The sequence below is a fragment of the Ranitomeya variabilis genome, chromosome 6 (genome assembly GCF_051348905.1).
Source record: "Ranitomeya variabilis isolate aRanVar5 chromosome 6, aRanVar5.hap1, whole genome shotgun sequence".
In the NCBI taxonomy this organism is placed as follows: Eukaryota; Metazoa; Chordata; class Amphibia; order Anura; family Dendrobatidae; genus Ranitomeya; species Ranitomeya variabilis.
Window position 1 is genome coordinate 141,164,079 of NC_135237.1, and position 72,089 is coordinate 141,236,167.

At 45.5% G+C, this 72,089-nt stretch overlaps 1 protein-coding gene across 1 annotated transcript; it reads left to right on the forward strand.

Annotated features, from left to right (window-relative positions):
* The first annotated feature begins 31,710 nt into the window (after positions 1–31,710).
* EIF1B (eukaryotic translation initiation factor 1B) lies at positions 31,711–58,544 on the forward strand. The gene is made up of 4 exons (XM_077269066.1): positions 31,711–32,003; positions 55,812–55,975; positions 56,921–57,022; positions 58,207–58,544. Exons 1-4 carry the CDS (start codon positions 31,973–31,975, stop codon positions 58,249–58,251), a joined length of 342 nt encoding a protein of 113 aa, XP_077125181.1. The 5' UTR covers positions 31,711–31,972; the 3' UTR covers positions 58,252–58,544.
* Positions 58,545–72,089: the final 13,545 nt, after the last annotated feature.

Genomic DNA, 72,089 nt, shown 5'->3' on the forward strand with positions numbered 1-72,089 from the left:
TGAACATGCTGCTATGCGAGAATATATAAAGGAGTCCTTGGAAAAGGGACATATTCGTCCTTCGTCATCTCCCTTAGGAGCCGGTTTTTTCTTTGTGTCTAAGAAAGATGGCTCTTTGAGGCCGTGTATTGATTATCGGCTTTTGAATAAAATCACGGTTAAATATCAATATCCGTTGCCACTGCTGACTGATTTGTTTGCTCGCATAAAGGGGGCCAAGTGGTTCTCTAAGATAGATCTCCGTGGGGCGTATAATTTGGTGCGAATTAAGCAGGGGGATGAGTGGAAAACCGCATTTAATACGCCCGAGGGCCACTTTGAGTATTTGGTGATGCCTTTTGGCCTTTCAAATGCCCCTTCAGTCTTTCAGTCCTTTATGCATGACATTTTCCGTGATTATTTGGATAAATTTATGATCGTGTATCTGGATGATATTCTGATTTTTTCGGATGACTGGGACTCTCATGTCCAGCAGGTCAGGAGGGTTTTTCAGGTTTTGCGGTCTAATTCCTTGTGTGTGAAGGGTTCTAAGTGCGTTTTTGGGGTTCAAAAGATTTCCTTCTTGGGATACATTTTTTCCCCCTCTTCCATCGAGATGGATCCTGTCAAGGTTCGGGCTATTTGTGATTGGACGCAACCCTCTTCTCTTAAGAGTCTTCAGAAATTTTTGGGCTTTGCTAACTTTTATCGTCGATTTATTGCTGGTTTTTCTGATGTTGTTAAACCATTGACTGATTTGACTAAGAAGGGTGCTGATGTTGCTGATTGGTCCCCTGCTGCTGTGGAGGCCTTTCGGGAGCTTAAGCGCCGCTTTTCTTCCGCCCCTGTGTTGCGTCAGCCTGATGTTGCTCTTCCTTTTCAGGTTGAGGTCGACGCTTCTGAAATCGGAGCTGGGGCGGTTTTGTCGCAAAGAAGTTCCGACTGCTCCGTGATGAAACCTTGTGCTTTTTTTTCTCGTAAATTTTCGCCCGCCGAGCGGAATTATGATATTGGGAATCGAGAGCTTTTGGCCATGAAGTGGGCTTTTGAGGAGTGGCGTCATTGGCTTGAGGGGGCTAGACATCAGGTGGTGGTATTGACCGACCACAAAAATTTAATTTATCTTGAGTCCGCCAGACGCCTGAATCCTAGACAGGCGCGCTGGTCGTTGTTTTTCTCTCGGTTTAATTTTGTGGTGTCATACCTACCGGGTTCTAAGAATGTTAAGGCGGATGCCCTTTCTAGGAGTTTTGAGCCTGACTCCCCTGGTAATTCTGAACCTACAGGTATCCTTAAGGATGGAGTGATATTGTCTGCCGTTTCTCCAGACCTGCGGCGGGCCTTGCAGGATTTTCAGGCGGATAGACCTGATCGTTGCCCACCTGGTAGACTGTTTGTTCCTGATGATTGGACCAGTAAAGTCATTTCTGAGGTTCATTCTTCTGCGTTGGCAGGTCATCCTGGAATCTTTGGTACCAGGGATTTGGTGGCAAGGTCCTTCTGGTGGCCTTCCCTGTCACGAGATGTACGAGGCTTTGTGCAGTCTTGTGACGTTTGTGCTCGGGCCAAGCCTTGTTGTTCTCTGGCTAGTGGATTGTTGTTGCTCTTGCCTATCCCGAAGAGGCCTTGGACGCACATCTCGATGGATTTTATTTCGGATCTTCCTGTTTCTCAGAAGATGTCTGTCATCTGGGTGGTGTGTGACCGTTTCTCTAAGATGGTCCATTTGGTTCCCCTGCCTAAGTTGCCTTCTTCTTCCGAGTTGGTTCCTCTGTTTTTTCAAAATGTGGTTCGTTTGCATGGTATTCCGGAGAATATCGTTTCTGACAGAGGAACCCAATTCGTGTCTAGATTTTGGCGGGCATTCTGTGCTAGGATGGGCATAGATTTGTCTTTCTCGTCTGCTTTCCATCCTCAGACTAATGGCCAGACCGAGCGGACGAATCAGACTTTGGAGACATATTTGAGGTGTTTTGTGTCTGCAGATCAGGATGATTGGGTTGCTTTTTTGCCTTTAGCGGAGTTTGCCCTCAATAATCGGGCCAGCTCTGCCACCTTGGTGTCTCCTTTTTTCTGTAATTCCGGGTTTCATCCTCGATTTTCCTCCGGTCAGGTGGAATCTTCGGATTGTCCTGGAGTGGATGCTGTGGTGGAGAGGTTGCATCAGATTTGGGGGCAGGTGGTGGACAATTTGAAGTTGTCCCAGGAGAAGACTCAGCTTTTTGCCAACCGCCGGCGTCGGGTTGGTCCTCGGCTTTGTGTTGGGGACTTGGTGTGGTTGTCTTCTCGTTTTGTCCCTATGAGGGTTTCTTCTCCTAAGTTTAAGCCTCGGTTCATCGGCCCGTACAAGATATTGGAGATTCTTAACCCTGTGTCCTTCCGTTTGGACCTCCCTGCATCTTTTTCTATTCATAATGTTTTTCATCGGTCATTGTTGCGCAGGTATGAGGTACCGGTTGTGCCTTCCGTTGAGCCTCCTGCTCCGGTGTTGGTTGAGGGCGAGTTGGAGTACGTTGTGGAAAAAATCTTGGACTCCCGTGTTTCTAGACGGAAACTCCAGTATCTGGTCAAATGGAAGGGATACGGTCAGGAGGATAATTCTTGGGTGACTGCCTCTGATGTTCATGCCTCCGATCTGGTCCGTGCCTTTCATAGGGCTCATCCTGATCGCCCTGGTGGTTCTGGTGAGGGTTCGGTGCCCCCTCCTTGAGGGGGGGGTACTGTTGTGAAATTGGATTTTGGGCTCCCCCGGTGGCCACTGGTGGAATTGAACTTGTGTGCATCATCCCCTCTGTTCACCTGTTCCCATCAGGATGTGGGAGTCGCTATTTAACCTTGCTCCTCTGTCACTTCCATGCCGGTCAACATTGTAATCAGAAGCCTTTCTGTGCATGTTCCTGCTACCAGACAACTTCCAGCTAAGTCGGACTTTTGTCCTTGTTTGTTTTTTGCATTTTGTTCCAGTTCACAGCTGCAGTTTCGTTTCTGTGTCTGGAAAGCTCTTGTGATCTGAAATTGCCACTCTGATGTTATGAGTTAATACTAGAGTCTTAAAGTAATTTCAGGATGGTGTATTGATAGGGTTTTCAGCTGACCATGAAAGTACCCTTTCTGTCTTCCTGCTATCTAGTAAGCGGACCTCGATTTTGCTAAACCTATTTTCATACTACGTTTGTCATTTTCATCTTAAATCACCGCCAATATATGTGGGGGCCTCTGTCTGCCTTTCGGGGAAATTTCTCTAGAGGTGAGCCAGGACTATATTTTCCTCTGCCAGGATTAGTTAGTCCTCCGGCCGGCGCTGGGCGTCTAGGGATAAAACGCAGGCTACGCTACCCGGCTACTGTTAGTTGTGCGGCAGGTTTAGTTCATGGTCAGTTTAAGTTTCCATCCTTCCAAGAGCTAGTTCCTATGTATGCTGGGCTATGTTCTCTTGCCATTGAGAACCATAACAATTAGGCCTATTGTTTTGCCTTTGTAGCTGTATGAGGGTTTGTTTTTTGCAGGATGAGCCATATTTCTCAATGGCATAGCTCCCAACCAACTCGGATTCAGCGGGACTGTCTCGCTTTGAGAGCTCAGTTCCGCCATCCTGGCATGTACGGGCTTTTGACTTGGCTTCTAATACTCATCTCTTTCTGACAACTTATTCGGTCCATTGCCCCTCCTCCTCAGTGGCTGCATCTCTCTGCTCAGTGGATACATTTAATTATAATATTCACCTCTGTGAACGGATCTCCGTCTCGCATCTCCATGCTTGCAGGCTGCAGCCCTATCTATGATCCACAGTAGACAATGATGTAGATAGGATAATTTGGTAATCTTGACCTGTATTGACTGGTATTACAGGCAATGAACCCAGAAGAAGATTACACATGCCCATAGAGATATACTGTATAAAACAATGTATTTATATGTTCCCTGCGTACTAGAGATGAAGAAAAAGCCAGATTTTTTTGGTTCCTATAAAACTAATAAAAAGCAATTACAAAAATATAGTTGTTTCTTTTTTTGTGGGTGTCCCCTCTATGTGAACCCACAACCTTCAACATTACAGGCAGGAGCTAAATCAATTGAGTCTCACGCTCTGGTGATGTAACAGGGAGAATTTTGTGTACTTGATCTGTATTGCAGGCTCTGACTCCACAGGCAGATTGTACTGATATATTGTACTCAGCAGTGTTTTTCTATGTATTTCTATTCTAGAGGGAGAATAAAAGAGATTTCATCCAATAAAATTACTAAAAAAGAAAAAGAAAAACACATAATAATGAAAACAAAATGTCATTTTTAATACTTAAAAAAATAAATAAAATAAACATCACAAATCAGCAAATAACATGGACATATCTGGTGTCCCTGTAATTGTAATAACCTGCACAATGCAGCGATCAGATTATTTAACGGGATAGGTCAAAAGACGGAAAAGAACAAGGAGTGAGCTTCCTTCAAAATGGATATTTTGTGGTGGCAGCGAGCTCCCATAGCCTTCTGCAGTAACGTCGCATCATAGCAGAAGCGCTTACTGCCTGACCATGCCGCCATCTCAGCATCATCTGACAGGCACACGAGAGGGGCACACACGGAAGGACACTCCAGCAACAGATTTACTTCAAACAGACCCTTGCTTTATGCTTACAATGCCGGATCTGGAGCTAAAGGACTGACACCAGTAAGTACCTTACCTGAATTTGTCACTAGAATTTACTTAGTTTGTTACTAGTAGGTAAATATAACAAAGACCTTCTTCCTAACACAAATCAAGAGTCACCTTCTGGCACCAAATCCTTGAGTTTCATCTTTTATTTGGACATGGTACTCCTTTACTGATGTTGCAGTTATTTGCAGGCATCTGGTCCAAGTGCGCCAGCCTGCATCGTTCTAGATACATACACACACAATATATCTATGCTTAATGTTATTATTTTATAAATAATAATAATAATCTTTATTTTTATATTTTCCCTATCAGTATGTCTTTGGAATGTGGGAGGAAACCGGAGTGCCCGGAGGAAACCCACGCAACAACGGAGAGAACATACAAACTCTTTGCAGATGTTGTCCTTGGTGGGGATTGACCCCTGGACTCCGGCGCTGCAGTGCTATCCACTGAGCCACCGTGCTGCCCCTATAAATAATAATAATAATAATAATCTTTATTTATATAGCGCCAACATATTCCGCAGCGCTTTACAGTTTAACAGTTTCAAACACAACAGTCATAGGTAGCAATGTTAACAATACAGTAATAAAGCAAAATAAGACAAAATAAGATGACCCTGCTCATGAGAGCTTACAATCTACAATGAGGTGGGGAGATACAAAGTACAGGTGTGTATTTACAATGATGTATTTACAATGATGGTCCAGCCATCTTCAGGGGGTGGGGGGTAGATGGAGATAGTGAATGGGCTACACACACACACATACATAAAATGACTGATTAGGGAACGTGATAGGCCGCTCTGAACAAATGAGTTTTGAGCGAGCGCCTAAAACTATGCAAGTTGTGGATGGTCCTAATATCTTGGGGTAGAGCATTCCAGAGGATTGGTGCAGCACGGGAGAAGTCTTGGAGTCGGGAGTGGGAGGTATGGATTAGTGCAGAGGTTAGTCGAAAGTCGTTTGCAGAGCGCAGCGGTCGGCTAGGCCGATAGACAGAAATGAGGGAGGAGATTAAGGGGGTGCCGCACTGTGGAGAGCTTTGTGGGTGAGAACAAGTACTTTGAATTGTATCCTGTAATGAATGGGCAGCCAGTGTAACGACTGGCGAAGAGCGGACACGTCCGAGTAACGATTAGCCAGATGGACGACCCTGGCTGCTGCATTAAGGATAGACTGGAGAGGGGAAAGTCGCGTGAGGGGGAGGCCAATTAATAGAGAGTTGCAGTAGTCCAGACGGGAGTGGATTAGGGCGACAGTGAGAGTTTTTGTTGTCTCCATGGTGAGAAAAGGGCGGATTCTAGAGATGTTCTTTAGGTGTAAGCGGCGCGAGCGGGCAAGAGATTGTATGTGGGAGGTGAAGGAGAGATCGGATTCAAACATAACACCCAGACAGCGTGCCTGCTGCCTAGGCGTTATTATGGTGCCACCCACGGAGAGGGAAATGTCAGATTTAGGGAGGCTAGTAGAAGGCGGGAGCCGAAGTAGTTCAGTTTTGGAGAGGTTGAGTTTCAGATAGAGAGCAGACATGATGTTTGAGACTGCAGACAGACAGTCAGTGGCGTTCTGTAGTACAGCGGGGGTAAAGTCAGGGGCTGACGTGTATAGTTGTGTGTCATCAGCATAAAGATGGTACTGAAAGCCAAATCTGCTGATGGTCTGTCCAATTGGGGCCATGTAGAGGGAGAAGAGAAAGGGGCCAAGGACTGAGCCCTGAGGTACCCCAACAGTGAGAGGAAGAGGAGATGAAGTGGAGCCGGAGAACAGAACACTGAAGGAGCGTTCAGAGAGATAGGAAGAGAACCAGGAGAGAGCAGTGTCCTTAATGCCTAGTGACTGGAGCCTAGAGAGAAGGAGAGGGTGGTCAACAGTGTCGAAAGCTGCAGAGAGGTCGAGGAGAATGAGCAGAGAGTGGTCACCATTACATTTTGCTGTCAGAAGGTCATTTGTTGTGGATTCTGTTGGTGGGCTCCCTCTGGTGGTTACTGCTGGTACTGGGTGACTTTGGTGGGTTGCGGCCTTTGGTTTCCACCTGTCCATCAGAGGCTGGGTGTTTCCTATTTTACCTGGCCTTTCTGTCATTTCCCTTGCCGGCTATCAATGTATTCAGATGTGCTCTGTTTGGTTCCTGCCTACCTGCTCCCAGATCTTTCAGGATAAGCTAAGTGCTGATTTTCAGTTGTTTGGTTTTTTGTCCAGCTTGCTTAGAATGTCTCTATGCTAGCTGGTTGCTCTAGTGGACTGAGGTTCTCCCCATGTGCCATGAGTTGGCACATGGGTTCTTGTAATCTCAGGATGGTTTTTTTTGATTAGGGTTTTTTGCTGACCGCTCAGTCCCCTTTTGTGTCATTCTGCTTTCTAGTTTACAGCGGGCCTCTATTTGCTAAAGCTATATACATCATCTCTATGTGTGTGCCTTCCTCTCATTTCACCGTCAATACATGTGGGGGGCAACTATACCTTTGGGGTTAATTCCTCTGGAGGCAAGTGAGGTCTTGTTTTCTCTGCAGTACTAGTTAGCTCTTAGGCTGGTGCGTGGCATCTAGAACCAACGTAGGCACGCTCCCTGGCTATCTCTAGTTGCGTTTGTCAGGCGTAGGGCAGCGGTCAGCCCAGGTTCCATCACCCTAGAGCTCGTTCGATATTTGTTATACTTTGCTTGTCCTGTGCTATCCCTAGCCATTGGGGATTCATGACAGTATAGCCGGCCTACAAAGTGTTAATTGTTTGGGCTGAAGCAGGAGGAAAAGAAGTGTTCAAGGAAAATTTTTTTTTTTTTCCTTCAGAGTTTTGCTGCCTAGCCTTTAATTGCTGTCTAGCTGCTTCTTACCTCCTCTTAACCCTTGAATGGCTCTGATCTTAGCTGTTTATCATGGATGTCCAGAGTTTGGCTTCCAGCCTGAGTAATCTCGCGGCAAAGGTTCAAAACATACAGGATTTCGTTGTTCACACTCCCATGTCTGAACCTAGAATTCCTATTCCAGAGTTTTTTTCTGGAGATAGATCTACCTTCCTGAATTTCAGGAACAATTGTAAATTGTTTCTCTCTTTGAAATCTCGCTCCTCTGGAGACCCTGCTCAACAGGTCAAGATTGTTATATCGTTCCTACGGGGCGACCCTCAGAATTGGGCATTTGCATTGGCACCAGGGGATCCTGCGTTGCTCAGTGTGGATGCGTTTTTTCTGGCATTGGGATTGCTCTATGAGGAACCTAACCTAGAGATTCAGGCTGAAAAGGCTTTATTAGCCCTCTCTCAGGGGCATGATGAAGCGGAAATATATTGTCAGAAATTTCGGAAATGGTCGGTGCTTACTCAGTGGAATGAGTGCGCCCTGGCTGCAAACTTCAGAAATGGTCTTTCTGAGGCCATTAAGGATATTATGGTGGGGTTCCCTGCGCCTACAGGTCTGAATGAGTCTATGGCTATGGCCATTCAGATTGATCGGCGTTTACGGGAGCGCAAACTCGTGCACCAGTTGGCGGTGTCTTCTGAACAGGCACCTGAGACTATGCAATGTGATAGAATTCAGTCCAGAAGTGAACGGCAAAATTATAGGCGGAAAAATGGTTTGTGTTTTTATTGTGGTGATTCAGCTCATGTTATATCAGCATGCTCTAAACGCACAAAAAGGGTTGATAAATCTTTTGCCATTGATACTCTGCAGTCTAAGTTCATTTTGTCTGTGACTCTGATTTTTTCACTGTCTTCCATTTCCGTCGATGCCTATGTGGATTCAGGCGCTGCCCTGAGTCTTATGGATTGGTCATTTGCTAAACGCTGCGGTTTTAGTCTAGAGCCTCTGGAAGTTCCTATTCCTCTGAAGGGAATTGATTCTACACCATTGGCTATGAATAAACCGCAGTATTGGACACAAGTGACCATGCGCATGACTCCCGTTCATCAGGAGGTGATTCGCTTCCTTGTACTGTATAATTTACATGATGTACTAGTGCTTGGTCTGCCATGGTTACAAACTCATAATCCTGTCTTGGACTGGAAAACAATGTCTGTGCTAAGCTGGGGATGTCAGGGGGTTCATGATGATGCACCTCCGATTTCTATCGCTTCATCGACTCCTTCGGAGATCCCTGCGTTTTTGTCAGATTATAAGGATGTTTTTGAGGAGCCTAAGCTCAATTCGCTCCCTCCTCATAGAGAGTGTGACTGTGCTATAGAATTGATTCCTGGCAGTAAGTTCCCTAAGGGTCGTTTATTTAATCTGTCACTGCCAGAGCATACTGCTATGCGGAATTATATTAAGGAGTCCTTGGAAAAGGGACATATTCGTCCATCTTCGTCCCCTCTGGGAGCAGGTTTTTTTTTCGTGGCAAAAAAAGATGGTTTCCTGAGGCCTTGTATAGATTATCGCCTTCTGAATAAGATTACAGTCAAATACCAGTATCCATTGCCATTATTGACTGATTTGTTTGCTCGCATTAAGGGGGCTAGGTGGTTCACTAAAATAGATCTTCGTGGTGCGTATAATCTGGTGCGGATAAAACAGGGTGATGAGTGGAAAACCGCATTTAATACGCCTGAGGGCCATTTTGAGTATTTGGTAATGCCTTTTGGACTCTCCAATGCTCCGTCAGTCTTTCAGTCCTTTATGCACAATATTTTCCGTGAATATCTGGATAAGTTTATGATTGTGTATTTGGATGATATTTTGGTGTTTTCTGATGACTGGGAGTCTCATGTTCTACAGGTCAGGAAGGTGTTTCAGGTTTTGCGGGCCAATTCTCTGTTTGTGAAGGGCTCAAAGTGTCTCTTCGGAGTCCAGAAGATTTCTTTTTTGGGGTACATTTTTTCTCCTTCTACTCTTGAGATGGATCCCCTTAAGGTTCAGGCTATTTGTGACTGGACACAACCTACATCTGTTAAGAGCCTTCAGAAGTTCTTGGGGTTTGCTAATTTTTATCGTCGGTTCATTGCTAATTTTTCCAGTATTGTTAAACCTTTGACTGATTTGACTAAAAAGGGTGCTGATGTTGCTGATTGGTCTCCTGCGGCCGTGGAGGCCTTTCGGGAACTTAAGCGCCGGTTTTCTTCTGCTCCTGTGTTGTGTCAACCAGATGTTTCACTTCCTTTTCAGGTGGAGGTTGATGCTTCCGAGATTGGAGCGGGGGCGGTTTTGTCACAGAGAAGTTCTAATGGCTCGGTGACGAAGCCATGTGCTTTCTTCTCTAGAAAATTCTCGCCCGCCGAGCGCAATTATGATGTGGGTAATCGGGAGCTTTTGGCCATGAAGTGGGCATTTGAGGAGTGGCGTCATTGGCTTGAGGGTGCTAAACATCGCGTGGTGGTCTTGACTGATCACAAGAATCTCATTTACCTTGAGTCTGCCAGGCGTTTGAATCCTAGACAGGCTCGTTGGTCATTATTTTTTTCTCGTTTCAATTTCGTGGTTTCATACCTGCCAGGTTCAAAGAATGTGAAGGCAGATGCTCTTTCCAGGAGTTTTGTGCCTGACTCTCCTGGAGACACGGGGCCTGCTGGTATCCTTAGGGATGGGGTAATATTGTCCGCCGTATCCCCAGACTTGCGACGCGCATTGCAGGAGTTTCAGGTGGATAAACCGGATCGATGTCCACCAGAAAGACTGTTTGTTTCGGATGATTGGACCAGTAGAGTCATCTCCGAGGTCCATTCTTCTGTGTTGGCTGGTCATCCTGGAATATTTGGTACAAGAGATTTGGTGGCCAGGTCTTTTTGGTGGTCTTCATTGTCTAGGGATGTGCGCACCTTTGTGCAGTCTTGTGAAGTGTGTGCTCGAGCTAAGCCTTGCTGTTCACGGGCTAGTGGGTTGTTGTTATCTTTGCCCATCCCGAAGAGGCCTTGGACGCACATTTCCATGGATTTTATTTCTGATCTCCCGGTTTCACAGAAAATGTCCGTTATCTGGGTTGTGTGTGACCGCTTTTCTAAGATGGTTCATTTGGTGCCCTTACCTAAGTTACCCTCCTCCTCTGAGTTGGTTCCTTTGTTTTTTCAGAACGTGGTTCGTTTGCATGGGATTCCGGAGAATATCGTTTCTGACAGGGGATCCCAGTTTGTGTCTAGATTTTGGCGGACGTTTTGTGCCAAGATGGGCATTGATTTGTCTTTCTCGTCTGCATTCCATCCTCAGACGAATGGCCAGACGGAGCGAACTAATCAGACCTTGGAAACTTATTTGAGGTGTTTTGTTTCTGCTGATCAGGATGACTGGGTTGCTTTTTTGCCACTGGCCGAATTTGCTCTTAATAATCGGGCTAGTTCTGCCACGTTGGTCTCTCCTTTTTTTTTGTAATTCGGGGTTTCATCCTCGTTTTTCCTCTGGTCAGGGGGAATCTTCGGATTGTCCTGGAGTGGACGTGGTGGTGGACAGGCTACATCAGATTTGGAATCAGGTGGTGGACAATTTGAAGTTATCTCAGGAAAAGACTCAGCAGTTTGCTAATCGCCGTCGCCGCGTGGATCCCCGACTTCTTGTTGGGGACTTGGTGTGGTTGTCTTCTCGTTTTGTCCCTATGAAGGTCTCTTCTCCTAAGTTCAAGCCTCGGTTCATCGGTCCTTATAGGATCTCGGAGATTCTTAACCCTGTATCTTTTCGTTTGGATCTCCCAGCATCGTTTGCTATTCATAATGTGTTCCATCGGTCGTTGTTGCGGAGGTATGAGGTACCCGTTGTTCCTTCGGTCGAGCCTCCTGCTCCGGTGCTGGTGGAGGGAGAATTGGAGTATGTTGTTGAAAAGATCTTGGATTCTCGTGTTTCCAGACGCAAACTCCAGTATTTGGTTAAGTGGAAGGGTTATGGTCAGGAGGATAATTCTTGGGTGGTCGCCTCCGATGTTCACGCGACTGATTTGGTCCGCGCCTTCCATAGAGCTCACCCTGATCGCCCTGGGGGTTCTCGTGAGGGTTCGGTGACCCCTCCTCAAGGGGGGGGTACTGTTGTGGATTCTGTTGGTGGGCTCCCTCTGGTGGTTACTGCTGGTACTGGGTGACTTTGGTGGGTTGCGGCCTTTGGTTTCCACCTGTCCATCAGAGGCTGGGTGTTTCCTATTTTACCTGGCCTTTCTGTCATTTCCCTTGCCGGCTATCAATGTATACAGATGTGCTCTGTTTGGTTCCTGCCTACCTGCTCCCAGATCTTTCAGGATAAGCTAAGTGCTGATTTTCAGTTGTTTGGTTTTTTGTCCAGCTTGCTTAGAATGTCTCTATGCTAGCTGGTTGCTCTAGTGGACTGAGGTTCTCCCCATGTGCCATGAGTTGGCACATGGGTTCTTGTAATCTCAGGATGGTTTTTTTTGATTAGGGTTTTTTGCTGACCGCTCAGTCCCCTTTTGTGTCATTCTGCTTTCTAGTTTACAGCGGGCCTCTATTTGCTAAAGCTATATACATCATCTCTATGTGTGTGCCTTCCTCTCATTTCACCGTCAATACATGTGGGGGGCAACTATACCTTTGGGGTTAATTCCTCTGGAGGCAAGTGAGGTCTTGTTTTCTCTGCAGTACTAGTTAGCTCTTAGGCTGGTGCGTGGCGTCTAGAACCAACGTAGGCACGCTCCCTGGCTATCTCTAGTTGCGTTTGTCAGGCGTAGGGCAGCGGTCAGCCCAGGTTCCATCACCCTAGAGCTCGTTCGATATTTGTTATACTTTGCTTGTCCTGTTCTATCCCTAGCCATTGGGGATTCATGACAGTCATTGGTCACCTTGATGAGTGCAGTTTCTGTTGAATGTAGGGGGCGGAACCCGGACTGTGAAGGGTCTAGGAGGGAATGAGTGGAGAGGTAACGGGTAAGGCAGGAGTAGACTAGGTGCTCCAGGAGTTTTGAGATGAAGGGGAGATTGGAGACCGGTCTGTAGTTGTTTGCGCATGATGGGTCAAGGGTGGGTTTTTTTAGTAATGGAGTAATGATAGAGTGTTTGAAGGAGGAGGGGAAAATGCCAGAGGAGAGGGAGAGATTAAAGATTGTAGCTAGGTGAGTTGTGACGACTGGAGAGAGAGACTGGAGGAGGTGTGAGGGAATGGGGTCTGTGGTGCATGTAGTCGGACGAGAAGAGGAGAGGAGCTTGGAGACTTCTTCTTCTGTGATGGGATCGAATGTGGAGAGTGAGCCAGGGGAGATGCAGGGAGGAATGGGAGTCATTGCACTTGGTGTCTGGGAGCGGATTTCCTGACGGATATGGTCTATTTTCTCTATAAAGTGGGAGGCCAGGTCATCAGCACAAATGTCTGTGATAGGGTCTTGTGCTTTTGGCCTGAGGAGGGAATGAAAGGTGTCAAAAAGTTTCTTGGGGTTGTTGGATAGTGATGAGATCAGAGTGGTGAAGTAGGTCTGTTTGGCAAGGTGAAGGGCAGAGTTATAGGTCCTTAACATAAATTTGAAGTGTATGAAGTCTTTTAGGGTGCGAGTTTTCCTCCATAAGCGTTCAGCACACCTAGAGCATCGCTGGAGAAATCGGGTTTGCGATGTGAGCCAGGGCTGTTTCACTCTGTGTTTGGAGGTTCTGAGGGTGAGGGGAGCTACTTGGTCTAGGGTGCTTCTAAGAGTATCATTGTAGTGATGTACAGCCAGATCAGGACAGGAACAAGAGGAGATTGGGGACAGTGATGAGTGTAAGGAGTCTGAAAGTGTATGAGGGTTAATGGCATGTAGATTTCTGAATGTGTGGTAGGTAGGAGGGTGCTGGGGTGGGTGAGGAGTTGTGAGTGTGAAGGAGAGAATGTTGTGGTCAGAGAGGGGAAGTGTTGAGTTATCTAGGTAAGAGATTGAACAGAGCCGGGCAAAGACCAGGTCCAGGGTGTTACCGTCTTTGTGTGTTTCAGAGGTTGAGAGCTGTGAGAGGCCTAGGGAAGTGGTTAGTGATAGAAGCTGGGATGCAGATGTGGAAGTGGGGCTGTTAATGGGAATGTTGAAGTCTCCCAGGATAAGGGTTGGTAGTTCTGAGGACATGAAGTGCGGCAGCCAGGCTGAGAAGTGGTCCAGGAAGTGGGTGGGTGAGCCTGGGGGCCGGTATATGACCGCTACTCTGAGGGAGAGGGGATGGAAGAGCCTGATGGTGTGGACCTCAAAAGAAGGGAATGAAAGTGAAGGAACTGGGGTTATTTGTGCCAAACATATATATACTGTATATACTGTATATATACAGTTACGTCCATATATATTTGGACAGAGACAACATTTTTCCAAATTTTGGTTATAGACATTACCACAATGAATTTTAAACAAAACAATTCAGATGCAGTTGAAGTTCAAACTTTCAGCTTTCATTTGAGGGTATCCACATTAAAATTGGATGGAGGGTTTAGGAGTTTCAGCTCCTTAACATGTGCCACCCTGTTTTTAAAGGGACCAAAAGTAATTGGACAGATTAAATAATTTTAAATAAAATGTTCATTTCTAGTACTTGGTTGAAAACCCTTTGTTTGCAATTACTGCCTGAAGTCTTGAACTCATGAACATCACCAGACGCTATGTTTCCTCCATTTTGATGCTCTGCCAGGCCTTCACTGGTTTTTAGTTGCTGTTTGTTTGTGGGCCTTTTTGTCTGAAGTTTAGTCTTTAACAAGTAAAATGCATGCTCAATTGTGTTGAGATCAGGTGACTGACTTGGCCATTCAAGAATATTCCACTTCTTTGCTTTAATAAACTCCTGGGTTGCTTTGGCTTTATGTTTTGGGTCATTGTCCATCTGTAGTATGAAACGACGACCAATCAGTTTGGCTGCATTTGGCTGGATCTGAGCACACAGTATGTCTCTGAATACCTCAGAATTTATTTGGCTGCTTCTTTCTGTCCTGGGTCACATCATCAATAAATACTAGTGACCCAGTGCCACTGGCAGCCATGCATGCCCAAGCAATCACACTGCCTTCGTCGTGTTTTACAGATGATGTGGTATGCTTTGGATCATGAGCTGTACCACGCCTTTGCCATACTTTTCTCTTTCCATTATTCAGGTAGAATGTTCTTCCAGAACTGTGCTGGCTTTTTTAGATTTTTTTTTGCATAGTCCAGTCTAGCCTTATTATTCTTGATGCTTATGAGTGGCTTGCACCGTGCAAGACTACAGAGTCTGCCTATGGGGGTGCTGCATTATACTACAGTCTGCCTATGGGGAGTGCATTATACTATATTGTGGACTATTTGGTGCATTATGCTACTGTATATGGAGGCTATCTAAGGGGCCATCATACAGTATGGAGATTACAGTGTGGGGGTCATTATACATTGTTGGAGCCATCAAACAGTTTGGGGGCTACTAAGGAATCAGTATACTGTGTGGGTGGTGCTATATAGTGAGGGGGCATTATACTGTGTATAAGAGAGCATCATACTGTGTATAGCGGAGCTGTACAGGAGGAGACTCGGGACATTATTAAATGTGAAGTGGGCACTTATTGTTATAGGGGAACTCAGGTTACTGTGGCTATCAAAGGAGCACATATGGTAATATTACTTTCTAGGGGGCAATATATGGGCACTGTTTTCTAGGGCACTTGCACCCGGCATTACTATATTATAGAGGGGTGCTTTAGAATTTAGAGGGCACAGAGAACCACACAGCAGGTGTGGTAATGGTGACACATACGGCAGCAGCGGCTCAGTATTGGGGTATCAGGTGCAGTAATAGGGACACATACGGCAGCAGCGGCTCAGTATTGTGGTATCAGGGGCAGTAATAGGGACACATACGGCAGCAGCGGCTCAGTATTGGCATTGGTATTGGTTCGGCCAACGAACACTTATGTGAATGGGTGGATTCATTATTGCAGCCTCGTGTGTGCAGAATCCCGGGATACATCAGACACTCTAAGGCTGTGTGCACACGTTGCTGATTTTTCGCATTTTTCTCGCGATAAAAACGCTATAAAACCGCAAAAAAAGCATACAATATGCATCCCATCATTAAGAATGAATTTCGCAATTTTTGTGCACATGATGCATTTTTTTCTGTGAAAAAAACCGCATCGCGGTATAAAACGCAGCATGTTCATTAATTTAGCGGGTTTTTTGCGGATTTCCCACTATATAACGCATTGGGAAATATCCGGGAAAAAACGCACCAAAAACGCGGCAAAAACGCATGCAGATTTCTTGCAGAAAATTTCAGGTTTTTCTCAGGAATTTTCTGCAAGAAATCCTGAACGTGTGCACATAGTGTCATGTCGGACGCTATTCACACTAGGGCGTCCGACAGGCAGCGGTAATTCCACATTCGTCCACTATACGCTCAGTGGCGCCAGCTAGATTTTATCCAGGTTGTCCGGGGTTAATCTAGCTGGTAATCTGGTTGGAGGCTGGGTCACGCTCGTGGCCTTTAAATAGTCATTCTGGACTTTGGGCGTCACCGATTATAGCTTGTCTTGTGCCTGGTGATCTCGGTCTGGGAGAAGAAATATCGTATCTGGTGGTGAATTATCCTTTGTCATATTTCTCCTTCCTATATTTGTGTTTGTTTTGCCCTGTGCACATTATAGTGTTTTCCTGTGTGTCTGCGGCGTGGTGCGTTTTTTAGTTTTCCCTGTCTGTGCTTTCTGTGGAGGTTGGTGTGTGGTCTAATCACTGGGTGGCGGGTTGAGGTTTCAGCATAGGGCTGAAACAGGAGTTAGGGTCAGGCCTGGCGGCCCAGACAAGCACACCATCAGTGTAAATTCTGGTAGAGGGACAGACAGGGTTTTCCCTAGTCTGAGGGATATCGCAGGGGCTCGGGTAATCAGCTGTAGTCTACCCACTACCCCTGTGACACATAGCCTAAGGAGGTGTTAAAAGTTTTTTCGGACAAGTTATGGCTGTCTAATTATTCATGGCTGTGTTGTGACGTTATCTCATTGTATACGTGTATTCCACATGATTTACCCATTCGAGCTCTTCAGTTTCATCTTGACAAATTTAGTAAATATTCAGTGAACTTGAATAATTTTATTTTACAGGCTACTTTTTTTTATGACGCACAATTTTTTTTCTTTTGATGGTAATTTTTTTTTTGCAGAAATCCGGTGTGGCCATGGGTGCCAAATTTTCACCTTCTTTGGCTAACCTTGTGATGGCATTCTGGGAATATGAATTTATATTTTCTGCTTCTAATCCTTTTCTTTCCTGTTTGGTGTGGTATGGCAGATACATCGATGACTTGCTCATAATTTGGAGCACCGATGTATCTACCATACCAGAATTTATGGATTATCTTAATTCTAATCTAACCGGGTAATCAGCTGTAGTCTACCCACTACCCCCGTGACATTATAATCGGCCTAAATAAATTTTGGATGCCATGGATCCCATGACTTCCATAACCCGCCAGTTGGAGGTGCTGTCCTTACAGGTCACTGAGTTGAAGGGGCAGTTCAGCAACAGGGTCTTGTAGTATCTAATGTGCAAGCTGAAATTGCAGGTAGAATTGCAGAGCCAAAGATCCCTTTACCTGAGAGGTTTGCTGGGGAACGCAGTAAATTTGTTGTTTTTCGTGAAGCTTGCAAATTATATTTTCGTATGCGCCCGGTTTCCTCAGGTAATGAGGCTCAGCCTGTGGGCCTGGTATTGTCATTACTGAACAGAGACCTGGGCATTTTCATTACCATCTGATTTAGCTGCATTTAACTCAGTGGAGTTTTTTTTCTGCTCTTGGACTCATATATGATTATCCTGACAAATTGGCTCTAGCAGAATCTAAAATACGCGCTCTCCGCCAGGGGGAGCGAATGGCGGAGGATTACTGTTCTGAATTTCGCCGCTGGGCGGTGGACACACAATGGAATGACCCTGCGCTGCGGAGTCAGTTTGGACATGGGGTTTCGAGAAGGGTTAAACAAGCCCTCCTGATGTTTGAGATTCCTGCTTCACTAGAGTCTGCCATGAGTCTTGTTGTACGCATTGATCGCCGTTTGCGTCAGGGGTGCAAGAGACGCCGCTTATGGGGGAGGGCATAGGTGCGCGTGAGGTTGCTGCAGGTGAGCCCACGGAGCCTATGCAAATCGCAGGGGTGTCACATCATCGAGCCCCCTCACTCAGGAAGCAGGGAGCCTGTTTTTGCTGTGGTAAAAAAGGGCATTATTTAAATGCTTGTCCTCTGTTTTCTAAGAAAAGCGCAACGGCGGAAAACTACTAAGCTCAGAGGGTGTGGGGGAGGCCAATCTGAGCTTATGCATATCCTCCATGGTGGTCTCTCAATGTATGCTTCCTGCCAGTTATGGTCGCTGGCAGAGAGCTGCCAATCACTGTTTTTGTGGATAGTGGGTCGGCCACTAATCTCATTGATGAGGAGTTTGCGCGCACGGCCGGGTCCACGGCCGAAAAACTGCCTTATCCTATCCGGGTGGTCACCATCAATGCTACTCCACTCCCACAGGGGGAGATTACTGAGTTTGTGGCTGAGGTTAAACTCCACATTGGGGTCCTACATTCTGAGCAAGTTACATGTAGGGTGCTCAGTAATCTTCCTGCACAAATGGTTCTGGGTTTTCCATGGTTGTCTATGCACAACCCGGTGATTGACTGGAAAACTCAGGACATAATTCAGTGGAGCGGATTCTGCCAGGAGAATTGCCTGGCCACATGTGTGTCTGCTGTGACTCCTAGCATTCCTGAGTCACTGCTGGATTTCGCAGATGTGTTCTCTGAGAAGGGTTGCTCAGAATTGCCACCACATCGACCCTATGACTGTACTATTAGGTTTAAACCAGGGGCCAAATTGCCGAAAGCTAGGATGTTTAACATCTCTGGTCCTGAGAGGCAAGCTTTAAAAGACTACATTGCTGAGAGTTTGAGCAAAGGGCACATCAGTCCTTCGTCCTCGCCGGTGGCAGCGGGGTTCTTCTTCGTTAAGAAAGATGGCGGACTACGCCCGTGTCTGGATTTCAGGGAGTTAAACCAGATTACGGTTCGTGATCCATACCCTATGCCACTGATACCTGATTTGTCCAACCAGGTGGCTGGTGCTAAGTGGTTTTCCAAGCTTGACCTCAGGGGGCGTACAACCTCATAAGAGTCCGTCAAGGTGATGAGTGGAAGACGGCTTTTAATACTCCTGAGGGTCATTTTGAAAATTTGGTGATGCCATTTGGGTTGACAAACGCGCCTGCTGTATTTCAACATTTCATAAATGATGTGTTCTCGCATGTACTGGGGAAATTCGTTATTGTGTACCTAGATGACATTCTCATTTATTCATGTGACCGTGATACTCATTTAGAGCATGTGAGGCAGGTGTTACAGCTACTCAGAGAAAATAAGCTCTATGCAAAACTTGAGAAATGTGTATTTTCGGTTCAGGAGTTACCTTTCTTGGGTTATATTGTGTCTGCTTCAGGGTTTAAAATGGACGCCGCTAAGGTGCAAGCGGTGCTGCATTGGGAACGGCCTGATAACCTAAAAGCACTCCAGCGGTTCCTTGGATTTTCTAATTATTATAGAAAATTTATCAAAGATTTGTCTACCATTGCTAAACCGCTTACTGACATGACGAAAAAGGGTATCAATTTCTCCGCCTGGCCTGAGGCTGCTGTGCGCGCATTCGAATTTCTGAAGAACAGTTTTGCTTCGGCCCCCATTCTGGTGCAACCGGACATATCAAAACCATTTACCGTGGAAGTCGATGCGTCTGAGGTTGGAGTGGGGGCGGTGCTGTCACAAGGCTCATCCTTGGGTGAGTTGCGTCCATGCGCCTACTTTTCCAAGAAGCTGTCGCCCGCCGAACGTAACTATGATATCGGCAACAGGGAGTTGTTGGCTATCAAGTTGGCTTTTGAGGAATGGCGACACTCCTTGGGAGGGGTCGGTCCACCAGGTTACAGTTATCACCGACCATAAAAATCTGCTTTATTTAGAGTCAGCCAAGCGTCTGTCGCCCAGGCAGGCTCGCTGGACATTGTTTTTCACGCAATTCAACTTTTTTGTCACGTACCGTCCGGGGTCTAAGAACACTAAGGCAGATGCTTTATCCAGGTGTTTTCCGGGGGGAGAACCTCGGGAAGATCCGGTACCCATCCTCCAAAAGGGTGTAGTAGTCTCGGCTCTCACGACAGAGGTTGAGGCTGAGATTGCCGAGGCTCAGGAGGAAGTACCACCAGAGCTTCCCATTAACAAATCATTTGTACCGCTCCATCTTCGCCTAAAGGTGTTGGGTGAGCATCATGATACTGTTCTGGCTGGCCATCCAGGGGTTAGGGGTACCTTGGAGTTGGTGTCGCGGCGGTTTTGGTGGCCCAAAATCCGACAGGACGTTGTCTCGTACGTATCAGCATGTACCACGTGTGCTAGGGCTAAGATGCCTCCTCCCATCCTGCTGGCTCATTACATCCTCTAGGGGTACCCAGTAGGCCATGGACGGAGATCTCCATGGATTTTATTACAGACCTACCCTCCTCAGCTGGGAACACGCTCATCTTGGTGGTTGTTGATCGGTTCTCAAAGATGTCGCACTTTGTGTCTTTGCCTTTGTTGCCTAACGCGAAGACTCTGGCTCAGGTTTTTGTGCAGGAGGTGGTCAGACTTCGGTCCCGTCTGACATAGTGTCTGATAGGGGGTACTCAGTTTGTGGCAAAGTTTTGGAAAGCATTTTGCTCAGGACTGGGGATCAAGTTGTCGCATTCTTCGGCATTTCATCCTCAGTCAAATGGTCAGACTGAGCGTATGAACCAGAATTTGGAGCAGTACTTACGCTTTTTTTCTGACAACCAGGAGTGGTCGACGTTCCTTCCTTTGGCTGAGTTGCCATTAATAATCACCGCCAGGAATCGTCTGGGGAGTCCCCGTTCTTTTGTGTTTACGGGCACCATCCTCAATTTTGTACTCTGTGTCAGGGTGGCTCTGCTGGCGTTCCGGTGGAGGACCAGCTAGGAGCACAACTGTCATCCGTTTGGAGGAGAGTGAAGTAGCTGTCAGGTCGCCGTTATCACCGCCACGGCCCCTGCTGTCCGCTCATACTTACCGTTCCACGGCGTCCCGGCATGCTCCTGTTCTTCCTCCAGCGCCGTCTCCTCTGCTTGCTCTCCCGGCTCCTGCTTCCTGTCGGGCGCGCGCGCGCATTAGGTCTCTGCACACGCGCACACTGTTCTTTTGTACCGACGCTCCTTCCACTGCTCTCTGTGGTCCTGGAGGACCATGACCCGGAAGGTACACTGCCGCTCTGCATTTAAGGTCGCCTCTTCCTTTCACCTGTGCCTGTTTGTCATTTGTTCTTTTGCAAGTGTCTCTGGCTCTCTAGCTTCTCTGCGTACTATGCGTTCTCTTCTCGTATTGTCTTACGTTTCTGGCTTCTCGTTTCTGTGCTTAACCCTTGCCTTTTTACGTGCTTCTTTTCAGCTCCAGTCCTCCTGTGTCTCCGTTTCCCCGGTTCTCCTGTTCCTCAGTTTAGTCCTTCCGTCCGTGGTCCAGTGTCCTCATCTTGTCTACCGGTTTGTCTCCCATTCTCCTCCTGTTTACTCTGTTTCCCGTTACTCGCTTCTCTTTATCTTTGTTGTTTTCCCCCGTCATCCCTGCCTTGGTTCCGGCTGCCATGCAGTAGTCTCCCCTGGGCCTGCTCCTAACGCTCCCTGTATAGGGGGTGGTCTACCTGGTCCACTCGTCCTGGGGAGGTTCGCTGTTTCGGTTCAGTGGGTTCACCTATCTTGTTCTCCTGGTCCCAAAAGCGTAACAGTAGCGCTTGCTGAGTGTGGGTGCAAGGTACAAACGAGTGGCTGACAGTAGACGTGTGCCAGGTCCGGACCTGAGTGTGGGTGATTGGGTGTGGTTGTCCACAAAAAACATAAAACTCAAAGTACCATCCCTGAAATTGGGTCCAAGGTTTATTGATCCATTTAGGGTCGCCACCATCATTAACCCGGTAGCCTAACGATTGGAACTTCCTACGGTATATAAAATACACAACCTGTTTCACAGATCTCTTTTAAAGGTGGTGGGTTCCGTGGATGCGGCGTCGATGCCACCTCCAGTCTTGGTGGATGGCAATTTGGAGTTTGAAGTCTCCAAGGTGGTTGACTCTCGTATAGTGTGCCGCACATTACAGTACCTGGTACACTGGCGTGGTTATGGGCCGGAGGAGAGGTCTTGCGTACCAGCTTCAGACACACATGCGGACCGGCTGGTCAGTATGTTTCACCGCCGCCATCCGGACAAGCCGGGTCCTATAAGTCGTGAGGGCCCTGGGGTCCCTCGTAGAAGGCGGGGTACTGTCATGCCGGACGCTATTCACACTAGGGCGTCCGACAGGCAGCGGTAACTCCACATTCGTCCACTATAAGCTCAGTGGCGCCGGCTAGATTTTATCCAGGTTGTCCGGGGTTAATCTAGCTGATAATCTGGTTGGAGGCTGGGTCATGCCCGTGGCCTTTAAATAGTCATTCTGGACTTTGGGCGTCGCCGATTATAGCTTGTGTCTTGTGCCTGGTGATCTCGGTCTGGAGTGGTGGTCGTTTTCCCTGTCTGTGCTTTCTGTGGAGGTTGGTGTGTGGTCTAATCACTGGGTGGCGGGTGGAGGTTTCAGCATAGGGCTGAAACAGGAGTCAGGGTCAGGCCTGGCGGCCCAGACAAGCACGCCATCAGTGTATATTCTGGTAGAGGGACAGACAAGGTTTTTCCTAGTCTGAGGGATATTGCAGGGGCCCGGGTAATCAGCTGTAGTCTACCCACTACCCCCGTGACACATAGCCTAAGGAGGTGTTAAAAGTTTTTTCGGACAAGTTATGGCTGTCTAATTATTCATGGCTGTGTAGTGACGTTATCTCATTGTATACGTGTATTCCACATGATTTACCCATTCGAGCTCTTCAGTTTCATCTTGACAAATTTAGTAAATATTCAGTGAACTTGAATAATTTTATTTTACAGGCTACTTTTTTTTATGACGCACAATTTTTTTTCTTTTGATGGTAATTTTTTTTTGCAGAAATCCGGTGTGGCCATGGGTGCCAAATTTTCACCTTCTTTGGCTAACCTTGTGATGGCATTCTGGGAATATGAATTTATATTTTCTGCTTCTAATCCTTTTCTTTCCTGTTTGGTGTGGTATGGCAGATACATCGATGACTTGCTCATAATTTGGGGCACCGATGTGTCTGCCATGCCAGAATTTATGGATTATCTTAATTCTAATCAGTATAATATTTGTTTCACTCACAGACATGATTTTGGTCAAATACATTTTTTGGATTTGAATTTAAGTGGTACAGTTAATCGATTAATTTCAACTAGTACACACCATAAGTCATTAAGTGGTAACACCATTCTACATGCCAGCAGTGGCCATCCGAGACATACTATCTGGTCAGTTCCTGCAGGTGAATTTATTAGAGTGAAGCGTAACTGTAGTAATGATCTGGATCTAAATAGAGAAATTTATTTGGTATCCGGCAAACTAAAACGCCGTAATTATCCACATTGGACCCTCAAAAGAGCACGTAAAATTTTAAGCCATAAAAAACATGAGGATCTTATTGCACGTAAAACAGAAATAGTATCTTCTAACTTTAGAATTGATGTTGGCAATAAACCTTACGTGTGTTTCTAATTCAGTCCCCAGTTTTATCAAATTATGGGAATTGTTAATAAATTTCTCCCAGTTTTATATGAGGATGAGAATTTGGCCAAAATCTTGAAAGCTGGAATTACTGTAATGTAGTGGCCAGAAAAGCCCCATCTATGGGCAATAACATTTTGCCTAGCATGTTTTGTGCAGGCAAAAATAAAAATAAGACGTGGTTAGATTGCAGCAGTTTCTTCAAATGCGGTTCGAATAATTTTAAAACTTGCACACATGCATTTATTACCAAAGTTTTTTATAATTCTGATAATTCAGCAAGTTTCAATATTAAACAATATATTAATTGCAACACCACCTTTGTAGTCTATAAAATTGATTGCACTGCATGTCATTTATCCTATGTTGGATGCACATCGCGTAAACTCCAGGTACGCATTACTGAACATCATTATGATATAACTAATACTAGGGACTCAAGCCGCACTGTCTCTGCAGCCTCTAAACATTTTATTACGAAGCATGCCCGTAGCACTAAGTTTTTCCGCATACATGGCATAGAACATGTGAACAGGCCCTTACGTGGTGGAGACGCCAGACGGCGTCTTCTCACACGTGAAGCATTTTGGATTTAATACCTCACCACCCGATTTCCAACCGGTCTCAACAAACGTAATGAATTGATGTATCACTATTAATGTCAAATGTATTTGTACCGTATATCATGTTTTTAAATTTCAATATGCATTTTACTTTTTCAATTGGAATTTTGTTTGTATATTTGCATTTTTTTTCTTTTTGTTAGTGTGTTAATCATTACGATTTTTGTATTTGAAGGACCTTTGACTAATCATGTGATATGTTTATTTGTTTTTCATTGGTCTGTGGTGTCCATATATTGTGTTTTGGACTATTTGTATATAGCTTTGACAAAGATCTTCAGTGATCGAAACGTGTCGCTCTTTTCCCGCTGTGTTTCTGGAGAGCTTATTTCCACTGCTTTTTAACCCCTTCATGACCCAGCCTATTTTGGCCTTAATGACCTTGCCGTTTTTTGCAATTCTGACCAGTGTCCCTTTATGAGGTAATAACTCAGGAACGCTTCAACGGATCCTAGAGATTCTGAGATGGTTTTTTCGTGACATATTGGGCTTCATGTTAGTGGTAAATTTAGGTCGATAATTTCTGAGTTTATTTGTGAAAAAAACGGAAATTTGGCGAAAATTTTGAAAATTTCGCAATTTTCACATTTTGAATTTTTATTCTGTTAAACCAGAGAGTTATGTGACACAAAATAGTTAATAAATAACGTTTCCCACATGTCTACTTTACATCAGCACAATTTTGGAAACAAATTTTTTTTTTGCTAGGAAGTTATAAGGGTTAAAATTTGACCAGTGATTTCTCATTTTTACAACAAAATTTACAAAACCATTTTTTTTAGGGACCACCTCACATTTGAAGTCATTTTGAGGGTTCTATATGGCTGAAAATACCCAAAAGTGACACCATTCTAAAAACTGCACCCCTCAAGGTGCTCAAAACCACATTCAAGAAGTTTATTAACCCTTCAGGTGTTTCACAGCAGCAGAAGCAACATGGAAGGAAAAAATTAACATTTAACTTTTTAGTCACAAAAATGATCTTTTAGCAACAATTTTTTTATTTTCCCAAGGGTAAAAGGAGAAGCTGGACCACGGACGTTGTTGTCCAATTTGTCCTGAGTACGCTGATACCTCATATGTGGGGGTAAACCACTGTTTGGGCGCACGGCAGGGCTCGGAAGGGAAGGAGCGCCATTTGACTTTTTGAATGAAAAATTGGCTCCAATCTTTAGCGGACACCATGTCGCGTTTGGAGAGCCCCCGTGTGCCTAAACATTGGAGCTCCCCCACAAGTGACCCCATTTTGGAAACTAGACCCCCCAAGGAACTTATCTAGAAGCATAGTGAGCACTTTAAACCCCCAGGTGCTTCACAAATTGATCCGTAAAAATGAAAAAGTACTTTTTTTTCCCCAAAAAATTATTTTAGCCTCAATTTTTTCATTTTCACATGGGCAACAGGATAAAATGGATCCTAAATTTTGTTGGGCAATTTCTCCTGAGTACACCGATACCTCACATGTGGGGGTAAACCACTGTTTGGGCACATGGAAAGGCTCAGAAGGGAAGGAGCGCCATTTGACTTTTTGAATGAAAAATTATCTCCATCGTTAGCGGACACCATGTCGCTTTTGGAATGCCCCTGTGTGCCTAAACATTGGAGCTCCTCCACAAGTGACCCCATTTTGGAAACTAGACCCCCCAAGGAACTTATCTAGAGGCATAGTGAGCACTTTAAATCCCCAGGTGCTTCACAAATTGATCCGCAAAAATGAAAAAGTACTTTTTTTTCACACAAAATTTCTTTTAGCCTCAATTCTTTCATTTTCACATGGGCAACAGGATAAAATGGATCCTAAAATTTGTTGGGCAATTTCTCCTGAGTACACCGATACCTCATATGTGGGGGTAAACCACTGTTTGGGTGCATGGCAAGGCTCGGAAGGGGAGCCGTGCCATTTGACTTTTTGAATGGAAAATTAGCTCCAATCGTTAGCGGACACCATGTCGCGTTTGGAGAGCCCCTGTGTGCCTAAACATTGGAGATCCCCTACAAGTGACCCCATTTAGATGCATAGTGAGCACTTATAACCCCCAGGTGCTTCACAGAAGTTTATAACGCAGAGCCGTGAAAATAAAAAATAATTTTTCTTTCCTCAAAAATGATTTTTAGCCCAGAATTTTTTATTTTCCCAAGGGTAATAGGAGAAATTGGACCCCAAATGTTGTTGTCCAGTTTGTCCTGAGTACGATGATACCCCATATGTGGGGGTAAACCACTGTTTGGGCGCACGGCAGGGCTCGGAAGGGAAGGCATGCCATTTGGCTTTTTGAATGGAAAATTAGCTCCAATCATTAGCGGACACCATGTCGCGTTTGGAGAGCCCCTGTGTGCCTAAACATTGGAGCTCCCGCACAAGTGACCCCATTTTGGAAACTAGACCTCCCAAGGAACTAACCTAGATGTGTGGTGAGCACTTTGAACCCCCAAGTGCTTCACAGAAGTTTATAACGCAGAGCCATGAAAATAAAAAATAATTTTTCTTTTCTCAAAAATGATTTTTTAGCCCACAATTTTTTATTTTCCCAAGGGTAACAGGAGAAATTGGACCCCAAAAGTTGTTGTCCAGTTTCTCCTGAGTACGCTGATACCCCATATGTGGGGGTAAACCACTGTTTTGGCACACGTCGGGGTTCGGAAGGGAAGTAGTGACATTTTGAAATGCAGACTTTGATGGAATGGTCTGCGGGCGTCACATTGCATTTGCAGAGCCCCTGATGTGCCTAAACAGTAGAAACACCCCACAAGTGACTCCATTTTGGAAACTAGACCCCCAAGGGAACTTATCTAGATGTGTGGTGAGCACTTTGAACCCCCAAGTGCTTCACAGAAGTTTACAACGCAGAGCCGTGAAAATAAAAAATCATTTTTCTTTCCTCAAAAAAGATGTTTTAGCAAGCAATTTTTTATTTTCACAAGGGTAACAGGAGAAATTGGGCCCCAATATTTGTTGCCCAGTTTGTTGTGTGTGCGGGTACCCCATATGTGGGGGTAAACCACTGTTTGGGCACACGTCAGGGCTCGGAAGGGAAGTAGTGACATTTGAAATGCAGACTTTGATGGAATGGTCTGCGGGCGTCACATTGCATTTGCAGAGCCCCTGATGTGCCTAAACAGTAGAAACACCCCACAAGTGACCCCATTTTGGAAACTAGACCCCCGAAGGAACTTATCTAGATGTGTGGTGAGCACTTTCAACCCCCAAGTGCTTCACAGAAGTTTATAACGCAGAGCCGTGAAAATAAAAAATAATTGTTCTTTCCTCAAAAATTATGTTTTAGCAAGTAATTTTTTATTTTTGCAAGGGTAACAGGAGAAATTGGACCCCAACAGTTGTTGCCCAGTTTGTCCTGAGTACGCTGGTACCCCAAATGTGGGGGTAAACCACTGTTTGGGCGCACGTCGGGGCTTGGAAGGGAGGGAGCACCATTTGACTTTTTGAACGCAAGATTGGCTGGAATCAATGGTGGCGCCATGTTGCGTTTGGAGACCCCTGATGTGCCTAAACAGTGGAAACCCCTCAATTCTAACTTCAACACTAACCCCAACACACCCCTAATCCTAATCCCAACTGTAGCCATAACCCTAATCACAACCCTAACCCCAACACACCCCTAACCACAACCCTAACCGCAACACACCCGTAACCCTAATTCCAACCCTAATCCTAACCCTAATCCCAACCCTAACCCTAATCCCAACCCTAACCACAACTGTAACCCCAACGCACCCCTAACCCTATCCGTAACCCTAACCACAAGCCTAATCTTAACCCTATTTCCAACCCTAGCCCTAATTCCAACCCTAACTCTAATTCCAACCCTAACCCTAAGGCTATGTGCCCACGTTGCGGATTCGTGTGAGATTTTTCCGCACGATTTTTGAAAAATCTGCAGGTAAAAGGCACTGCGTTTTACCTGCGGATTTACAGCAGATTTCCAGTGTTTTTTTGTGCGAATTTCACCTGCGGATTCCTATTGAGGAACAGGTGTAAAACGCTGCGGAATCCGCACAAAGAATTGACATGCTGCGGAAAATACAACGCAGCGTTTCTGCACGTAATTTTCCGCACCATGGGCACAGCGGATTTGGTTTTCCATAGGTGTACATGGTACTGTAAACCTGATGGAAAACTGGTACGAATTCGCAGCGGCCAATCCGCTGCGCATCCGCGGCCAATCCGCTGCGGATCCGCGGCCAATCCGCTGCGGATCCGCAGCCAAATCCGCACTGTGTGCACATGCCATAACCCTAACCCTACCCCTAACCCTACCCGTAACCCTACCCCTAGTTCTAACCCTAGTTCTAACCCTAACCCTGGTGGAAAAAGAAAAAAAAATATTTTCTTTATTTTATTATTGTCCCTACCTATGGGGGTGATAAAGGGGGGGGTTTATTTATTATTTTTTTTATTTTGATCGCTGTGATAGAACCTACCACAGCGATCAAAATGTACTTTGTAATGAATCTGCCGGCCGGCAGATTCGGCGGGCGCACTGAGCATGCGCCCGCCATTTTGGAAGATGGCGGCGCCCATGGAGGAAGCGGACGGGCACCGGGAGCCTCGGTAAGTATAAGGGGGGGGAGATCGGGGCACATCGGAGCACGGGGGGGGGGGTGACATAGGAGCACGGGGGGAGCGGACAGGAGGACGGGGGAGCGGAGCACAGGACGGAGGGGACTACGGGACAGATCGGTGGCTTGGGGGGGCGATCGGTGGGGTGGGGGGGTCACTTCAGTATTTCCAGCCATGGCCGATGATATTGCAGCATCGGCCATGGCTGGATTGTAATATTTCACCAGTTTTTTAGGTGAAATATTACAAATCGCTCTGATTGGCAGTTTCACTTTCAACAGCCAATCAGAGCGATCGTAGCCACGGGGGGGTGAAGCCACCCCCCCTGGGCTGAAGTACCACTCCCTGTTATGATCCCAATGGCAGGGGACCTCAAAGATTACAGCAAAGTCTGCAAAACATAAATACCAGCTCATAGGGAAGTGGTAACTAGGCTGACCATATACCTGATCCTAGCGCAAACACTAACAGCAGCCGGGGAACGTGCCTACGTTGATTCTAGACGACTCGCGCCAGCCGGAGAACTAACTACCCCTATCAGGGAAAATAAGACCTCTCTTGCCTCCAGAGAAAAGACCCCAAAGTAATACAAGCCCCCAACAAATAACAGTGAGGTAAGGCTACGTTCACATTTGCGGTCAGCGCCGCAGCGTCGGGCGCCGCATGCGTCATGCGTCCCTATATTTAACATGGGGGCGCATGGACATGCGTTGTGCTGCGTTTTGCGCCGCATGGCCGCAAGCGTTGGACGCAAGAAACGCATCAAGTTGCATTTTTTTTGCGTCCAACTTTCGGCCAAAAAGGACGCATGCGGCGCAAAACGCAGCGTTTTAGCGTGCGTTTTGCCGCGTTTTTGTTTGCGTTGTGCGCTGCGGCGCACAACGCAAATGTGAACGTAGCCTTAGAAGAAAAGACAAACGTAAGTATGAACTAGATTTAGCATAGAGAGGCCCACTGACTAATAGCAGAATATAGTAAGAAGACTTATATGGTCAGCAGAAAACCCTGCAAAATATCCACGCTGAATATCCAAGAACCCCCAAACCGACTGACGGTGTGGGGGGAGAATATCAGCCCCCCTAGAGCTTCCAGCAATAACAGGAATCACTTATTGTACAAGCTGGACAAAAAATATGAACAATGCAAATGATCAAGAGTACGAAAGCAGGACTTAGCTTATCTTGCAAAGAACCAGGACCTGAAGACAGGAGCAAACAGAAGAGAACTGATTACAACGATGCCAGGCACTGGACTGAGAATCCAGGAAGTTTAAATAGCAACACCCCAGGCCTAACGAAGCAGGTGAGCACCAACCTGGTAAAAGACAATCCAAGTGCCAAATCACTAGTGACCACAAGAGGGAGCCAAAAAGTATAGTTCACAACAACTCCCCCTGTCCCTGCAGAACGGGTGAAATCGGAGTTAACCCTTTCACGCGCTCTGCAGCGACGCGATCATTCCATGACGCCACATAGGCATCATGGGTCGGATTGGCACGGGTTTTCATGACGCCTACGTGGCGTCAAAGGTCGGGAAGGGGTTAAATCGGCATAATAAAGTATCAAGCCTGAATTTTATGAATATAGAGCTGGAACAAGTCTTTTTTTTTTCCTTTGCAGTAATAGGGACACATACGGCAGCAGCGGCTCAGTATTAGGGTATCAGGGGCAGTAATAGGGACACATACGGCAGCAGCGGCTCAGTATTGGGGTATCAGCAGGATGAGGAGTTTGTGCAGGTTGGGAATAGATGGTGATGGGGCTGGAATGTGAGAAGTGAAATGTGTCTTTGTTGTATTCTCTGCAGACGAGCTGTAGCTGGAAGAAGTTGTCATGTCGGTCTGGGCCAGATGGAAAAGTCGGGAAAAGTGAACAATTCCATCAGAAAAGACCTCAGCGGTAAGACATTATCTGTAACTGTGCATTGATCTGTTATATGTTCTGTAGAGCTGGTATTTACCACTGACCATATGGCGGTAATATCCATGTTGGTCTTTATATAGAGATTATCTTCAGTAACAGCGCGGTCACCTGCTGAGGTTCTCCTCCACTATTAGGGTGCGTCACCCAGTTGTAATCAAGGTTACCTGGTTAGGGGCCCACTCAGAAGTTTCGCCCCCCCCCTGAACCAAAACCCTAGCTATGCCTCTGCACAGGACCGTATTTGGTCAGTATTTTACATCAATATTTATAAGCTAAAATCAGGAGTGGGTGATAAATGCATTAGTGGTGACGTGTTTCTATTATACTGTTCCTCTAATTGTTCCACTCCTGGTTTTGGCTTAGGCTGGGTTCACATTTTGTTTTGGCAGTCCGTTAGACGAACTGCGGCATAACGCAGTCCTTTGACGCCGCCATTATTCCCTATGTCGGACGCATCGCTAGCGCACAATGGGCGTGCGGTAGCGATGTGCCGTCATTGAGTAACGGACCCCGGGACGTGGGCTGCAGCATTTCCGGGTCCATCACTGTTAGCGCAGATAGAGCTAGCAGATGCTCTATCTGCGCTAGCGAAATTCGGCACTTGTGTTAACAGCAGCCCGTTAACGCATGTGTTGAACGGGCTGCTGTTAACGCAGTGTGAACCTAGCCTACCAAATACTGAAGTCAAATACTGACCAAATACTGCTTGTGTGAACGTGGCTTAACCCATAACGGCATGTGCGTCTGAAAGCAAGGCCGCTAAGCAGACAGTGCAAAGTGAGTTCTGATTGATTGTCCCTGCAGTCTAATGGGTGCTCAGGTGGTACGGTACGGTACCGCAGAGAGTCAGAGACACAGTGTGAACAGCAACGCACTTGTCAGACTACTTCTCAGACCTATAGAACTGATCATGAAAACTCCCAACTCGTCCCTCAAAAGCCAAACACTCCCTCATACAGCTCCAATAACAAAACTAGAAAAATTAAGTGTCATTACAAACCATTGCTGTGGTAACGAGTGGGAGAAAGTGTGAACACGTCATGTACACCAGTATCTCTAGTTATGCCCTCAAAAATAATAACAAATCATTGGACAACGTAAGATATTAGACACTGTTACAATAAAAGCGAAGCAGCACCGACCCACTGAGGGAAAATGGCGACCAGCCCCGACTACTACATCCAACACGCCGTCGCCCTCAGAAGAACACAACTGAGGTAAACGGGAACCCCTCCTCCACCCGTCAGACTCAGTAGCTCACACCCATTCCCTCCTCCTCTCAGTACAACCAGCCGCGTCTTTCAATTTAGAGCACTGCATACTGGGATCTGTAGTCAACTCCTGCATCCGCCTCCCTCAAGTCCCTGTACACGTAGACTACTAGGAACTACAACTCCCATGGTATCACATCAGGGCGTGTGTAACACGTGACCGGTGGCTAAGCAAGCAGCTAAAAAGCCGCAACACGGCCATTTTATTCTAGACTGCAAAGCGAGCAAGTTTAGGCTTTTGCAGGCCTCGTCTCCAGGCGCCACTCGTCAGTCCGTGTCCCGGCATCCCTGCTCCGCTCCTGACCATCTATAGTCCTTGTGCCCGCGCAGTGTCCGGCCCGCGCTCTCCACATCAGCACTGCTCCGCTCTTCATCGCCGCTCCGGCCGCCGCCAGCCTTTTCCTCTGCACTCCGTGCACGTAATAATATCGCATGTCCTCTATCCAGAACCTCAACTCCTTCGGTGAGTAGTTCACGGCGACGGAGCTGCGGCCCGGGCTGTAGGCCCGGGAAAGAAGCTTCTGTCTCCCCACTCGGGCCGGGCGGCGCCGTTATCGCGGCTTCACCTCATACCATCTTTGTCTCCAACTACAAAATGGCGACATGTTGTGTCAGAGGAGACGCCGAGATGTCGCCTCTTATCTGCTAGGCAATGGCTAGGGGGTCTACAGGCCGGAGGACCACCCATCCTTCTGGCTGCTGCACAGGGCGCCGTGGGAGTCCTGTGTGGGGAGGAAAGTGACACCTGTCATTTTCTGTACAGGGAGGGTCAGGTGCGGGGAGGGGTAGGTGCCGAGAGGCTGGGGCAGGTGCGGGGAGGGGTAGGTGCCGAGAGGCTGGGGCAGGTGCGGGGAGGGGTAGGTGCCGAGAGGCTGGGGCAGGTGCGGGGAGGGGTAGGTGCCGAGAGGCTGGGGCAGGTGCGGGGAGGGGTAGGTGCCGAGAGGCTGGGGCAGGTGCGGGGAGGGGTAGGTGCCGAGAGGCTGGGGCAGGTGCGGGGAGGGGTAGGTGCCGAGAGGCTGGGGCAGGTGCGGGGAGGGGTAGGTGCTGAGGGGCAGGTGCTGGGAGGGGCTTTGAAGTGCGGGGCAGGTGGAGTTTGCATAAACTGAACCAACTCGAGACACCTAAAATTGATATAATTACTTGGGTACAGTAGTACAATGCAGGATGCACTGTAAGGATATCTGCACACGTTGTGGATTCCATTGCAGATTTTTCCGCAGCATCTGCAGGTAAATGACCTGCGGGTTTCACCTGCGGTTTCCTATAATGGAATAGGTGTAAAACGCTGTGGATTCCGCACAAAAAACTGACATGCTGCAGAAAATAAGCCGCTGCGTTTCTGCATGGAATTTTCTGCAGCATGTGCACAGCGGATTTGGTTTTCCATAGGTTTACATGGTACTGCACACCGCATGGAAAACTGCTGCGGATCCACAGGGCCAATTCCGCAACATGTGCACATACCCTAAATGTTTCCATAACTTGAGAAAAGCATTATCTGTTCTACTCCAGATCTAAGGATCTGGGTTCTTATTTGAGATTAATCTGTGCTGCGCTATATGTACTTGCTCAGTAGTGACCAGTGCTGTTGGGTTGGAGTCAGTGACTTGGCTTACTGACTTCACAGCCCTGGCAGAGAGGCTGGGGTAGTTATAGAGGGATGTGTATACTGCCTGGAGCTGATACAATCACAAGATGCAGCCATCTCTGGCCACTGTACAAGTCGTCGGTACAGGCTCCGTGGATCCTGTTATGATGATTTTGGGCCAATGCGATCAGAAGTTTTGTTTGATCACTGGCCAATGATTCATGGTGATCAGTCTGTCATGGCTTAAAGGGAACCTGTCGCCCTTCCCCCCCCCCCCCCCCCCAGGTGTTTTTAACTAAAAGCCACTTTGTGTAGCACTAATGCTGCGTTCTGTTAAGGTGGCTCTTTTAGCTCTGGTCCCTGCCAAGCTGCAATAATCGCTTTTATAATGTGCCCCTCATACCTCAAATTTGTCAAGGGAGTAGGTCTTTCCCCCTGAGAGAGACGCACCACAGCCGTCACTCAGGGCTGTCGAAGTTCGAAGGGCAACTGCGCATGCCTAAAAACTTAACAGCGCAGGTGCCGGGAACGCTAATGAAGGAAGAGGAGGCGGCGCACGGAGGCCCTGAGTGACGGCTGTGGTGCGTCTGTTAGGGGGGGAAAGACCTGCCCCACTGACAAATTCGAGGTATGGGGGGCACATTATGAAAGCGATTATTGCAGCGTTGGCAGGGACCAAAACTAAAAGCCACCTTGACAGAATGCAGCATAAGTGCTGCACGAGGTGGCTCTTTTAGTTAAAATGCCTGGGGGGGGGTGGCAAGCCCTTTAAAGGGAACCTTCCACCTACTTATATTTAAAGTAAACCCTAATGGGACCGGGGTATGTACTTAAAGGGAACCTGTCACCCTCAAAATGGAAGGTGAGCTAAGCCCACCAGCATCAGGGGCTTATCTACAGCATTCTGCAATGCTGCAGATAATCCCCCCCCCGATGTATCCTGAAAGATGAGAAAGAGGTTGATTACTCACCCAGGGGCAGTCCTGCTGCGGTCCGGTCTGATGGGTGTCGCGGTCCGGGGCCTCCCATCTTCTTGCAATGACATCTTCTTGTCTTCACGCTCCGGCGCAAGCGTACTTTGTCTGCCCTGTCAGATTCCCTGCGCACTGCAGTACTTTGCTCTGCCTTATTCAGGGCAGAACTCCTGCATGATGCTTGACAGACTGAATGACGTAGGGACGTGTCATCCCCATGAATGGAGGGGCTTGACAAGGACCAGCGACACCCCCGGAACAGACCGCAGGTAAGTATAATAAGCTTTTATTGGCTTGTGGTTCAGGTTGGGGGCAGATATACAGCATTATATAAAGCTGAGTATCAGCCCTGAAAAGTGATTGTATCTCATGTTGGTCAAACCTGGTGACTGGTTCACTTTAATATGCAATCCTGCGTTCCTGGATCAGTGTATGCTTATTGGGTGCATGTGAGTGTAAAATTTTTTTTTTTGTTCTTGTGCTCTTATGGGATTATCAAAGGGGTGGTCTGAAGGGAAAAGCAATCTTCCTCCTAAATCCTTATCTGCTTGGTGCCATAATCTAAACTACTTACTAGTGATGAGCAAGTATACTCATTGCTCGGGTGGTCTGAGTGTTAGTGCTCAGATTTAGTTTTCATTGCCTCAGCTGCATGATTTACAGCTGATAGCTTGAATACATGTGGGGATTCCCTGGCAACCCCCACATGTAGTCAGGCTGCCTAGCGTAAATCATGCAGCTATGTCAACAAAAACTAAATCTCCGAGCAGTTGCAAATACAAACAGTCGGAGACCACCTGAGCATGCTCAGGGAAAACCTGAGCAACGAGTACTCGCTCATCACTACTATTTACCAAATCTATTTGTTAAATGTCCTGTCTTTGTGTGGTGTGGCAACAGGAATCGTGCAATTCTGCTGGGTAGACGGGCTGTTCAGTGGTCTGATGCTGTAGGACAATGATCTGACTCCATATCAGGCTGGTGCGGTAGTATTTGGTGGTGCAGGGACTCTGCTGTCTTTGACAGGCTGGAGCCCCTGCACTTCCACTGCCTTAATGCGGTGGCCTCCATGAAAATGGCCACCCACGGTGGTGCATGTGCAGATTGAGGTCTCTGGAAACCCCAACACCCTCCCCAGGTAAGCTGAATTTGGACTGTAAGACGGACCCCCATTTGACACATAATAATTTTTGTTCCCTATCTTCATTTGAAAATTTGGTGTCTTATAGTCCAAAAATATGGTAACTTTATTCTCCCCAGCAGCATTCTGTTTCAGTTATGGGCAGAGCTGTTTAGTCACCACCTGGAGTATATAGAGCGGCGGCTGTAAACATGCCTGGAAATATCCCCAGGCGCTGGTTGTCACCACATTAGCCGAATCTACGCCCCCAGCCCTGACGGGCCCTGCCTCTGCATTGGAAATATTTCAGTTGCAAATCTTTATTCATTACATAGTGGTATGTAAGTGCAAATACATAAAAATGATTAACCCCTTCATGACAGATGGAGGCCATTTTGTTTGTTTTTTGCTCCCCTTCCCAGAGCCACAAAATTTTTTTTTTATATATTGTTTTCCGCCAATATGGCAGTGAGCTCTTGTTGTGTTTTTTTTTTTTTTTTTGTGGGACTAGTTGTACTTTTGAATGACTCGATTGGTTTTACCATATCGTGTACTGGAAAACAGAAAAAATTCTAAGTGCGGTGAAATTGCCAAAGTGCAATTCCACAACTTTCTCTTTGGCTACGCCGTTTACAGATTAATTTTTCTGTAGTTGGATCGGGAAATTCTGAACATGGCAATACCAAATTTGTTTTTTTTTTTTTTTTTTTTTTTTTTTTTGTTTGTTTGGCATGTTTCAATAGTCTCCATGGGAGACTAGAAACTGCCATAACCCGATTTGGCTCTGCTACATAAAGGCGGTGATCAAATCGCCTGTATGTAGCAGAATTCCTGACTTGCTATGAGCGCTAACCACCAGGCTGCACTCATAGCAATCCAGCAGTGACAACCATAGAGGTCTGCTGGAGACCTATGGTTGTCATGCCAACTCATCAGTGACCTGGGGTCACTGATGGGCAGGATTTCTGGGCACACTTTCTGGAAGCCTGCATTAAATGCCGCTGTCAAACTCTAAAAGGTTAACAGCTGCAGGTGGATCGATTCCACCCACAACAGTTAGAGGCACATGTCAGATGATAAAACAGCTGACATATGTCAGGAAAGACGTGGGCTCAGCGCTGGAGCCCACATCAAAGGAGACAAACAATCGCAGTGCATGTTGTGAAGGGGTTAATGTAAACCAAAATATCCTGTGGAGGTCTGGATTTGGAATGACCAAGATCAAAGTAGAAAACTACAGGCTGGCCCAACTTCAGTGGAAATGCCTCAAGACAAGAAAATGATCAGTAGTGTCCTCCATGTCTGTATGACCTCCCTACAACACTTGGGCATGCTCCTAATTATGTGGTGGATGTTCTGAGGGATTTCCTCCCAGTCATGAATTAAAGCATCAGTAGACTCCTGGACAATCTGTGGTGCAACATCCACTTTGGTGGATGGAATGAGACGTGATGTCCCAGATGTTCTCTACTGGATTCTGGTCTGGAGGCCAGTCCATAGCATCAATGTGTTAATCATGCAGGAACTGCTGACACGCTTAAAGGGAACCTGTCACCCCCAAAATCGAAGATGTGCTAAGCCCACCAGCATCATGGGCTTATCTACAGCATTCTGTAATGCTGTAGATAAGTGGTGTGAATTCTGCTCTTGGGCTCCCTCCGGTGGTTGTTGGTGGTAGTGCAGTTGTCTTGGGGTTGTAATCCGGGCAGGTGTTTCTGCTGATTGCAGCTCTATTAGGTATTTAGGTGTGCAGGATCCATGAGTCTGTGCCAGTTGTCCATTGTACTTGGAGGGATTGCATCTCTCTGGCTCCTCATGCCTTGCTGCCAAATTCAGATAAGACAAGTGTCTGTTTTTTTGTCTCTGTGCACACATGCAGTGGGTCATTCCATGTCAAGTGAACCAATGATTTTTACCACTATATTTTTAATTCTTTTGAGATTTTATTTGGTAATAGTGTGTCAGAGAATGCAAAATGCGAAGAAAAAAAAATTCTAGAATTTTTTTTTTTATTTTTTATTGATTTTCAAAGTTCGGAAAAAGTGTGAATTTCGGTGTTGCCTGCCTTTACATTTCTCCCCATAACTCAGGCTAGAAAAGAGATAGAGAAACAAAATAAACACCATTCTACTCAGAACAGTACAGGCTTTCACCAGATATGTCACAAGGGTATCTTTGATAATTTACGTATGCGAACGCAGGCGCAAAACTTTAAAACGCATTTCCGAAAAAAACGTTTAATTTAAAAATTTCAAAAACTGCACATGTCCCTGCTATGCTCCTATTCACATCTGTACCAAAATACAAGATGGGATCATTATGGGATCATATTTTAAAAAATAAAACTATTACATTGTCAGTTCAAAAATCTTGATTTCAGATCTGTTCAGCCTGTGGTCTAACAGTGTGGGGTCTATATTTACCAAATAATCCATGATTGCTAGATATTACTGTATTATTTTATTATGTTACCACATAGAAGCAGGAGAGGACAGAGGAGAAAGCTTTGTTAGGGCTGAGGATGACCAGGGGTAGAAGGTGACTGCAGAGCAGGTGACAGGCCGGCAGCTCGGGCCTCCACAGACCGTATCCACACCAAATCTTATCACCCAGGCAACTCCTCAAATGGAGGGAGAAAAATATTCTTAACATCCAGTTCATGTATTGTACAAACCAGGACTACGAAGAGGAGGAGAGTTTGTTATATTGGTTACAGGAAGCAGAACCCATCACAGGGGACTCAGCAATACCGGACTGTCATCCCATGTAGTGGAAATAAAGACAGTGACGTCCATGACGTGGTAGAAGGCGGCACAAGATCAGCAATGGATGGCACAACTGGCTATGTGACCTGTGAATATGATCGGCGCTGGCGGCTACTGGACTCTCCAAAGATTGTGAAAATGAAGACGTAGAAGTGACTTTTCTGCACCTTCCGGTCCAGCGCCGTCCTTTGTGTATCCAAGAAAATCAGACATTGTAAAAGTGAACAAAAATCAGATATAACTCAGGTGGAGCCAAGCACCATGACAGCCGCACATACTCCGACACAGAAGGAGACGGCCATTGCTAGGGAGCGCTTATGGGCAAGATGACATTTCATCCACTAGAAGGGACACATGATAGAAGGCCAGTGTAAAAACCTACTATTAATTGTTTGATTAGTTCATATTTTATAGTACGAGGATTTAACTACTGGACTATTCTTCTTAAACACTTCAGAAATGACATGTTTAGTGATATAGTAGAAAAAAAATTGTTCCATGTATAAATAGGTGGTAGAAATATTGGTTCTTTGAATCTTGTTTTTAACATATAATTAGGACGAGACTGTATTTAGAAAATCACACTTGAGGATGTGATCACCTTTTATCTTTTGGCTTGTTCAATGAATTCAGGTTGAAAATGCTGAGCAAGTTGTTATGATGATTAAGATGTATTTATTCTGGCACTTTGGTATTTGTTTTTTTTTGTGTTTCTTTATGGTTACATATAAATGTTGAATGCAGTAAGTTGTAATTTGAAAAGAAAAAGGGAAGAAACTCACACAAACATAAAATCAGATGATTCAAGGCTTAAAAAAAAAATACAAATGTGATAGATCCCAAGTTGAATCCCTGTACAAATATAAACAAGGACACAAGTAACACACACGCATGTTTTCACAATTTTAAAACATACGTTTTTTTCAGAATTGCGCATCAAAATTTTTAATTTGATTTCTCCAAAACAAAATATAAAGAAACATAGTCTTGTGACATATCAAATGAAAGCCAGTACCGTTCTGAGAAAAATGATGCCTCTCCCACCTCTATATCTTAATTCTAGCCCGAGATATGATAAAAAATGTAAAGCCATACCAGGCCAAAATCCATGCTTTTTCAAAACTTTAAAAATCTGTAAAAAATTAACTGATGAAGAAAAAAAATTTAAACTTTTAATTTGTAATTAACTAAAGTTGTACTTCATAAAAACAAAAAATAAAAAAGATCTAAAGACGTAAGGTAAAAAAAATATTCATATTTGGATCACTTGATATGGAATGACCCAGTGTGCTTTGCAATTCAGTGCAATTTATTGTGTTTTTGTCCAGCTTAGACTTTTGTTTGGATTTTTCAGTCATGCTGGATTCTTAGGAGATGCAGATATACTTTCTATGTCTTTAGTTAGATGTGGAATATTTGTATTATCTGCTGTGGATATTTTTAGGATTTTAATACTGACCGCTTAGAATTCTGTCCTATCCTTTTCTATTTAGCTAGAAGTGCCTCTTTTGCTAAATCCTGTTTTTCTGCCTGCGTGTCCTTCCTCTTATACTCAGTCAGTATTTGTGGGGGGCTGCCTATCCTTTGGGGTTCTGCTCTGAGGCAAGATAGAATTTCCATCTATAGGGGTATTTAGTCCTCCGGCTGTGTCGAGATGTCTAGGACGTGTTGGGTACATCCCACGGCTACTTCTAGTTGCGGTGTTAGTTTAGGGTTTGCGGTCAGTACAGGTTCCACCTCTCCTGAGAGTCTATCATGCGGCTCCAAGGTTACCAGATCATAACAGTACAACTGGCCAACAATGAGTTAAATGCATTTCAGAAGAAGGGAAGAAAGAGCCATTTTTATTTTTTTTTCTGTAGCCTGCTCTCTTTTCTTCCCTCTTTTTCCTCTGGGTGACTGAGGAGTCTTGTGCTAGCATGGATGTTCAGGGATTAGTTTCTCGTGTAGACCAGCTTGCTGCTAGGGTACAGGGTATTTCTGATTATATTACTCAGACTCCGCTTTTAGAGCCTAGGATTCCTACTCCTGATTTGTTTTTTGGGGACAGGTCCAAATTTTTGAGTTTTAAAAACAACTGTAAGCTGTTTTTTGCTCTGAAGCCTCGTTCCTCTGGTGATCCCATTCAGCAGATTAAAATTGTCATATCTCTGCTGCGTGGCGACCCTCAGGATTGGGCATTTTCCCTGGAATCTGGGAATCCAGCCTTGCTTAATGTAGATGCATTTTTTCAGGCTCTAGGATTATTATATGATGAACCAAATTCTGTGGATCAAGCGGAGAAGACCTTTTTGGCCCTGTCTCAGGGTCAAGAAGCGGCAGAATTGTATTGTCAGAAATTTAGAAAATGGTCTGTGCTGACTAAATGGAATGAGGATGCTTTGGCGGCAAATTTCAGAAAGGGTCTTTCTGAATCTGTTAAAGATGTTGTGGTGGGGTTTCCCACGCCTGTTGGTCTGAGTGATTCTATGTCTCTGGCCATTCAGATTGATCGGCGCTTGCGGGAGCGCAGAACTGTGCGCGCTGTGGCGTTGTCCTCAGAGCAAATGCCTGAGCCTATGCAGTGTGATAGGATTCTGTCTAGAACGGAACAACAAGGATTCAGACGTCAGAATAGGTTGTGTTTTTATTGTGGCGATGCTTCTCATGTCATTTCCGTCTGCCCAAAGCGTACAAAGAGAATCGCTAGTTCGGTTAGGGTACTGTCTCACAGTGGCACTTTGGTCGCTACGACGGCACGATCCGTGACGCTCCAGTGTCGCTCCATTATCGCTCCAGCGTCGTAGACTGCGGTCACACTTTGCAATGCACGGCGCTGGAGCGATAATTTCATGACGTATTTGTGATGTAGAAGCCGTTGGTTACTGTGCGCACATCGTATACAACCTTTGTTACACGATGCGATCATGCCACCACAGCGGGACACTTGACGACGAAAGTAAGTTTTAAACGATCTGCTACGACGTACGATTCTCAGCGGGGTCCCTGATCGCAGTAGTGTCAGACACAGCGAGATCGTAACTATCGCTGGAACGTCACAGATCGTGCCGTCGTAGCGACCAAAGTGCCACTGTGAGACAGTACCCTTACCATCGGAACTGTACAACCTAAATTTCTGTTCTGTGACCTTGATCTGCTCATTGTCGTCATTTTCTGTCATGGCGTTTGTGGATTCAGGCGCCGCTTTGAACTTAATGGACTTTGAATTTGCCAGGCGTTGTGGTTTCCCCTTGCAGTCTTTGCAGAACCCTATTCCTTTAAGGGGCATTGATGCTACACCTTTGGCTAAAAATAAACCCCAGTTTTGGACACAGGTGACCATGTGCATGGCACCAGCCCATCAGGAAGATTGTCGTTTTCTGGTGTTGCATAATTTGCATGATGCTATTGTGCTGGGTTTTCCATGGTTGCAGATACATAATCCTGTGCTGGATTGGAAGTCTGTCTGTGACTAGTTGGGGTTGTCAGGGGGTTCATAATGACGTTCCTGTGATGTCAATCTCCTCTTCCTCCTCTTCTGAAGTTCCAGAGTTTGTCTGATTTTCAGGATGTATTCGATGAGCCCAAGTCCAGTTCCCTTCCACCGCATAGGGACTGTGATTGTGCTATTGACTTGATTCCAGGCAGTAAGTTTCCTAAGGGCCGACTTTTCAACCTGTCTGTGCCGGAACATACCGCCATGCGGAGTTATGTTAAGGAGTCTTTGGAGAAAGGCCATATTCGGCCATCTTCTTCACCGTTGGGAGCGGGATTTTTTTTTTGTTGCTAAGAAGGATGGCTCCTTGAGACCCTGTATTGATTATCGCCTCTTGAATAAGATCACGGTCAAGTTTCAATACCCTTTACCTTTGCTTTCTGATTTGTTTGCCAGGATTAAGGGGGCTAGTTGGTTTACTAAAATTGACCTTCGGGGGGCATATAATCTTGTTTGTATTAAGCAGGGTGACGAATGGAAAACTGCGTTTAATACGCCCGAAGGCCATTTTGAATACCTTGTGATGCCATTCGGGCTCTCTAATGCTCCATCTGTTTTTCAGTCCTTCATGCATGATATCTTCCGGAATTATCTTGATAAATTCATGATTGTATATTTGGATGACATCTTAATTTTTTCCGATGATTGGGAGTCTCATGTGAAACGGGTCAGGATGGTATTTCAGATCCTTCGTGATAATGCTTTGTTTGTGAAGGGGTCTAAGTGTCTCTTTGGAGTGCAGAAGGTTTCTTTTTGGGGCTTCATTTTTTCTCCTTCATCTATAGAGATGGATCCGGTTAAGGTTCAGGCCATTCATGATTGGATTCAGCCCACATCCGTGAAGAGCCTTCAGAAATTTTTGGGCTTTGCTACTTTTTATCGCTAACTTCTCCAGTGTGGTTAAACCCCTGATCGATTTGACGAAGAAAGGCGCTGATGTAACGAATTGGTCATCTGTGGCTGTCTCTGCCTTTCAGGAGCTTAAATGCCGATTTACTTCTGCCCCGGTGTTGCGTCAGCCAGATGTTTCTCTTCCGTTTCAGGTTGAGGTTGACGCTTCTGAGATTGGGGCAGGGGCCGTTTTGTCTCAGAGGAATTCTGATGGTTCCTTGATGAAACCATGTGCCTTCTTTTCCCGTAAGTTTTCGCCTGCTGAACGCAATTATGATGTCGGCAATCGGGAGTTGTTGGCTATGAAGTGGGCGTTTGAGGAATGGCGACATTGGCTTGAGGGAGCCAAGCACCGTATTGTGGTCTTGACCGATCATAAAAATCTGATTTACCTCGAATCTGCCAAGCGGCTGAATCCTAGACAGGCTCGATGGTCCCTGTTTTTCTCCCGTTTTGATTTCGTGGTTTCGTATCTTCCGGGTTCTAAGAATATTAAGGCTGATGCCCTCTCTAGGAGTTTTTTGCCTGATTCTCCTGAGGTACTCGAGCCGGTCGGCATTCTGAAGGAAGGGGTGGTCCTTTCTGCCATTTCCCCTGATTTGCAACGGGTTCTGCAGGAATTTCAGGCTGACAAACCTGACCGCTGTCCAGTGGGGAAACTTTGTTCCTGATAGATGGACTAGTAGAGTGATTTCTGAGGTTCATTGTTCTGTGTTGGCTGGCCATCCTGGTATTTTTGGTTCCAGAGATTTGGTTGGTAGGTCCTTTTGGTGGCCTCCTTTGTCGCGTGATGTGCATTCTTTTGTGCAGTCCTGTGGTACTTGTGCGTGGGCCAAGCCTTGTTGTTACCGCGCTAGTGGGTTGCTTTTGCCGGTCCCTGAGAGGCCCTGGACGCATATTTCTATGGATTTTATTTCAGATCTTCCAGTTTCCCGGAGGATGTCGGTTATTTGGGTGGTTTGGGACCAGTTTTCTAAGATGGTTCATTTGGTGCCTTTGCCTAAATTGCCTTCCTCTTCAGAGTTGGTTCCGTTGTTTTTTCAGCATGTGGTTCGTTTGCATGGTATTCCGGAGAATATTGTGTCCGACAGAGGTTCCCAGTTTGTTTCTAGGTTTTGGCGGGCCTTTTGTGCTAGGCTGGGCATTGATTTGTCTTTTTCTTCCGCATTTCATCCTCAGACAAATGGCCAGACCGAGCGAACTAATCAGACTTCGGAGACTTATTTGAGATGCTTTGTGTGCTGATCAGGATGATTGGGTGGCTTTCTTGCCAATGGCCGAGTTTGCCCTTAATAATCGGGCTAGTTCGGCTACCTTGGTTTCGCCCTTTTGTAATTTTGGTTTTCATCCTCGTTTTTCTTCTGGGCAGGTTGAGCCTTCTGACTGTCCTGGTGTGGATTCTGTGGTTGACAGGTTGCAGCAGATTTGGGCTCATGTGGTGGACAATTTGGTGTTGTCTCAGGAAGAGGCTCAGCGTTTTGCTAACAGTCGTCGGTGTGTTGGTTCCCGGCTTCGGGTTGGGGATTTGGTCTGGTTGTCTTCCTGTCATGTTCCTAAGTTTAAGCCTCGGTTTATTGGTCCTTATAGGATTTCTGAGATTATCAATCCGGTGTCTTTTCGTTTGGCCCTTCCGGCCTCTTTTGCCATCCATAATGTTTTCCATAGATCTTTATTGCGGAAATATGTGGTGCCCGTTGTTCCCTCGGTTGATCCTCCTGCTCCTGTGTTGGTTGATGGGGAGTTGGAGTATGTGGTTGAGAAGATTTTGTATTCTCGCTTTTCGAGGCGGAGGCTTCAGTACCTTGTCAAATGGAAGGGTTATGGCCAGGAGGATAATTCTTGGGTTTTTGCCTCTGATGTCCATGCTGCTTATTTGGTCTGTGCCTTTCATCTGGCTCGTCCTGATTGGCCTGGGGGCTCTGGTGAGGGTTCGGTGACCCCTCTTCAAGGGGGGGGTACTGTTGTGAATTCTGCTCTTGGGCTCCCTCCGTTGGTTGGTGGTAGTGCAGTTGTCTTGGGGTTGTAATCCGGACAGGTGTTTCTGCTGATTGCAGCTCTATTAGGTATTTAGGTGTGCAGGATCCATGAGTCTGTGCCAGTTGTCCATTGTACTTGGAGGGATTGCATCTCTCTCTCTGGCTCCTCATGCCTTGCTGCCAAATTCAGATAAGACAAGTGTCTGTTTTTTTGTCTCTGTGCACACATGCAGTGTGCTTTGCAATTCAGTGCAATTTATTGTGTTTTTGTCCAGCTTAGACTTTTGTTTGGATTTTTCAGTCACGCTGGATTCTCAGGAGATGCAGATATACTTTCTATGTCTTTAGTTAGATGTGGAATATTTGTATTATCTGCTGTGGATGTTTTTAGGATTTTAATACTGACCGCTTAGAATTCTGTCCTATCCTTTTCTATTTAGCTAGAAGTGCCTCTTTTGCTAAATCCTGTTTTTCTGCCTGCGTGTGTCCTTCCTCTTATACTCACAGTCAATATTTGTGGGGGGCTGCCTATCCTTTGGGGTTCTGCTCTGAGGCAAGATAGAATTCCAATTTCCATCTATAGGGGTATTTAGTCCTCCGGCTGTGTCGAGATGTCTAGGACGTGTTGGGTACATCCCACGGCTACTTCTAGTTGCAGTGTTAGTTTAGGGTTTGCGGTCAGTACAGGTTCCACCTCTCCTGAGAGTCTCTCATGCGGCTCCAAGGTTACTAGATCATAACAGATAAGCCCCCGATGTATCCTGAAAGATGAGGAAAAAGAGGTTAGATTATACTCACCCAGGCGCGGTCCGGTACGATGGACGTCGCAGTCCGGGGCCTCCCATCTTCTTACGATGACATCCTCTTCTGGTATTCACGCTGCGCCTCTGGCGCAGGCATACTGTCTGCCCTGTTGAGGGCAGTGCGCAGGCGCCGGGAAAGGTCAGAGGCCTGGCACCTGCGCACTGCAGTACTTTGCTCTGCCTCAACAGGGCAGACAAAGTACGCCTGTGCCGAAGCCGCAGCGTGAAGACACGAGGATGTCATCCTATGAAGATAGGAGGCCCCCGGACCGCGACTCGGATCTGACCGCCCACCCAGGTGAGTATAACCTAACCTTTCAGGATACATTGGGGCTTATCGACAGCATTCCAGAATGCTGTCGATAAGCCCCTGATGCCGGTGGGCTCAGCTCATCTTCGATTTTGGGGGTGACAGGTTCCCTTTAAGGCACATGAGGCCTTGCATTACCATGCATCAGAAGGAACCTGGGGCTAAGTGCACCTGCATATGGTCTCATAATGGGTCTGAGGATCTCATGACAGTAAGGGTACCGTCACACAGTACCATTTTAATCGCTACGACGGCACGATCCGTGACGTCGCAGCGATCGTATGAATATCGCTCCAGCGTCGTAGACTGCGGTCACACGTTGCAATCACGGTGCTGGAGCGATGCCGAAGTCCCCGGTAACCAGGGTAAACATCGGGTAACTAAGCGCAGGGCCGCGCTTAGTAACCCGATGTTTACCCTGGTTACCAGCGTAAACTTAAAAAAAACAAACAGTACATACTTACATTCTGGTGTCTGTCCCCGGCGTTCTGCTTCTCTCCACTGTGTAAGCGCCATAGCCGGAAAGCACAGCGGTGACGTCAGACGTCACCGCTGTGCTCGCTTTCCGGCCGGCGCTCACACTGCAGAGACGCCGAGACGCCGGAGGACAGACACCGGAATGTGAGTATGTACTGTTTTTTTTTTTTTTTACTTTTACGCTGGTAACCAGGGTAAACATCGGGTTACTAAGCGCGGCCCTGCGCTTAGTTACCCGATGTTTACCCTGGTTACAAGCGAACACATCGCTGGATCGCTGTCACACACAACGATCCAGCGATGTCAGCGGGTGATCAAGCGACGAAAGAAAGTTCCATACGATCTGCTACGACGTACGATTCTCAGCAGGATCCCTGATCGCTGCTGCGTGTCAGACACTGCGATATCGTAACGATATCGCTAGAACGTCACAAGTCGTAGCGATCAAAATGGTACTGTGTGACGGTACCCTAAGTAATGGCAGTCTGATTACCTCTAGCTAGCACATGGAGAGCTGTGTGGAAATTCCTCAAGATAAGGAAATGATGATCAGTAGTGTGGCCTCCATGTGGCTGTAAGACCTTCTTACAATGCCTGGGCATGCACCTGATGAGGTGGTGGATGTTCTCCTGAAGGATCTCCTTACAGACCTGGATTAAGGAATCTGTCAACTCCTGGACAATCGGTGGTGCAACACGGCGATCGTGGATTTATTATAGCGCCATTTATTCCATGGCACTTTACATGTGAGGAGGAGTATACATAAAAACAAGTACAATAATCGTGAACAATACAAGTCACAACTGGTACAGGAGGAGAGGACCCTGCCCGCAAGGGCTCCCAATCTAAAAGGGGTGGGTGAGGATAGAGCTTGTCGTGCAGTGGAGAGAACGAGACATGATCTGCTTGATTGGATTCAGGTCTAGGGAACAGGCAGGCCTGTTCATAGCATCAATGCCTTCATCATGCAGGAACTGCTGATGCTTCAGCCACATGAGGCCTAGCATTGTCATGTTTAAGAAGGAACCCAGGGCCCGCTGCATCTTCATATGGTCTCACAATGCTTGAGTATTTCAGTCCAGGTATCTAATGGCAGTCGGTGTACTTCTTGCTTGCACATGGAGGGCTGTGCGGCCCTCCAAAGGAATGCCTCTGCACACCATTGCTGACCTTTTGCCAAACCAGTCATCCCGAGGATGTTACAGGTAGCTGAATGTTTTCTCCATGGAATTTCCAGATTTTCACATGTGCTCAGTGTGAACCTGCTTTCATCTATGAAGAGCACAGGGTGCCAATGTCTAATCTGCCAATCTTGGTGTTCTCTGACAAATGCTAATCAGCCTGCATGGTGTTGGGCTGTAAGCATAACACCCATTTGTGGATGTCAGGCCTTCATACCACCCTTATTGAGTCTGTTTTTGACAGAATGAGCAGATACATGGACACCAGTGGTCTACTGGAGATCATTTTTGCAGGGCTCTGGCACTGCTTCTCCTGTTTCTCCTTGCACAAAGGAGGTAGCGGTCCTGCTGCTGGGTTGTTGCCCTCCTACAGTGCCCTCTACGTCACCTGGTGTCTACTCCATGCTCTGGACACTGACACAGCTACCGGCAGGGCTGTGGAGTTGGTAAGCCAAACCTCCAACTCCTCAATTTCACACTCCTTCAAACATTGCTCATTTTTAAGTGATACATATACTGTAGTAAAAATGGTAACATTAGGCATGTAATCACTATTATAATAATCAAGCTATTTAGATGGAACATAAAATATATTGGAATGAAACTTTAGAACACAAATGTTAAAATATTGTAAACTTGCAATACACTGCAGTTGGGGGGGCAGTTTTCATCAAACATACTGAATAATTGTGCAGCGTATGAATGTGTTCTGAGAAATGGTATTGCTTCCATCAAATCATGCTTCATAGATGACCTCAAATCTGATCTAATTATTTTAAGGCTAGAAAACAACCTCTATACTAGGGTTGGTGGCAAAGCGGTAACCGCATGGGCAACATTTCTAACCATTTCAGGGTATAAAGGAATTGGCTTATGCAGTCAGTTTTGATGAACAGTTGAACTCTTCTATTTCTGAGGGCAAGTGAGATTTTGTTGAAATATGGACCAGTTGTTGGCTTTGAGTGGAATCTTTCTCCCTTCAGCAATACTGTGCCTGATCCATGTCCAAATACTCTTCAAAATTGAACTCCTCATCTGATGCGACTGAAGATATGGTAGCACTGGCAAGACCTTGCTCTAGGTAGTCCTGTAGCCACTCATCATAACTGCTACTTCAGTCAGAGCTTTTCCTTATGAGCTTTTGATCATCCAGCAATTTATGATGACTTGGGTCCACAAATGGCTGGCAGAAGAATTTTATTTTGTAATGGTAGTCTCTCAGTTTGACTGAAGTAGCAATGCAATCTGATTAAACCTGCTCTTTGGGACAAGCAAAACAGCAAGTTCTTCCACATAATTATGAAAATGCCAGGAGTTAAATCCTCGGTGTATGTATGGTTACCTGAGAGTTGGCTATGTCTACAAAAGGTTTCAGCTCAAGCAATCACTAAGGCTAGGTTCACATTTGCGGTTGAGTCCGCAGCATATCGTCCAACTGCAAACGCATGATAACGCAGCGTTTTTTAGTTGCATCAGCTTACATGGTGGCAAACGCGTTTGTTCCTTTTTTTGTTTGCGCATTTATGTGTATGCATTTGATATTTCCAGGAGGGCGTCTCAATGGGCATGTCTAAATCCGTTCCTGGACATGCGCAGTCCAAAGTATGCAAACGCATGGTATGCATAGACATGCTTTCCCATAGACAGTAATGTGTTTTCTATTTTGTTTTATTTTTAAATGCACTCATCCACCTGCACATATTTGACAGAAATTTGCTGCCTCAAATTCCAACATGGTGCTTTAGCTGCGCCCCGCCACACACCACTAAAAAACACATGCATAAGCAAACACCTGCGTCTACGATGTTAAAGATAGGAAATCGAGACGTATGCGTCAAACGCTGCAGACACAACCGCAAATGTGAAAGCGGCCTAAATCATGAAATAGGTGCTACCCCACCAAGTGGCTTGATCCACAATTGCCTCTTTTCCAGCATGTCTCCAAGATGGAAACAATTTTAGGGGTTCTGGCAGCAATAGCCAATTTTCTCACTTTGCCAGAGTTCCAGCATGTCACTCTTGCAGACTGAAGGCTTTGAAGCGGCTTCAACAAGATCTAGTTGTAAAGTATCTTTTTGCTGTTCTTCTATAGTAATATGGAAGGACTGTGGAATTCCATCTCAAACATACTAAAGCTGAAGTTTTCTTCTAGCTGCTATTCATCTTCATTATTCTCATTAATCAGTTGAAAGGGAATCTGTCATCCCAAAATTCACCTATAAGCTAAGGCCCCCAATGTAAACTGAAAGAAGAAAAACAAAGTTAGATTATACTCACCCATGGGTGGGTCCGGACCGATGGGAGTCTGGGTCCAGCGCCTCCATCTTTATACGATGTACTTTTCTTCCTGCCGCGGCTCCTGCGCAGGCGTACTTACCTGCCCTGTTGAGGGTAGAGCAAAGTACTGCCGTGCGCAGGTGTCGAAAGGTCAGAGGCCTGATGCCTGCGCACTGCAGTACTTTGCTCTGCCCTCAACAGGGCAGAAAAAGTACGCCTGCACAGGAGCTGCAGCAAGAAGCAAAGAGGACGTCCTCATATGAAGATGGGAGGCGCTGGACCTGGACTGCCCCTGGGTGAGTATAATTTAATTTGTTTTTCTTCTTTCAGGTTACTTCGGGGGGGCTTATCTACAGCATTACAGAATGCTGCAGATAAGCCCCTGATGCTGGTGGCCTTAGCTTATAAGCGGATTTTGGGGTGACAGATTCCATTTAATTGTACTTGTGTTTGAAGCATTGTCAGTTGCAGTATGTAACAGACTCCCTATGGGAGGTGGAGCCGCATATTCATCACTGTAATGAGCGGGACCACGTAACTGCTCACACAGAACAAGCTGTCGGCGCTGGAGTATTTCTCTGCAAGCGGGCGGGGGGTGGGGAGGGATGGGACGCGGGAGGTTACCCCAAACTTTATTTTAAACAAAAAAAAAAAACTTGATCTTTCATCCCTTCTCTCTTGCAAGCGCTGCTTTCAGCCGAGCAGGAAAGAAGGGATGAATGCCGGTTTCAGCACCACACGCAGGGGACAGCGCTTAACTGTAGCTCTGTTTCTCCTGCAGCGGTACGTGCACACTGTTCTCAATGTGCACATGTGCGGGACGCTTTGCAGACCGTGCTGACGGAGAAAGGTGGACATGGCTGTGTTTTGCACACGGACACCTGGTCCGTGAAAACACGCAGGCATGTGCATAGACCCATTCATTTGAATGGGTCTACGTGTCAGTGTCTCTGGTACGTGAGAACTCACTACACGTATCGGAGCCACTGACATGTGAAACCGGCCTTAGAGGCGATGCTCAAATAAACCGCTGCGTTTCTGTGCAGAATTTTCCGCAGCATGTGCACAGCGGATTTGGTTTTCCATGACTTACATGGTACTGTACACCGCATGGAAAACTGCTGCGGATGCGCAGGGCCAAATCTGCAACGTGTGCGTACTTTTATCACTGCCTGAGTATGCACTGATTTTTGAGCTCACATTATTTGTCTTAACCCCTTTCTGCCAGCTGACGGAATAGTACATCAGCTGGCAGAACCCTCGCTTAGAGGTGGGCTCTGGCGGGGAGCCCACCTCAAAGTCGCAACATGTCAGCTGTTTTGTACAGCTGACATGTGTGCGCAATGAGCGGAATCGTGATATGCCCATTAACTAGTTAAATGCCGCTGTCAAACGCTGACACCGGCATTTAACTAGCGCTCCTGGCCACGCGGCCGAAAGTGCTCGCACTGCTGACCCCGTCACATGATTGGGGGTCATTGGTGCATTGCCATAACAACCAGAGGTCTCCTTAAGACCTCTATGGTTGATGGCCGATTGCTTTGAGCGCCACCCTGTGGTCGGCGTTCAAAGCAACCCTGCATTTCTGCTACATAGAGGTAATCTGTGCTTCACCTCTATGTAGAAGAGGAGACCGGGTTGTGCATGCTTCTAGCCTCCTATCCTATTTGAAGCATGCCAAAATTAAGTGTTTAAAAATATTTAAAAAATATAAGTTCAAATCACCCCCCTTTCGCCCCATGCAAAATAAAACCATAAAATAATCAAACCTACACACTTGGTATCGCTGCGTTCAGAATCGCCCGATCTATCAATAAAAACAAAGGATTAACCTGATCGCTAAATGGCGTAGCGAGAAATCAAACCGCCAAAATTACTTTTTTTTTTTTTGGTCGCAGCAACATTGCTTTAAAATGCAATAACGGGCAATCAAAAGAACATACCTGCACAAAAATAGTATCAATAAAAACGTCAGCTCGGCACGCAAAAAATAAGCCCTCACCTGACCCCAGGTCACGAAAATTGGAGACGCTACTGTTATCGGAATATTGCGCACATTTTTTTTTTTTTCTAGCCAACTTTGGAATGGAGAATCATAATGGCAGGTTAGTTTTAGCATTTAGTGAACCTAGCAAAAAAGCCAAACAAGTGAGACTGCACTTTTTTTGCAATTTCACCGCACTTGGAATTTTTTTTTTTCCCCGTTTTCTGTTACACGACATGATAAAACCAATATAATCGTTCAAAAGTACAACTCGTCCCGCAAAAAATAAGCCCTCACATGGCCATATTAACGGAAAAATAAAAAAGTAATGGCTCTGGAAATAAGGGAAGCAAAAAACGAAAAAAGCTCTGGGGTGAAGGTATTAATCTTGCCAACACAATACTTATCTTGAGTTAATGTGAAATACTCAATGTTGCTGACTCCATAGGAAGCTTCTTATGCATTTTGTAATGACAGCATTTTGTCCTATAAAAAGGTATCTTGTAATTTGTGCTAGAATAGGGAATTGTCCTCTAACTTTAGATAGAAAGAAAGAGAAATCAAACTCTGCATAAATCAATAGTACAGATGACAAATAAGTTTAATGTTATTAAATAGCTTTACTCTAAACTTTCAGTCTCAGGTGTTTCTGAGTACAGCTAAGGCTACGTTCACATTTGCGTTGCATCGGGCGCAGGTTTGGCGATGCATGCGTCATGCGCCCCTATATTTAACATGGGGGCGCATGGACATGCGTTGTCTAGCGTTTTGTGACGCAAGCGTCAGGGCGCAGAGGACGCTGCATGATGCAGTTTTTTTGCGCCGAAAATCATGCCAAAATTGGACGCATGCGTCACAAAGCTGCGTTGTGCATGCGTTTTGCACTGTGGCGCCGACGCTGCGCCCAACAACGCAAATGTGAACGTAGCCTTAGTAGATTTTTCACATCATGATGTTTCAGTCTATGAAGGGGGGGAGGAGCAAGTGTTCTGAATTAGTTTCTTTCTGGGGTATAACTGCTACCAGAGCTAATAACAGGAAGCACATCAGATCAATTAACATCTCCAAACAGGAGCTCAGAGGAAAAGCAAACTAAAACATGAAGCATACAGAGAAAACATACCCATCCTGTCCTAAGCGCCTTCCTCTCCCCTCTGCCTCAGCCCCCCCCCCCCCCCCCCCTGCTGTCCGATCGCAACCACCCCATACTTACCTAGTCCCGGTGTCCTCGGTCTTCTCGCATGGGCGCTGCCATCTTGGAAAATGATTTGGAAATGAATCCGGCAGATTCGTTCCCTGTACATTTTGATCGCTGTGATGGGTTCTATCACAGCGATCAAAATAAAAAATAGTAAATACCCCCCCCCCCCTTATCACCCCCATAGGTAGGGACAATAATAAAGTACAGAAAATATATTTATTTTTTTTCCGTTAGGGCTGCACTTAGGGCTAGAATTAGGCTATGTGCGGATTTGGCTGCGGATCCGCAGCGGATTGGTCGCCGCGGATTCATAGCAGTTTTCCATGACGTTTACAGTACCATGTAAACCTATGGAAAACCAAATCCGCTGTACCCATGGTGCGGAAAATACAGCGCGGAAACGCTGCGTTGTATTTTCCGCAGCATGTCAATTCTTTGTGCGGATTCCGCAGCGTTTTACATCTGCTCCATAATAGGAATCCGCAGGTGAAATCCACACAAAAAACACTGGAAATCCGTGGTAAATCCGTAGGTAAAGCGCAGTGCGTTTTTACCTGCAGATCTTTCAAAAACTGTGCCAAAAAATCCGCACACAAATCCGCAACGTGGGCACGTAGCCTTAGGGTTAGGGTTGGAATTAGGGCTAAGACTAGGGTTAGGGGTGTGTTGGGGTGTGTTGGGGTTAGTGTTGGAGTTAGAATTGAGGGGTTTCCACTGTTTAGGCACATCAGGGGTCTCCAAACGCAACATGGTGCCACCATTGATTCCAGCCAATCTTGCGTTGAAAAAGTCAAATGGTGCTCTCTCCCTTCTGAGCCCGGACGTGTGCCCAAACAGTGGTTTACCCCCACATATGGGGTACCAGCGTACTTTGGGGGTCAAATTTCTCCTGTTGCCCTTGGGAAAATGAGAAATTCTGGGCTAAATTATTTTTGAGGAAAGAAAACATTTATTATTTTCACGGCTCTGCGTTCTAAACTTCTGTGAAGCACTTGGGGGTTCAAAGTGCTCACCACACATGATAAGTTCCTTCAGGGGTCTAGTTTCCAAAATTGGGTCACTTGTGGGGGGTTTCTACTGTTTAGGCACGTCAGGGGCCCTGCAAACGCAACGTGACGCCCGTGGAGCATTCCATCAAAGTCTGCATTTCAAAACGTCACTACTTCACTTCAGAACCCCGACGTGTGCCCAAACAGTGGTTTACCCCCACATATGGGGTATCAGCGTACTCAGGACAAACTGGACGACAACATTTGGTGTCCAATTTCTCCTGTTACCCTTGGGAAATAACAAAATTGTTCCTAAAAGATCATTTTTGTGACTAAAAAGTTAATGTTCATTTTTTTTCCTTCCATGTTGCTTCTGCTGCTGTGAAACACCTGAAGGGTTAATAAACTTCTTGAATATGGTTTTGAGCACCTTGAGGGGTGCAGTTTTTAGAATGGTGTCACTTTGGGGTATTTTCAGCCATATAGAACCCTGAAACTGACTTCAAATGTGAGGTGGTCCCTAAAAAAAATGGTTTTGTAAATTTTGTTGTAAAAATGAGAAATCGCTGGTCAAATTTTAACCCTTAACATCCTAGCAAAAAAAAATTGTTTCCAAAATTGTGCTGATGTAAATTTGACATGTGGGTAATGATGTTTATTGACTTTTTTTTGTGTCACAACTCTCTGGTTTAACAGAATAAAAATTCAAAATGTGAAAATTGCAAAATTTTAGCCAAATTTCCGCTTTTTTCACAAATAAACGCAGAAATTATCGACCTAAATTTACCACTAACATGAAGCCCAATATGTCACGAAAAAACAAACTCAGAATCGCTAGGATCCGTTGAATCGTTGCTGAGTTATTACCTCATAAAGGGACACTGGTCAGAATTGCAAAAAATGGCCAGGTCATTAAAGGGAACCTGTCACCTGAATTTGGCAGGACCAGTTTTGGGTCATATGGGCGGGGTTTTCGGGTGTTTGATTCACCCTTTCCTTACCCGCTGGCTGCATGCTGGCTGCAATATTGGATTGAAGTTCATTCTCTGTCCTCCGGAGTACACGCCTTGGCAAGGCAATATTGCCTTACGCAGGCATGTACGCCGGAGGACAGAGAATGAACTTCAATCCAATATTGCAGCCAGCGGGTAAGGAAAGGGTGAACCAAACACCCGAAAACCCCGCCCATATGACCCAAAACTGGTCTCGCCAAATTCAGGTGACAGGTTCACTTTAAGGTCAAAATAGGCTGGGTCATGAAGGGGTTAATCCTGTTGAGTGCAGGGCTGCAGGAATTCTTTCAGTTCTTTGCTCTGATCCGTAGAGGAGCTTTACTACTGAGCATGTACATGAACTGCAGCACAAATTCATCTCAACTAAAAGCAGAGATCCTTCGTTCAGGAATAAAACAGACATTTATAGGATTTTACAGCTTTCGCAAATTCTCATGAGAAAATATTCAACACTTACTACATTTAAATACTGTGCACAATTTATGGTATATTTTAGGAGTCGGTCCATTTTTATACCGACTCAACCAAAACGAACTGACTCCAACTCTATGGCACTTGAAACAATGAGTTCTATAACCACCGATATGCCAAACTACAGCCTCAGTAGCGCACATCAAGCCTTCAGTGCTTCATTGATTAAAAAAAATAAATAACCGTTAGTCTTAAAACTGGAAATTATAGAAAGACCAAAAATCTGGTATTGCCATAATCATGGAGACCTTTTATTTTTACAAGTAGTGCTGTAAAAATGAGTGCTTGTTCCACCCCTAAAAGTGACTTTAAAAAGAGAAAATTCATCTTTCCTCGTTCTGCATCAACAGAATAAGGGTATGTGCACACGCTGCGGATCCGCAGTGGATTTGACCCTGCGGATCCGCAGCAGTTTTCCATATGGTGTACAGTACAATGTAACCCTATGGAAAACAAAATCCGCAGTGCACACGATGCAGAAAAATCCACGCGGATTCTCTGCGGAAAAAAAGGAGCATGTCACTTCTTTCTGCGGATTTCAACTTGCACCAATAGGAAAGTGCAGTTGAAAACCCGCAGAAGAAACCGCACAAAAATCCGCAGTGAAAACCGCAGCGGTTTTGCACTGCGGATTTTGCAAATCCACTGCGGAAAAATCCGCATCAGAATCCGCATCGTGTGCACATGGCCTAATAATTATGGCTCTTAGAAGGTCATGGTTTTTTTGTGTGTGTTTAAACTGTCTTAAATTTTATTATTTTTTTATTTTTTTTCAGACCCCTTTGCTGATGCAACTAAGGGTGACGACTTACTCCCGGCAGGGACTGAAGATTATATCCATATAAGAATTCAACAACGAAACGGCAGAAAGACTCTGACCACTGTACAGGGTATTGCAGATGATTACGACAAAAAGAAACTTGTAAAAGCCTTTAAGAAGGTACCGTATATACTCGAGTATAAGCCGACCCCCCCCTAATGTTGCCACAAAAAACTGGGAAAACTTATTGACTCGCGTATAAGCCTAGGGTGGAAAATGCAGCAGCTACCGGTGAAATTCAAAAATAAAAATAGATGCTCCATACCGTTCATTATTGCCCCATAGCTGTACCATAGAAAGCTGTGCCATTGCTGCTGCTGCAATAAAAAAAAATGACACTCGCCTCTCTTGCTTGCAGCTCCTCAGCGTCCCGTCCCGGCGTCTCTCTGCACTGACTGTTCAGGCAGAGGGTGGCGCGCACACTATATGCGTCATCGCACCCTCTGACCTGCACAGTCAGTGCGGAGAGATGCCGGGAAGATGGAGCGGCACCCGGCGTGTGGAACGCGGACAGGTGAATATGTAATACTTACCTGCTCCCGGCATCCCGCTCCTTCCCCCGGACAGCTGGTCTTCAGGTGCCGCAGCCTCTTCCTCTATCAGCGGTCACCATTACCGCTCATTAGAGAAATGAATATGCAGCTCCACCCCTATGGGAGTGGAGTCCATATTCATTTCTCCAATGAGCGGTCCCACGTGACCGCTGAACAGGGTAAGAGCTGCGGCACCCGGAGATCGTGGGACTGCAGGGACAGCGCCAGGAGCCCCGGAAGCAGGTAAGTATGCCTCAGCGCCCTCACCCGCCGACCCTGCCGCCAACCGTGACTCGAGTATAAGCCGACAGGGGCACTTTCAGCCCAAAAATTTGGGCTGAAAATCTCGGCTTATACTCGAGTATATACGGTAAATGTTTCACTTAGAAAGTCAAAACTATAAAATGGCAATGTTTCTGGAAGGTGGCTAGTAATGGTACTGATATAGTTCAGCAGACACTAATAAAGTGCAGATTGCTGTGAAATGAAGTGGCCCTTTTGTTACAGCCTTTATTTTTCCTCTACCTTGTAGAAATTTGCCTGTAATGGTACTGTGATTGAACATCCAGAGTACGGTGAAGTCATTCAACTTCAGGGTGACCAAAGGAAAAACATCTGTCAATTTCTTATGGAGGTAAGCAGTCCTGGCTGGCTTATCAAGGACTGAGTTGGTCATACTGTCAAACCTTGGAAAGGTTCTTTTCATTCCCTTAATACCCCTTACAAATCAAGTCATGACTTCAACTACTGCAGCAAGTCTCTTCTTTAAATATATTGCTTGCTCACACTATTCTACTAGTTTAAACTTCATGCCATCTGTGTCCTTTATACATTGTCCCTTATCTGACTACCAGACTAGCAAATGTGGCATAGAGCTAGTCATCCTGTTTGCAGGAAGTCAATGTATCAAATACATTCTAGCTTCTCACTCCTGCACTTTTCACAAAGCAGTGCCTTTCCTGCCCCTGTCTCACTTGTTGTAAAGTTATAAAACAGGCTAAAGTAATACTTTGCTGCCCATAGCAACCAATCATAGAGCAGCTTTTATTTGTATTCTGCTCTGAAAAGCTGCACAGTATGCTGTTTGCAAAGTCTGTTTCTTAAATCTGATGATGTATTTCTACTTTTCTAGAAAAGCCTTTCTGGTGCAGAGGGGTAATAATAATAAAAATAATAAAAATAACTGCTGCAGTTCTAGTGGAATACAAAGCTACTGGTCAGGAAACTCAAAGCAAATGACTTACGCAATGAGAAGTTATTCTTCGTACTTAGGACTTGTCTCAGATTCATAAAGACCAGCACTGTTGATGAAATTCTTGATGAGGATTGTTTTAAGTCAAACAACCATTAAGAGATCCGTGCCTCCTTATGAATCCAGTGTCTGAAAAGCACTGTACACAGCGCCATGAATCTTTCTTCAAACACTGGGGTAAAATTCTTGGTGTAAGGTATACCACAGCTGGTCATTAATGAGGAGTTGTGGTGTCAATGACCCTGCTTAATACATCTTGATGGCGCTAGGCAAAATTGGTGTGAAGATACCAGGTCACAACTTTTGGACAACCTTAAGTTCAGCCAAAAATTGCCTTTTTGCCAGAGGAAGACGTCTTGTGGCTTAGTGTGATATTTGACAGGAAATCATTATCAAATGATATCTTTTCTGGTATTGTGACAATTATCTGTTACTGAAAACCAAACCGTATTGTAAAACTGTCTATGAGATCAGTGGGGTGTCTTAACACCTGTCACCCTCATAAACCACTTGATGTGAATTTGCTATGCGCAACACTAATTCACTTGTAATTTGTTTTTCTGCAGATTGGCATTGTTAAGGAAGAACAGCTGAAGGTCCATGGTTTCTGAGATGTGAATTATATCATCATTCTCCTGCCAAGGCTGGCACACTCAAAAAAATGAATATTTGCAGTAGAAGGACTTTTAAAATGTCTGAGCATTCAACTCTAGGTCCTTTTGTGCATGATTATCAAAAGTGTGTAAAGAGTAGGCTAGTAACACATAAAAAAATAGCTGTGAGATGGTAGGTTGGAATAAAAGGTTTTAGCACATTTCCAATGGAAATGTTTTAGTGATCTGTCAACTTTTTTTCCACTTGATTTGATGTTTTTGTTGTATTAAAACATGTTTGTTGCTGCCTACATTGGTTTTCATTCTCATTTCTGGTCACACTGCACACTTTACAATGGACAAAACCTACAAGAAACAAACTGAGCTAATGACCTTCTGTAACTAAGTTAAAAGCAAGTGCATTTAAATAACTTGGGGTTCTTGTTAATACTGTTTTTGATTTAAAAAAAGGCATAAAAGCCATCCCAGCACTTTACATAATTTACAATAAACTTCTACTAGTTGTCAGTACAGTGGAGGTGACTAATTGGCCTGACTTAGATTGCAGTGTCAGTTTATAACATAAGTCAAACCACTTTTCCGTATGTGGGCGCATTTGGCAGAAATGTTGATCTGCAAAAAGTGCTCTTGTGGGGAGAAGGGTGGAATTTGGAAGGAGGGGGATAAGAGATGTTTACTATAAATATTTGTTGTGCCTTTTTTCGATGGCCAAAACAAGCCTTTATTTCCTATAAGGGTGTCATACATGTAGTGGTGATCTGCATGGCAGTGTCACACATGGTTTTACTGTTTATTAAGTTTCTCAGCTACAAGCCTTGTATGGGACAACACATGGATGATGTGTGGCAACACTACCGGTTTATGGGCACCATCAGGAAGTCTAATTAAATGCGATCTGCAGATGGATGAATGAGAACTGCTGTATGATTAAGAGAAATGCTACATGTATCCTGGCTCACAAGTTGCAGTGTCAAAAAATGACAAGAGAATCAAAGGAAACAGGCCAGTATTTGAGGATAGAGCATCAACAGTATTGAGGCACTGAAGATGATCACATCTTACTTGCAGATTACAAATATAAAACAATTACATTTTCCAAGACCGATTTGGGCACTCGGAATTTCAATTGGGCTAAATATCACTTTCTATAGTAATGTGTAATCTGCTCACCAAAAATTCAGACTAAGCTACCCAAATCTCGCACTTCAAACTAGTCTAACAATGGCCAAGGACTCAATCACAAGTCTAAAGATGGCAAAAATTTCCAACTATGTATGATAAAAGGGAAGATGCCGAGATTCGGAGGCTGTTGATGCAAAGACCTCTTACTATTAAAACCTTTCGGTAACTTAATTTCTCCTGGGGGGGGAGCTAAGGGTTTTGGTGGTGTCCTGGTAAAAATCCTACCTGTTTCCTATGGGTTTCTGCAGATGAGCACATACTCAACTAATGTTATCCTATGGGGCTATACAAATGTAGTCCACCCCCCCCCCCCTTAATAAACTCAAAGATTGTGGGGCAAATCAGTAAGACGAAGTTTTGTTACATGAGACTTCTTGCAATAGAATACCTGATGTGCCAAGCTTTAGATCAAAGTCCGTATCAAACTCCCACAGTGTTTTAACGGAGTCGCTATCAAAAAGAGCCTGACTCACATTGAAGAACTAACCATGTGTTTTTGCTAATTAATATTTTCGTACGTGGAAATCTTAAGGTCTACAGGTAAGCTAGGGGTGTAGGGTTTTTCTTTTCTCCAATTATACATGGTTTCACAGAATATCTATGAATACTTGAGACACTACTCCCATCAAGTTTATCTTAATATATTGTAATCCTGTCATATAGCAGTGTACTTAAAATTGCTCATTTTGCCCTTCTACCTAGCTAATTTGGTTATCCATTTAAGTCTGACGTCACATGATTAAAAACTAACTAGCTGAATCATTATAAGGCTGGGTTCACACTTGCGTACAGGGGCTTTGCGGAGGGCTGCGTACTTCCTGTTAAGCTCCACCCACTTCTGCACTACAGTTTAGGTCTGCCTAATATTGCATGCATCATGCGTACCCATCTTTATCACTGGGTATACAGGACATGCAGATGTTTGTGGGTGCGTCATTTTGACATGCTTGCCGTCTGCACAAAACTCGAGTTGCGTTCCTGTGCAATTGGCGGGTGCGTCAAACTCATCCGCATGTTCTGTGTACCCAATGTTAACCCCCATGGGTGGTTTGCATGTTAATGACGGGCCAGTATTTTGAATTCTGACCACTGTCCCTTTATGAGGCTAAACTCTGGAATGCTTCAATGGATCCCGGTAATTCTGACATTGTTTTCTCGTGACATTGTACTTCATGATAGTGGTAACAACATTTCTTTGCTATATTCGTGGAAAAACTGAAATTTGGTGAAAATTTTACAACTTTGAATTTTCATGCCCTTAAATAGGAGATGTTACGCAAAATACTTAACATTTCCCATATGTCTACTTTACATCACCACAATTTTGGAACCAACATTTTTTTTAAGTTAAAAGGGTTAAAAGTTTTCTAGCGATTTCTCATTTTCACAACACTATAGGAAATGCCAAAAAGTGACACCACTCTAAAAAGTGCAGCCCTAAACCATATTTAAGAAGTTCCTTCAGGTGCTTCAGATGAATTTTTGGAATGTTTAAATAAAAACTCTAACTTATTTTTCACAAAAAACAAATTGGATCTGAAGTAATTTTACCAAGGGTAATAGGAGAAATTGGACCCCAAAAGTTGTTGTACAATTTGTTCTGAGTAGGCCGATACCCCATATGTGCGGGTAAACTACTGTTTTGGCACTTGGAAGGGAAGGAGCACCATTTGACTTTTAAACGCAAAATTGGCTGGAATTGAGATCACACGCCATGTCGTGTTTGGAGAGCCCCTGAAGTGCCTAAACAGTGGAAACCCCCACCAGGCAGGGGAAAAGAGCGCTGGCTATTTTCAAAACAGCGGTGAGGAGGCGGCGCCAAGAAGATGTGAGCGACAGCCGTGTGGCGTCTAAGGCAGGGGGGAAACGCCGGCCTCCTTGACTGAAGACCAGGTATTTCTGACAAATTAAAAAACGGATTATTTCTCTAGTTACAGCACCCAGAACTAAGAGCCACCTTGTCAGAATGCAGCATTACTGCTGCACAAGGTGGCTCTTTTAGTTTGAAACGACTGGGGGGGGGGGGGTGTGACGGGTTCCCTTTAACAGCTTCAAACACAACAGTCATAAGTAACAATACAATAATTAAAGCAACACAAGATGACCCTGCTCGTGAGAGCTTACAATCTACAATGAGGTGGAGAGATAAGTACAGGTGTGTATTTACAATGATGGTCCAGCCATCTTCAGGGAGTGGGGGATAGATGGAAGTAGTGAATGGGCTACACACAAACAAAATAACTGATTAGGTAACATGATAGGCCGCTCTGAACAAATGTGTTTTGAGGGAGCGCCTAAAACTATGCAAATTGTGGATGGTCCTAATTTCTTGGGGTAGAGCATTCCAGAGGATTGGCGCAGCACGGGAGAAGTCTTGTAGTCGGGAGTGGGAGGTACGGATTAATGCAGAGGTTAGTCGAAAGTAATTTGCAGAGCACAGAGGTCGGTTAGGCCGATAGACAGAAATAAGGGAGAAGATGTAAGGGGGGTGCCGCACTGTGAAGAGCTTTGTGGGTGAGAACAAGTACTTTGAATTGTATCCTGTAATGAATGGGCAGCCAGTGTAATGACTGGCAAAGAGAGGAAGCATTTGAGTAACTATTAGCTAGATAGATGACCCTGGCTGCTGCATTAAGGATAGACTGGAGAGGGGAAAGTCGAGTGAGGGGGAGGCCAATTAATAGAACGTTGCAGTAGTCCAGGCGGGAGTGGATCGGCGACAGTGAGGGTTTTTGTTTCTATAGTGAGAAAAGGGTGGATTCTAGAGATGTTCTTTAGGTGAAAGCGGCATGAGCGGGCAAGAGATTGTATATGGGATGTGAAGGAGAGATCGGAGACAAACATTACACCCAGACAGCGCGCCTGCTGCCGGGGTGTTATTATGGTGCCACCCACAGAGAGGGAAACGTCAGGTTTAGGGAGGTTAGTAGATGGTGGGAGCAGAAGTTTAGTTTTGGACAGGTTGAGTTTCAGATAGAGAGCAGACATGATGTCTAAGGGTATGTGTCCACGGTCAGGATTGCTTCAGGCTTTGGTCAGGATTTTATGCAGGTAAAATCCTGACCAAAAATGCACCTGAGGTCACTGGCAGGTCACCTGCGGTGTTCCTGCGTGTTTTGCTCATTGTAGCAACATGCTGCGTTCTGAAAAATCGCAACGCATGTGCCTTTTTGCGGGAAAAACGCATGCGTTTTTTAATGCACAGTGGAGACGGGATTTCATTAAATCCCCTCCACTATGCTGTAACATCTGGACGCTACGTTTTTGAAGCTGCGGCTCAGCGCTGCATCAAAAACGCAGCGTTTCCTGAACGTGGACACATACCCTTAGACTGCGGACAGTCAGTGGTGTTCTGTAGTACAGCAGGAGTAAGGCCAGGGGATGACGTGTATAGTTGTGTGTCGTCGGCATAAAGATGGTCCTGAAAGACAAATCTGCTGATGGTCTGTCCAATTGGGGCCAGGTAGAGGGAGAAGAGAAGGGGGCCAAGGACAGAGCCCTGGGATACTCCGACAGTGAGAGGAAGAGGAGATGAAGTGGAGCCAGAGAACAGAACACTGAAGGAGCGGTCAGAAAGATAGGAGGAGAACCAGGAGAGAGCAGTGTCCTTAATGCCAAGTGACTGGAGCCTAGAAAGTAAGAGAGGGTGGTCAACAGTGTCAAAAGCTGCAGAAAGATTGAGAAGAATGAGCAGAGAGTGGTCACCGTTACATTTTGCTGTCAGAAGGTCGCTGGTCACTTTGATGAGTGCAGTTTCTGTTGAGTGTAGGGGGCGGAAGACGGACTGTGAAGGGTCTAGGAGGGAGTGAATGGAGATAAGGCGGGAGTAGACTAGGTGCTCCAAGAGTTTAGAGATGAAGGGGAGATTGGAGACCGGTCTGTAGTTGTTTGTGCAGGATGAGTCGAGGGTGGGTTTCTTTAGTAACGGAGTTATGATAGAGTGAAGGCGGATGGGAAAATGCCCGAGGAGAGAGATTAAAGCTTGCAGTTAGGTGAGTAGTGATGACTGGAGGAGATGAGAGGGAATGGGGTCTGTAGAGCATGTAGTCGGACGAGAAGAAGAGAGGAGCCTGGAGAAGACTTCTGTGATGGGATCAAATGCGGAGAGTGAGCCAGGGGAGATGCAGGGAGGGATGGGAGTCACTGAACTTGGTGATTGGGAGCGGATTTCCTGATGGATATTGTCTATTTTCTCTATAAAATGGGAGGCCAGGTCATCAGCACGAATGTCTGTGATAGGGGTTTGAGCTTTTGGCCTGAGGAGGGAGTGAAAGGTGTCAAGAAGTTTCTTGGGGTTGTTGGATAGTGAGGAGATCAGGGTGGTGAAGTAGGTCGAGGACAGTGATGAGTGTAAGGAGTCTGAAAATGTATGAGGGTTAATGGCTTGTAGATTTCTGACTGGTAGGTAGGAGGGTGCTGGGGTGAGCGAGGATTTGTGAGTGTGAAGGAGAGAATGTTGTAGTCAGAGAGGGGAAGCGGTGAGTTATTTAGGTAGGGCAAAGACCAGGTCAAGGGTGTTACCGTCCTTGTGTGTCTCAGAGGTTGAGAGCTGTGAAAGGCCGAGCAAAGTGGTTAGTGATAGAAGCTGGGATGCAGATATAGAAGTGGGGCTGTTGAAGTCTCCCAGGATAAGGGTTGGGAGTTCTGAGCACATGAAGTGCGGCAGCCTGGCAGAGAAATGGTCAAGGGAGTGGGTGGGTGAGCCTGGGAGCCAGTATATGACCGCTACTCTGAGGGAGGGGGGACGGAAGAGCCTGATGGTGTGGACCTCAAAAGAAGGGAATGAGAGTGATGGAGTTGGTGGGATGACCTGGAAGGTGCATTGTGGGGAGAGGAGTATGCCGACTCCACCACCAGGTCTGTTTGTGGGTCTCGGGGAATGGGAGAATTGTAGGCCACCATGGGAAATGGCAGCAGGGGAGACCGTGTCATAATCCTGGATCCAGGTTTCAGTGAGGGCCAATAGATTTAGAGAGTTGTTCAGAAAGTAGTTGTGCAGGAAAGGAAGCTTGTTACATACAGACTGTGGATTCCAAAGATCACAAAAGAAGGAGATGAGGGAGTGCAAGTAATATTAATAAGGTTAGAATGGTTTTGATGTGAGGTAGGGTAGCAGTTGAGGTTGTGGGATGGTGGACCAGGGTTGGGGGAGATGTCTCCCGAAATCAGTAGGAGTAGGAAGATACACGCGACATGCGAATTGTAAGAAGTTTTTTTGTGCAGTGTGATGAACACATCCGGAATCATCGCGTCTACAGAAGGGGGCGGCGCTTTGGGCAGAGCGAGTTTTCCGCTCCGTCCAAAGCGCTGGCCATCCTGAACGTGGACACATACCCTTAGGGCATGTGTCAATGTTCAGGATTGCATCAGGATTTGACGCAGGTAAAATCTGCACCAAATCTGCACCTGAGGTCACTGGCAGGTCACCTGCGTTTTTCATGCGTTTTTTGACGCATGATGATGTCACTGCTCTATAGGCCCTCCAGTGACACCCTGACAGGAGACAATGGCTCCTGCAGTGTATCACTGAGGTTACCTCAGTTCAGGGTCTCACTTTATGGCATTGCTGCGTGGGAACTTTCTCACACAGCAGTGCCACAAGTGAGACTAGGGACTATTTTTTACAGTGGCGGAGGAATACAGTGCAGAAGGATACTTTCCTTCATTGTATTTCTGGAGCCCCTGGAGAGCAGTCACATCAGCTGATGCTGCTGCTCTGCATGGGAGATCGTCGTGAGACACTCGTTTTAATTGGATTTCTGCGGATCAGGGAGTATAGTGTTTGTTTATTATTTTAATATTTTTTACAGGTGACACTGGCTTTGGGATCAAAGTGACAAGTGATGGTGAGTATGTAATCTATGTTTAATGTACTGTCTGTCTATATGTATGTACTGTATGTATGTGTTGTATGGTATATGTTGCATGTTGTATGGTGCATGTCATATCTTGCATGTCGCATGTTGTCGCATGCTGTCGCTTTGTGCATGTTGCATGTTGTTGCATGTTGCAAGTCGCATGTTGCATGTTTTCCCATGTTGCATGTCGCATGTTGTTGCATGTCTCATGTTGCATGTCGCATGTCATTGCAGCTTGTTGCATGTCGCATGTTGTCGCATATCGCATGTTGTATGCTGTCGCATGTTGCATGCCGCATGTTGTCGCATGTTGCATGTCGTATGTCACATGTTGTCGTATGCTGCATGTTGCCGCATGTCGCCGCATGTTGCATGTTGTCGCATGTTGCATGTTGTTGCATGGTGTATGTTGTATGGTGTGTGGTGTATGTGCACACAGTGTAGACGAGTCCGGCTCTGCTACATCTGGATGCCTGACATCTAGATGTAGCAGAGCCGCTAGATTATCGCCGGAGATAACTATCCAGCGATCACCTACACTGATCAGCTGTTTGCGAGAACCAGACTAGTGACCGGAGATAAGTCCCGGTCACGTGCACGGCAATTCTCGCGATAATATAAGTTATCGCGAGAACTGCAGTGGACGAGGGACTTCCGACGGCGGGACAGGTGAGCCGGCAGACATGCGTAGTAAGCTACATTTACGCAGTTTCTACGCATGTGACTAATCATTAGATGCGATTTTATCGCATCTAATGATAATCTATGGTAAATTTACGACATGCTGCGTTCTGAAAAGACGCAAGCCACCTCCCTGCAGGACCCAGAAGGACCCACGTGGCCATCTTGGATCCGGGGTCTGCAGGGAGGAGAACGGAGGAGCCCCTTGAAGCAACGCGATCACATCGCGTTGTTCTGAGGGTCTCAGAAGCACGCAGGGAGCCCCCTCCCTGTGCGATGCTTCCCTATGCCACCAGAACTCTGCGATCATGTTTGATCACAGTGTTCCGGGGGTTAGTGTACCGGGAGCACATAGTGCTGGATGTCAGCTGTGATAATCAGCTGACATGCGGCTGATCGCCCATGACGTACTATCCCATCCATGGGAATTAAGTTCCAGGTCACATTGATGGGATAGTACGTCCAATGGCAGAAAGGGGTTAAAGATGGGTACTCACGATGCATGCAGAAGTAGGCAGCCCTAAACTGAAGTGCGGAAGTGGCTGGAGCTTAACGAGGAAGTGCGCAGCTCTCGGCAAAGCCCTGGTATGCAAGTGTGTATCTAGGGTAAGCCCTATGTAGAAACGGGTCAATTTTCCCTGTAGGACTCATCAGTCACTGCAAAAGTCCCTGGCAGGGGTGAGGAGGGAGTAGCTGGGTCAGGAGTTGAAGAGGGAAATGATAAATGCAGGGATGAGATTTCCTTTTTCTATAGAGAAAAGGGAATTGTAATTACAGTGCTACATAATGATTGCAATGTATTCAGAGGATGAAAACTTTGGAGTTCTTCTTTAACCCCTTAATGACCGCCGATACGCTTTTTTACTGACCTGATATATAAGAGCATAGCATCCCCATACAGGTGACAATCCAGCAGCTCCCGGCTGTCCACTATAGCTGACAACTTTCTGCATCAGCCACGATCAGTGTTTGCGCCATCCAAATCTGTGTAACCCCTTAGATGCTGCTGTCAATAGTGACTACATCATTTAAATGGTTAACAGAGTATGGGGGCTTCCTATTTATCCCAATTGGTGCCCTCAGATCATGATTGTGTGTTCCTGATGTTTGCCATGGCAGTTCATGACCAAATAGTGGCCTTAGAGTCTGACGACTATAGTAATCTGTTCAGAAGTTAGCGGCATTTACCATAAGTGGTAAAAATACACATTTTCATTTCTGTCATGCCACTTAATTCCTGAAAATCACCTGAAGGGTTAATAAACTACCTGACTGCAGTTTTCAATATGTCAGGGGGTGCTGTTTTTTAAAATGGTATAACTCTCGGGGGTTTCCCAATATATGGGACCCCTAACGGCACTTCAAACATGAATAGGTCCCTAAAAAAATAAATTTTGTAAATTTCCTTGAAAAAATTAAAAATTACTGCTACATTTTTAAACCTAAAATGCTAACAAAATAAAAGAACATTTTACAAATTATGCTGATGTAAAGCAGATATGTGGGAAATGTTATTAAAGGGATAATCATTCAAAGTTTGAAAATTGCTAATTTTTTAACATTTTTATCAAATTTCTGATATTTTTTATAAATAAACACAAAACATATCGGCCTAAATTTACCATTAACATAAAGTATAATGTGTCATGAAAAAACAATCTCAAAACCACTGGGATATGTTGTAGCGTTCCAGAGTTATTACCACATAAATTAACACTGTTCAGATTTAAAAAATTTGGCTCTGTCACTAGCACCACTCCAGTATTTTTTTTTCCTTGCTGCATTGGCGCTTTAGGCTGCTTTCACACATCAGGTTTTTGCCGTCAGGCACAATCCTGCAAATTTTGAAGAAAAAAAAAAACTAATCCGGCAAAAGTTTCTAATAGACTTGTATTAGCGACGGATGGCCTCACGTTTCATCTGTTTTTCGCCGGATCCATCAAATTCATTTTCCGTCGGCCGGAGAAAACTGACATAGGACCGTGTGGATCTGTCAAATAATGGAATCTGGCGAATGATTCCGTTTTTTTGTTTTTTTTAAACTAAGCATGCGTTTTCCATATCCCCTCTCCCTCTCTCTCAATCCAATTAGCCAGATCAGCTAGTTGGATCCATCGCATCAGTTTTTCACAATTTGCGACGGATCCTTTTTTTTTTTTTTTTTTAAATTCGGCGGATTGAGCCTGACGGCAAAAACCTGATTTGTGAAAGTAGCCTTAAATTGAAGTCCCCTGCCCCAGTCATATACCCACCCTCTAGCGTCTTCACTGGTTTTCAGCACCATGGTGTCTTGTAAGCGCAGCTTCTGACTGGCTCTCACATGCAGCTACAGCTGATCAGCCGGCATGCTCCATGTGTCCGGGTTCCTTCTGTAGATCACTCATTAAGTGCTATAGCTTGCCGAGTAAGCAGGAACCCGATTAAATTCGCTCATCTCTATTCAATATACGTCTAGAAAAGTTACCAAAGGGGTCTAGTTTCTAAAATGGTGTCACTTTTGGGGGGGTTTTCACCTTTTAGGCACATTAGGGGTTCTCCAAATGAAATATGGCATCCGCTATTCCAGCAAATTTTACATGCAAAAAGTCAAATGGTGCCTAGAGCACTGCTTTCAGAGCGCATTCCACATTTTTCCCCTTCTACATTACATATCTGAATAGACGTGCACCCACAATCAATATAGAATTGGTTATTATGCAACCCACCATTCCAAATATAAATTATAATCCGCCACTGTGCACCCACTAACTATAAACAGCCACTTTTCCCATTTAAAATATAAATTAGTTAGCACCTGTACTTTCCCCCAATTCATTGCCAGTCACTTCATCCTCAATGCCCCCCACTATCTACCTTCCGCTCTAACCCTAACTCATTATATTTACATGCTCCTCCCACCTCAATTAATTGTAAAGTCTTTCTCTCCCACCCTCTATTCATTATCAACTGCTCTACCCCACAGTCAATACATCATTTACTACCCCACCCTCAAAATTCAATAATTTTTCTCCCCCTAGATCATGTGCTTTCCCCACCCCTACCTTCAATTAAATTGCTGTCCCCGTCCCTCACACTGAATTCATCATTTGCATTCCCCAGTCCCCTCCCCCACTTCATCATTTGCAGTCCTCCACTTTAATTTGAAGTCCCCTTCATCCACTGCAGTCCCCTTCATCCACTGCAGTCCCCTTTCACCCCCTCACTTCATCCGCAGTGCCCCTTCATCATTTGCAGCCCCCTATCCCCCTTTCATTTCATCATGTGCAGTCTCCCCTCAGACACACTTCATCATGTGCAGTCCCCTTCTCCCAACTTCATCATGTGCAGTCCCCCTTACCCTCCCCACTTTATCATATGCAGTGGCCTTTACCCCATTTCATCATGTGCATCCCCCTCTTCATCATGTGCACTCCCCCTTACCCCCCCACTTCTTGTGCAGTCCCCTTTCCCAACTTCATTATGTGCAGTCCCCTTACCCTCTCCACTTTATCATGTGCAGCCCCCTTTACCCCCATTTCATCATGTGCAGCCCCACTCCCCACACTTCACCATGTGCACTCCCCCTTACCCCCACTTCATCATGGGCAGTCCCCTTCCCCATCTTCATCATGTGCAGTCCCCCTTACCCCTCACTTCATGTGCAGTCCCCCTTACCCCTCACTTCATGTGCATTCCCTCTTACCCCCACTTCATGTGCAGCCCCACTCCCTCTTCATCATGTGCAGTCCCCTTTATCCCCCACTTCATCATGTGCTGTCTCTAACCCCCAAATTCCCATCAAGTGCAGTCCCCCTTACACTTCCTACTTCATCACTTGCAGTTACCCTCACAGATTGAATTAATTTTATAGAAAACAGAAAAGTTTTTCAAACTTACCTCACAGTCTTTCCCCAGCAGCGCAGCTCTGCTTCCAGTGTCCTGTACATGTTGGCGAGTGCGCAATGACACCTGACCCAAAAGTGCAGGGATCACAGAGGGAGGGGGAGCTGCGCAGCCGTCAAGGGTTGACTGCCGTGCACAGCTCCCATCCCTTGTGCTGATGTGTGTGCCGCAGGTCCGCAGTGCACAGTACTTGGGGCCCTATGAGTAGAAGCACAGGAGCAGGGCCCCCTTCTGTACTGCTGCTCACCAGGCCCCATACAGGAGTAAGGGCAGTAATGCCTTGATGACGGCCCTGGTCATATATGCCCCTCAAAGTCACTTCAAATGTGAGGTGGTCCCTAAGAAAATGGTTTTGCAAATGGTGTTGTAAAAATGAGAAATGGCTGGTCTGCTTTTAAACCTTAAGGCTATGTGCACACATTCAGGATTTCTTGCAGAAATTTCCTGAGCAAAACCAGAAATTTTCTGCAAGAAATCCTCATGCGTTTTTTCGCGTTTTTGACGTGTTTTTTTCCGGAGCTTCCCAATGCATTAAGTAGCGAGAAAAACGCGAAAAATCCGCAAAATTAATAAACATGCTACATTTTTTACCACGATGGGGTTTTTTTTGCGGAAAAAAAGCATCATGTGCACAAAAATTGCGGATTGCATTCTAAATGACGGGATGCATAATGTATGCGTTTTATAGTGTTTTTATAGTGAAAAAACGGAAAGGTGTGCACACAGCCTAAAGCTTCCTAAAAAAATAATTGCTTCTAAAATTGTGCTGATGTAAAGTAGACATTTAGGAAATGTTATTTATTAAATATTTTATGCGATATGACTCTCTGATTTAAAATTGCAAAGTTTTCAAAATTTTCACAAAATTTCAGTTTTTTTCACAAATAAACTCAAGTCATATCAAATAAATGTTACCACTATCATGAAGTACAATATGTCACGAGTAGTGTTGAGCGATACCTTCCGATATTTGAAAGTATGGGTATCGGATTGGATCAGCCGATATCCAAAAAATATCGGATATCGCCGATACCGATACCCGATACCAATATAAGTCAATGGGACACAAATATCGGAACGTAATAGGGAGCGATCCTGGATAGTTCCCAGGGTGTGAAGGAGAGGAAACTCTCCTTCAGGCCCTGGGATCCATATTCATGTAAAAAATAAAGAATAAAAATAAAAAATGTGGATATACTCACCCTTGGACGGCCCCTGGCTGTCACCGCTGCAAGTGTCTGCCTCCGTTCCTAAGAATGCAGAGTGAAGGACCTTCGATGACGTCGCGGTCATTTTTCAGAATATTTTCTCACGCTCGAGTTCATATGAGTTTATGCCAGTACCACAAGTCTAGGTAGCTACGTTCCCCTGCTTTCCATTAATTCCCCACTTTTTACAGGCAGGAGCACAGCTGCATTAGCAGGCTTCTGCTTGTAAAATTATTTAACCCTTCTGATGGATTTACATCGTGGGACTTGACTGTAACGCTGGAGAAATATGGGATATTGTTGTTTTTTTATTTTAACTTTGTTTCAGGTGACGAGGGTCTTCAATTGGATTGAGCGTTTAATAAACTATTACAACACCCTGTGTCTTTATTTCATTAAAATTCTTTTTTCCTAATGTGTGTGTGTGTTTTTTTTTAACCCTTTATGAACATAGGATTAATAATGGATAGGTGCCTTATTGACACCTCTCCATTATTAACCTGGCTTAATGTCACCTTACAATAGCAAAGTGACATTAACCCGTTATTACCCCATATCCCACTGCTACAGGGGAGTGGGAAGAGAGTGGCTAAGTGCCAGAATAGGCGCATCTTACAGATGTGCCTTTTCTGGGGTGGCTGGGGGCAGATATTTTTAGCCGGGGGGGGCAATAACCTTGGTCCCTCTCTAGACTATTAATATCGGACCTCAGTCACTGGCTTTCCCACTCTGGCGGAGAAAATTGTGCGAGAGCCCACGCCAGTTTTTCCCAGGATTTAACCCTTTATTTTAACAGCTAGAGCCCCCAAATTTTGCACACAGACACTTCTAACATTATTAGTGAGGGAAATGTAAAAATATAATGGATATGAAATGGTTTACTGTATGTAAACCATGACAACAAGAACCAACTATGCAGTCGTAAAATCCAAAAACATATAAACTTTATTCAAAATTAGCATAAGATTAAAACAGACAAACAGATAAAGTGCAACATATAGTGGCAGCCAGAAATACTGAGCGC

Coding starts and splice junctions, on each gene's coding strand:
- EIF1B (XM_077269066.1), top strand. CDS start 31,973: ATGTCCTCTATCCAGAACCTCAACTCCTTCG. Junction 55,976..56,920: donor TTGTAAAAGCCTTTAAGAAG/GTACCGTATATA, acceptor TCTACCTTGTAG/AAATTTGCCTGTAATGGTAC. Junction 57,023..58,206: donor TCTGTCAATTTCTTATGGAG/GTAAGCAGTCCT, acceptor GTTTTTCTGCAG/ATTGGCATTGTTAAGGAAGA.